This window comes from Mizuhopecten yessoensis, unplaced genomic scaffold (genome assembly GCF_002113885.1).
Source record: "Mizuhopecten yessoensis strain PY_sf001 unplaced genomic scaffold, ASM211388v2 scaffold2401, whole genome shotgun sequence".
NCBI lineage: Eukaryota > Metazoa > Mollusca > Bivalvia > Pectinida > Pectinidae > Mizuhopecten > Mizuhopecten yessoensis.
The window spans coordinates 28,092-89,755 of record NW_018404528.1 but is presented as its reverse complement, the minus strand read 5'-3'; the positions used below and the strand labels follow the sequence as shown (position 1 = coordinate 89,755).

At 38.1% G+C, this 61,664-nt stretch overlaps 3 protein-coding genes and 1 long non-coding RNA gene across 4 annotated transcripts in view; 1 reads left to right on the top strand and 3 right to left on the bottom strand.

The window, feature by feature from the left end:
• Nucleotides 1-1,922: 1,922 nt before the first annotated feature.
• Nucleotides 1,923-14,337, bottom strand: LOC110445883 (isocitrate dehydrogenase [NADP], mitochondrial-like). Its single transcript, XM_021490713.1, has 9 exons — nucleotides 14,162-14,337; nucleotides 12,656-12,753; nucleotides 7,547-7,712; nucleotides 6,620-7,061; nucleotides 5,409-5,560; nucleotides 4,035-4,147; nucleotides 3,352-3,449; nucleotides 2,857-2,949; nucleotides 1,923-2,456 (listed from the first exon to the last, which is right to left on the bottom strand). Exons 1-9 carry the CDS (start codon nucleotides 14,265-14,267, stop codon nucleotides 2,378-2,380), a joined length of 1,347 nt encoding a protein of 448 aa, XP_021346388.1. The 5' UTR covers nucleotides 14,268-14,337; the 3' UTR covers nucleotides 1,923-2,377.
• Nucleotides 14,338-14,574: 237 nt separating this feature from the next.
• LOC110445882 (NAD(P) transhydrogenase, mitochondrial-like) lies at nucleotides 14,575-39,267 on the top strand. The gene is made up of 16 exons (XM_021490712.1): nucleotides 14,575-14,679; nucleotides 16,458-17,098; nucleotides 18,803-18,990; nucleotides 19,453-19,617; nucleotides 22,741-22,945; nucleotides 23,719-23,786; nucleotides 24,570-24,798; nucleotides 25,030-25,260; nucleotides 25,501-25,680; nucleotides 27,828-27,935; nucleotides 28,636-28,881; nucleotides 29,946-30,134; nucleotides 32,837-32,988; nucleotides 36,309-36,573; nucleotides 36,924-37,135; nucleotides 37,857-39,267. Exons 2-16 carry the CDS (start codon nucleotides 16,477-16,479, stop codon nucleotides 38,004-38,006), a joined length of 3,210 nt encoding a protein of 1,069 aa, XP_021346387.1. The 5' UTR covers nucleotides 14,575-14,679; nucleotides 16,458-16,476; the 3' UTR covers nucleotides 38,007-39,267.
• A 4,784-nt stretch (nucleotides 39,268-44,051) lies between these two features.
• Nucleotides 44,052-61,664, bottom strand: part of LOC110445880 (cytochrome P450 2U1-like) — a 27,483-nt gene continuing 9,870 nt past the window's right edge. The window contains exons 3-8 of the mRNA XM_021490711.1: nucleotides 53,608-53,731; nucleotides 50,781-50,937; nucleotides 49,001-49,137; nucleotides 47,754-47,850; nucleotides 46,377-46,571; nucleotides 44,052-44,787 (exon numbers count right to left, since the gene is read on the bottom strand). Coding sequence (XP_021346386.1) covers nucleotides 44,597-44,787; nucleotides 46,377-46,571; nucleotides 47,754-47,850; nucleotides 49,001-49,137; nucleotides 50,781-50,937; nucleotides 53,608-53,731 — 901 coding nt within the window. The 3' untranslated portion in view covers nucleotides 44,052-44,596. The remainder of the gene's footprint in view (nucleotides 44,788-46,376; nucleotides 46,572-47,753; nucleotides 47,851-49,000; nucleotides 49,138-50,780; nucleotides 50,938-53,607; nucleotides 53,732-61,664) is intronic.
• On the bottom strand, nucleotides 59,726-61,393 carry LOC110445881. Its single transcript, XR_002462404.1, has 2 exons — nucleotides 60,975-61,393; nucleotides 59,726-60,878 (listed from the first exon to the last, which is right to left on the bottom strand). It is a non-coding gene; the product is annotated as an uncharacterized LOC110445881 (long non-coding RNA).

The following is a 61,664-nucleotide window of genomic DNA, read 5'->3' as shown; positions in this document are numbered from 1 at the left end:
TCAGCAATGACCCTGTATGGTCTATTATAAGAAACAACATTGACAGGTCAGCAATGACCCTGTATGGTCTATTATAAGTAACAACATTGACAGGTCAGCAATGACCCTGTATGGTCTATTATAAGTAACAACATTGACAGGTCAGCAATGACCCTGCATGGTCTATTATAAGTAACAACATTCTCCTGGACCTTAAAAAACCTCAAAGCCCTATTGCATTGGGATTTCAAGGGCAGTCCATCAGAGATCAAGGTCAAGGTTAACAAAAATATAATTTTGCTTTTCTGAATGATAACTTCAAAACAAATTATCATACAAATTCAGACTGTGTATTGTTAGCCCTAGCAGATATACTCCACTGGTATTTACTGTAACTTCTTAATGGATGATAGTAAACAAATCTGCATTTCATATGCAGAGAATGGGAAGTAAGTTCATATAGAATAATTGTAAAACAGATCGTACATGTTTTATATAAGTTTCTTGCCCTTCTCAAACATAAATCCATGATGAGTAGATAATAAACCCTGCATAACTATATCGACAGGATTTGCTTCCCCTGGCAACTCTCGCAATAGTTAATAGGCCACCAACACACCCAGTTTATAAATTCCTAAGTTCCGAAGGACAATTGCAAGGAAGAAAAATTCTCTTATTTTTTACTGTGACCTTGAGTTCTGGCAACCCATGTGTAAAATCAATAGGTTTCTTTGCATCCACTAGGGCAACCCACACAGCAAGTTTTAACTTGGCGTGATCATTTATTTTGAGAATATTGTCCAGACACGCTCAACAAAGTCTATTCTGTTTTTAGCAACGGTGACCTTAACTTCTGGCAGCCATGCCCAATAGTAGTAGAATTGATATAATTCTATTTTTAGCAACGACTTTGACCTCCGTTGGACCATGCTCAAAATAGGATTAATAGGATTCTTCTAAGACAACACACACATTCATTCTGAAGTTATCAAGACCAAGCAGACTTGTTTTTTAGCAAGTTACCTTGACCTCTAGCATTCTATGCCCAAAACCAATAGGGGTCTTCACGTCCGCTAAGGTAACCCACACACCATGTTTAAGCTTTGTATGATAATTTTTTTTTTAAGTTATCATCTGGACGAGCAGGTGATAAAGATGCAACGGGACCAGACGAAGATTTGAACCCAGGACCTCGATCATTAGGAGGCACGGTAGTCTAGTCGTAGGACGCTGGGCTTGTGACCGAAGGGTTGCGGGTTCGAGTCACGGCATGGCACTGTGTTATATCTCTGAGCAAGATACTTTACTCCGCTTGTTCCAGTCTACTCGGCTGTAAATTAGTACGCGGTAGGGCACTGCTAGAATTGTAGAATACTAGCTGTGAGCGCCGAAATGGCAGCACCGGCTGTATGCTCCCAAGGGAGTTGAGAAAGATATTGGCTGGTTGAAAGGCCCTATAACCACGGATAATATGTGAACCGCTTTGAGACGACCTACAAACTAGGTTGTGATAAAGCGGTATATAAGAACCTCAAATTATTATTATCATTATAAATAATACGGTCACTCTAACTGAGCTAATTGGTCAACTGTAGTTACCTGACCCAGTTGCTCAACAATTGTGTTTTATCTTTATTTAGAGAAGATTGTAGACAACAGCGACGTGGGAAGGGACGTTTATTATACGTCCTCGCTGCGACATTGGAACTTAAAGTCTGTGATTGAGACTTCCGGAGGTATGGTAAATAAGTTTGACTTCATTACATCATTAGAGGCAGGCTCATTGTGCCTTTTGTTTAGGTCCCCTTGGTTGGGTGTAAACATGTCGACATTTGGACGACTGGTGTCGGTACATACTATAAATCATTGACTGTTGAACTACCAGGATTGATATCCAGAGCTTGTTAGAGATATACCATCAAATGTAAAGAAGAACAATGTCGGGATGTGACTACAGATTTTATTGTCCTACACACACAGAGCATCTCCGTCCTACAGTGTCCACGCACTAAAACTCAGTATAAATTGTACAACCATTCTAAATGCAACGAAATGTCTTCACCATAAATCTTAAATAAATGTTCTTTTAAATTCCTTTTCCTCTGAGATATTATGATGACAGAGAAAGAATTTAATGTCAACCTTTGGCACGTCGTGGTTTTCTCCTCACTGTAGACTGGGGCACTTAAAGCACCGCCAAGTCAGAGTTATCACACAGGGAAATAAACGGCAACAAAAAAAACCTAGATTAAATAAACAGAATGAGGGGAATGACTGACTGAAGTGTGCTAGACGAATGATCCACACTCGCCACACACAATTGTTTTTTGTATCGAGAAGCTGCCTACTCTGCATCCAATGTTTTATGATAAATTTCCTATGACTATGTTGAGTGGCGTCAATTCATCTTCTTTTCCAGGTCTGATCGGATAGCCTCGAGGAAGTCCATGGTGTTCAGGTAGTGCTCTGGCTTCACACTAAAACAAATATAGTGCAAACCGTTAGTACTCTACAAGGGGACACAACTCTGTTTACCTTAACTTTATCCGTAAATCTTGGGGAGAATTCTTAAAACATTTCATTTTTTCTATTTTGTGGAAAAAAATCAATATTATCTTTTGATATTAGGAAACACAGGATAAATCAGTGTTGTAGGATTTTTCCTAACTTTTCTCTCTCGATAAATTAGGTTTTGTTAACCGTGATCATATAATGACTAATGAATAAGGATAGACAATATTTTAGGACTAATTCATGGAAATGTAAAATATGAGAAAATGTTCTAGTGGAGTAAATATGTAGGGTAGTACTGCTGTCTAACATGAAGACTTCTCTCCACACTTATAGCACATGTTGTGACCCGAAGTCAAGACTCACTTTTTAATTCCGTGTATACAGCCAGCGAGATCCTTTGTCATGCTGCCCGAGTCCACAGTGTCTACACAGGCCTTCTCCAGGGTGGTCGCAAACCTGGAATACAAATGCAACAGTTATAGAAAAGACAAGTGAATGCAAACCTGGAAAAAATGTCTTTGTTTTAATACATATATTTCTTATTGCCAGGTTGCAGATCATTTTTTTGGGTAGAGTCATTTGAGATTATTTTGGGACACTCTCCACGTATTTCCCCAGACATTAAAACTTGTTTCCTTATCATTTTACTTTTGTGCTTGGAGAAATGGCTGAAATTAGCGGTAAAATACTCTAAAAACAACACCTACTTTAACTCATTCTCCCCTGAAATTTCATAATGAACTATTCCAACTTTTGAATTGGAAGAGTTCAAATGTGTCTTCAGGGTGAATGAGGTAAATAACCCTTTACTGATGAAGACCTCCGTGGTTCACACTACTAGAGGTGACCAGACCTTACCTAACAAGATCCTGGTTTCCGTCCAGTTTTCCACGGTGCTCCAGGCCACGAGTCCAGGCGTAGATGCTGGCTACAGGGTTAGTACTGGTGGGGTTACCCTAAAATACAAGATACAGCCAATCAAATCATAGCAATCGTAAACCACACAAGATTCAGCCAATCATATCATAGAAATCGTAAACCACACAAGATTCAGCCAATCATATCATAGCAATCGTAAACCACACAAGATTCAGCCAATCATATCTTAGCTAACCAATCAAAAAGATATTATCAGTCAATTGTATAAAACAATTTTTTGTCAATAATTCACATTACAGAAATTTGAATTTCTTATACCATTTTTCTCTTTTTGTTTTGTAATTGTTCACATCATTTCATATTTGAAACTCGGGACCTGTTTATTTATGCGTAACATCCTTTTTGTCTATTTTTAAATTTAACATTGTTTGGGTAAAATCTTGGTGGACCTGCAAATGTTTATGCAGGCCTTGCAAGGCTTTGCCAAGGCTAAACTGAAAGCAGCATCAGATTATTAGGTCTGACCTTATTTCATAAACAATCAACTCTGGTCCAACCAGTTCAACCCTTTTGGATCGCGGTAGCCGAAAGCGGCTCTAGTAACTCAGTGTCAGATCTTTCGATACAGTTCTCATTCTTTTAAGGGGAATAACTCCTCCTACCTTCTGATGTTCCCTGTAATGCCGGGTGACTGTTCCATGGGCAGCCTCGGACTCGATGGTTTTACCATCGGGACATAGCAACACACTGGTCATCAGCCCCAGGGAACCGTAGCCTGTAGACAAGACAACACTAACTCAATACTTAATCCTAGACCAACAGAAATGGTGACACGTTATGTAATCTAAGCCAGTAGTTAAATTCTGCTTTAAACTCTGTGACATGTTATGTAATCTAAGCCAGTAGTTAAATTCTGCTTTAAACTCTGTGACATGTTATGTAATCTAAGCCAGTAGTTAAATTCTGCTTTAAACTCTGTGACATGTTATGTAATCTAAGCCAGTAGTTAAATTCTGCTTTAAACATTAACTCAACCCTACCTATTTAAACTTGACTTGCCAAGTCATTGATTTAGTACGGTTCAAATGTAACTTTAGGGGTGAATGAGTTAACAACGACTGTTTTGCTTGATGATATAGTACAACATGTCAATAGGTATTTTCTGCATTTGGGATGAAACTAAAAAATATCTTTAAAATACAAATAAACAGTAGTGCATGATGGCCTTGGCCTACACCTTAGAACCCAGAAATATTAACTCTGCATCCAATGCTTTTATGAAAAAAATGATGAACTCTTTTCGGTACTTGACCTTTGTATAAAGTTTGATCAAAATCCATCAGGGCAAGAAGGTGTTTGAGCGATAACAATGAATTGTGTATAGGATGGGATTCATAATATGGCGGAGTATAAAAACATGACACCTCCTTCACATAAGGATGGCCCTGAACTATCATAATATCACATTTATATGCCCGCTCAAGGCTCAACTTGTGTGTGCTTCATGACTTTCGTATGTTTAATTGTGTTTTATCTCCTATTAACAGCTATGGTAATTTAAGGACATGCCAGGTTTTTGATTCTGGTGGTGGAGGAAAGCCAGAATTCTCGGAGTAACACCAACGACCAATACCTGGTGACTGCCCCACGTAGGTCTCGAACCCACAACCCAGTGGAAGAGGGCTAGTGGTAGCAGAATGTCAGACACCTAAACCACTTGGCCACCTCGGGCCGCGATCATGCTTCATGACAATGCTAGAGTGTATTCATCTTCATTGTGTAACTCAAAGGGGCCACGGTGGCCAAGTGGTTAAGGCGTGTGACATTCTGTTACCACTAGCCCTCAGGTTCGAGACTTTTGTGGGGCAGTGGCCAGGTACTGGCCGTAGGTCTTTGGTTTTTCTCCGAGAACTCCGGCTTTCCTCCACCGCCAGAACCTGGCACGTCCTTAAATGACCACATCTGTTAATACGACGTAAAACACAAACAAACCAAACCAAAAGTGTAACACGAGATAAACTGTGTGCACTATTTACCCTGAGCTACAATGTCGGACTGTACATCTCCATCGTAGTTCTTGCACGCCCAAACAAACCCTCCGCTCGACTTCAGTGCCTGGGCCACCATATCATCTATGAGTCGGTGTTCGTACCAGATTCCCAACTTCTCAAACTGTGCCCTGTAGTCACTGTAACACAAAACAATTTTCAGTTCAACTTGGCCAAATTTATCAGATTAGTTTCGCACCCTAATATTAACTTCATCTTTTTTTCTGCTATTTGTTTTTATCAANCCAACTTCTCAAACTGTGCCCTGTAGTCACTGTAACACAAAACAATCTTCAGTTCAACTGGGCCAAATTTATCAGATTAGTTTAGCACCCTAATATTAACTTCATTGTTTTTTTCTGCTATTTGTTTTTATCTTTCATTTATGTCTTAGAGACATTTTCTAGTTCTCTTATGCTATGTGACTGATCATTTTGGAAACCCATTCGAACATCTTGCATCAAAGCAAATCGTTTTGAATGCACTATGATTCATTGAGGAGCTCTCTGGTCAGGATTTCATTCAAGTCAACTAATATTTCACACAGCACGAAGACAATAATATTTCAGCAATTCCTGTGGTAAAAAAATTAGTTCATAATTCTTACAAAATTTCATATGCAAGATCACATATTTGGAAAAATAGGTGGAAAATGAACATCTTTTTTTACATAATGCCAGGAAAAATAACAACATTCAATATGTGTGAAAGAATATTTCTAAACAATTTCTTCAGGTTGGTAAGTATGGATTATGAAAAGATTCTTGTTACACAACGAATAGGTGTTTCTATGTGACGTCACATAGAAACACCTATTGGTTGTGTAACAAGAATCTTTTCATAATGTGTGAAAGAATGTTTAGATTTTCAGGAAGAAATCCTAGTTGTATATATAAGTTATAACTTTGGTATCAAATATATTTTTAGTCAGTTCTGAACAGGGAGCTTCTTTAATATGTCTCTCTTCCACTTTCAAAAGTCATGTAATCTGACCTACCGTAGATCTGATATATTACCATTAAGTATCAAGGGGCCTTCTCTATTTCGAAAGACAAGATTTATATTTGGATGCATCAAGGGAGACAATTCAATTGAGACATACCGATATCAACTTCTTTACCATTTCTTAATATAATACTAGTACCGCTTTTAGCTGCCAAGAAGAACAAGAATGTACAAATTAAGGTATAAATTCTCACCTCTGGTAAATAGCCTCGAAGATGTCTTTGAAGCGTCCATCGTAACGCTTGAGAATGGTGTTCTTGGTAGACATGTACAGGGGCCATTTCTTAGTGATGGCATACTGGAAACTGGCATGGGCGAAGCCAGTGATGGACTCGTCTGTGTTGTACATTCCCATCACGCAACCACCACCTTTGGTGAAGGTGAACACCTCCGTCCTTTCTTCCTTACCGCCTTCGGGGGTGAAAACGATTTCACATTTTCCCTTTCCTTTGATCACCATGTCTGTGGCTTTGTACTGGTCTCCAAAAGCGTGACGCCCAATGACGATGGGCTGTGTCCATCCGGGCACCAGACGAGGGATCTTGTCGCACAGAATGGGTTCACGGAACACTGTGCCGTTGAGGATGTTTCTGATCGTGCCGTTGGGCGACAACCACATCTTCTTTAGCTTAAACTCTGTAACACAAGATGGTACATAATGTAGATGGTTACCTTGTTTTGACAGAGCAGGCCATTTACGATGTACTGTTTGATATATTTTCCTCTTTACTGCATCATTCCTAACTTTGTATCATTTCAAGTATTTGTATTAGTTTTCGAGTTATTGTATTGTTCTTTTATAGCTTTGTAAAGATAACTTCTAAAATAAATATGGACTAAAAACCTGGGATTGCCCAAGGAAATGGCCCATCTTGGCAGTATTACAGCAGCCTTGAAATAACTAAGCAGGTATGAGGATATTTTTTAATTTTTTATTAAGAGTTTGAACAGAAAGACTTTAATTAAGATTGTTCCGGAGGGGGGACATTGGCCAGGTGTTAACTCATTCATCCCTACATATATAAACTGGACTTGTCCAGTCTTTGATTTGGTAAGGTTCAGATGCGTCTTCAGGGGTGAATGTGTTAAATGAAGATCAGATGCTGAACGAGAGGTCTCACCTTCTACTCGCTCTTCATCGGGTGTGATGGTGGCACATTTCACACCCACATTATACTTCTGTATAGCCAGTGCTGAGTCAATGGTGACCTGGTCGTCCGTCTGATCTCTGTAGGGCAGTCCAAGGTCGTAGTACTTTAGGTCCACATCCAGGTAGGGCAGGATCAACTGTAACAAATCAACACACCTTAACTCATTTACCCCTTAAGACACATTTAAACTCTTCCAATTCAACATGCCTCAACTCATATACCCCTGAGTCACATCTAAACTCTTCCAATTCAAAGGTTGGAATAGTTCATCATGAAATTTCAGGGGTGAATGAGTTATTACTTGCCCAAAGGTTTAACTTCTAACACTTCAGGTTATTTTTGTCGGATTCACAGGTTACATAATGAACTTTCCATATCAACATATCGCCAATACTTATATTCAACAAACTGGAATCATTTTACCTCAGAGATGCTTCTGATCAAACTAGGCAAATCGATACAGGTCAGAAAAATATTTTCTTTATCTTTACAACATTATCAATCTGTCATTCATACATATATATGTTGTATTTTGAGATCTCGGTAAAACGCAAGGAATTTATTTGAGTTTGTTTTTTTATTATTTTTCCTTTCCAAACTCGGATTTTAATGGTCAAATTACGAAAAATCACACTCATATTTTTATTGGAAACAGGTCAATTTAATTTGACCTAAGAGGAACCCTAATAAACCTCTGGTAGCCAAAGTGATAAAAAGTCATTTCCTACATTTGAAAATTAAATTATTACTTTAAAAACCTGCATGGTTGTGATTTTGATCAAGCTTTAATCTGAGGCCAGTACCGCCCAATGTCCAATACTGTCTTGTGGAACAACTGTACATGTAGGTAATCTGGTGATTCTTCTGTCATTTCCTTTTACAGATAGTGATTTTTGGAAATTTGAAAAATGTAAAAGACAGACAGACAATTGGAAAGATCAGTCGCTAATGGAGGGTGAACATAATACAAGGTGAATGTAAAAAAAAATATGATTGGAAGAAATTTTTGAAGTCCATAACTCCCTCAATATACAGCACTGAAGATTGATTAACACTAAAGGCTCAGAGCTACATTGCTGCAGGAACATAAAAAGGTGGAACTTTGGTAGGGGACTGCCTTACCCCATTAAATCATTAGGTTCACAATCCAAGATAATGTGTACTGTGACTGGGCCTTTATTTCTGACAAAGGAGCTTATCTCTTCTGATCCCCACAAATCCAATACACATTTACACACACACGACTGGCACAAGTTTCGACATGTTTAAAACTTTAAACACACCATATTTAATTCAATTGATTGATTGGGACTGAAGAAATGACCTGTTCAGGAAATAATATTCAATATTCACTGCATCTCATTTAAAACTTTGAACTTTTTAGGGCATTGGTACGTATAAACCTTTCCAAACTATTTAGAAAAATAAAATATTATGCTATATGTATATAACCACTATTGATTGTAGAACATATGGATTTTCAGATTAGCAGGTACACCTTATATCGTAGGTGACCTTCAAACACTGCACTATAAGCTGGCATATTCTCAACAGCCACGTAAGCCATAAATCTGCACAGCCAGCAGAATTCAAACACATGTAATATAGGCACAATTGATACATAGATATTCATTTCATATGAAATGGGTAATAGAAAGAATCTTATCGACATTTATTGAAAAATTCTACAAGCCAAATCTATATTTTCAAATTATTGAAAATTGTAATTCAGCCCTACCTCTGGTTTTTGTGGAATTGTACACCTCTGCTTTTTAAGATTAAATAGCCATAGCTCACTTTTATCAAAAGCTAAACCAATTGGTAGGGTCAAAAAAATTGTATTTATATTGTTTAAGGCTGTAAATATTTGATCCTTTCTTTGTGACCTAATGCCCTGGCACCAAAACTTTTTGTGAAGTGTCCATGTTGCCTCTGAAAAACATTTTGGTAGGCAGGTATAAAAGGCTAACTTCTTTTAAGGAATTTAAGAACAAATATATTCTACCAAATTACCAATTGTATGTTACACTGAAAAAATATTTCAAACTTTAACAGCAACTGTTCAAAAATTAATCATTAAAATTTAGGGAATAGGAACTTTAAACCAAGGCAGTATGGCAAAACATAAGTTATATGTTTTATAAACAGCCTTTAACAAGTCCCCATAAATTGTTACCAGCATAAAAGAAAAGATCTAGTCTTTTAAATAAATGCAGCACAATTAAACTGTTACCAGTGACTGGTAAAGCCTGTATGGGTCGGTGACTTATGTAAATATGAAGCTTATAGGGCATTTCACGGCAGTCGTCTTAGACAATTAATGTACAAACACTGCATTGTGAGCCATACACATTATAGCTCCTCGTAACTGGATCAGGAGGCCAATATCTTGTCCCGTTGACTACACTTGGATTGTGTCAATAGTGACAATATGGTGTATGAACCATAGAATTATAACTCGTATGACGTGAACTGAACATAGCAATTCATAGACCATAACTACATGTACAGTTGAATAATACTACAAGTCTAGTCCTGTGTCAACTGAACCTACAAGGATATCTTTTTTCTAATTTTGGAAGGTTCCAGAATTCTAATATCAGACTCTAGTCATGATAGACCTTTTTTCTGTGCATATTTTGTTTATGTTTCTGATATATTTCTATCCTTATTTGTCCCTCCAGTGGCATGGGTGTCCATATATATACTTATCTCCCATAACAATTCCTGACACTCCCCCTCTTGCCCCCTAAACATTCTGACTCCCCCCTCCGAAACATTTTGATCCCCCCAACAATTCTTGTCCCCCATCCTCCAAACTTTCTGATCTCCCTGTCTCCCCCTCCCACAACCAAACATTCAGATTTCTCTTTCATAGTTCCTGTCCCACATCTCTAAATCATTCTGCTGTCCCTGACACCCCACCCCCAAAAAACATTCTGGTATCTGTCACCCAATTTCTGTCTCCCATCCCTTCACCTTCTGATCTCCATTTCCTATGTATTCCATCCTGTTTATTACATCTGAACGTCAGTCCTCGTATGACCTTGGCTGTTGTGAGGATGACTCCGATCAAACAAACAAACAAACATATCTACATCCTGATCCTAAATCTACCAGATACATAGTCCCTCCTTTTCCAAAGATCTGCCTCAATCACCCCACCCCAAAGCTGGAAACTTGAAATTATTTCTGCACATTGCCCCTGTCCTACACCAACAATATCCCAAACCAACATGCAGTTACAACTGATGTCATAAAGATGAGATGTAAATTTTACTTGTAGCTGAATATTTCTGGCCAAGATTGCCCAAGGCTGAGAACAGGTAATTATGCAGCTTTGATTAATAGCCTGCTGTCTGGTACAGTATATACCACTGACTATGATACAGACATATACACATCCACTCTACTGTCTGGTACAGTATATACCACTGACTATGATACAGACATATACACATCCACTCTACTGTTGCTATATATACAGCATTCAACAGTCCGCCAGTACACCATGTGTTACTGTTTGTCCACTGTAGACTTGTACATTAACACATGCTTAAGCATGCTGGTATCCTACAAGTGTTAGAACAAGACCTCGGACAATTCAACACTAAGATGTATACAACAGGTCAGATATCAGCGAGTTTTAAGGGTTTCAGAGGGTTCAGTAATCAGACCCATCACCAATGGGAAACAATAGGCTATATTTTTCCTTTTATCATTGCTTTTTTTCTTCAAAAGAGTAAATAATGTCCCTTAAACATTGTTCCCACTTAATTTTAGATTTGGGGGTATATTTTATACATTTTGAGGATTCTGTACCCCTAGGTAATTAGTTACATAAGGTAATTCTTGAAAACTTGGGGTACTGTATAAGCAAATATTTTGGGGGTGATTAACCCTCATTTGGGGGTTTCTGGGAACATCATAAACATCTATAGATCTATATAAATTCCAGTAAATCTTGGCACAAACATAATGTACATAAACTGATTTGTTCTCCGTGCAGAACTCTTCAGTTTATAGGATCATTCAAACACTTGTATGATGGGCAAAGTGGAGGTGGAAGATGGAGCACTTCATTGACAAGGAATCTTATAATTCTTAATGCTACTGTCAAGTCAATAGATAGAAGGATTCAGTACCTTTTTTCCGCATTTGATACAGGAGTTTGTTCCCCAATGACTTTTTTTGACATTTAGCTCTTGATGTCTATTTGGCACAAGATTTTTTTCTTTCTTATAGATGACCATGAAAAATATTATCGGACAAAAAATTAAAGCATCTCCTACAGAAAAACCTGCTTATGTAGGTCAATATGGGAGATGCTTTTATACCAGGTTTGTTCTCCTTTGATTTGGGATGTGGCCTTTTTGTCTCATTTAGGAAGAAAATGCACCAATCGGGAAGCAAACTGCGTTTTTTGGAATTTGGTATAAATATGAAATAATTTCAATTGAGAATGGGGCCAATTATCTACCCTAAATAGTCCACAGGAAAAAGAAGTATCCAGTATATCCTGATAGTTTGAAAAGGCTCTGGAATAGGCAGTCAACTGTGACAATGAGCTGGGAAGGCTGTACGTATCTCTTGATAAAGGGAAGGATATTTTACAAGTAACATGTAATCTGCATGTGTTACTATGTAATCACAGATCTGTATTTCATGAATTATTGATATTTTGAAAACAGATGCATATATAGGAACAAAACTATTCACATAAAAATTTGTATATACATACCTTAAAAAAATAAAAATAATTTTGTATATATATCTTAAAATATAGCGTCACTGCAAATGCAATTTTCTTCTTTCAAATTGACACAGGGATTTGCCAATGGCGTCAATGCAATTACTGAATTATCTGTGAAATTCTATTACTTCTTTTTTTGAACAACTGAAGTTTTAGAGCTGAGAATCAGATTAAGACTGTACAATCCTAACTTGTCAGAAAGGCCATGTTTAAATGAAGCCACACATCAAACGTCTACACCAACATTTACAGGTCATTGAGTTCAATGATGAATGAGTCAAAGAGCTCTTCTTCATCCCTGTAAAGGTAAAATGCCTGAAACTGACCGTGTCCTTGATCTTCTCCCAAATGATCCTGGTCATCTCATCTCCGTCAAGCTCCACGACAGGGTTGTCTACCTTGATCCTCTTGCCTTGAGCACCATCTACAAATAACATACTGATTAGATTTAAATGTTCACAATCAGATTTTTTTTATATTTTACGATGTATTCCACAACTTCAATGGGCCATTTTTTTATTTATTTTTTGGATGTATAGTGTGTAACTTTCCTTTTGTTGGCCAAGTTACGTAATTGTTATGGAATTACATCACATGAAATATCGCCATCTAAACACATGAACAGTATTGGTCAAACAGAACGTTGATTGAAACAAGAGGACCAACAGGCCTGCATCACTGACCAAATTCTAAAGTTTAAAAGACAAAAAAAGTTAATTATTTTCACAAAAATTAAAACTGGTCCTTTTTTAAACATCAGCTTACTATACATTCAGAAATTGATATGTTTTGTTCCATTTGCACTATTCATATTGATCCTTGCTCCTTATTTTGAAGATGAGCCATAACCTTTATATATACAACATTGGATTCCCTTTGCTCCAAATGCTTCATGTCAAATTAAAAAAAAAAACTTTTATTTTATTTAAGTAGTTTTTTAAAGATAAAATTAGTTATCCTTTTGGGCCTGGCCCTGTGCCCTATTGAGGCCACACCCTACACTTGTATAATAATTGATTCTCTTGTCCAAAAGATTATTTAGACCAAAGTTTCATTATCTGCGCTACAAGTAGATTATTTCCCTCTTTTCACCTTCTTCTGCAGGAGGTGGACGGCATCCCTTATTTCTTCTTTTTACATTACCTCAGGATTGATCCATGTCAATTTTAGATGCAAAATCTCTTCAACCATTCTGGGCAAGTAGTCTTTTAATTAATAGAAAGATTGGGAACAGATGCTGTACATGTATGTGCCACACGAGTTAAAAACATTTCACCAATGCTAACGAAGGAACGTTGTCAGGCAGCTTCTGCTATAGTACTGTAAAAACTAGACAATGCCAACATTCAGAATTAGAGAATAACAGTATATTTTCATATTCCTTTATTCTAACACTTGCAAAGTTAAAGGTCAAATATATCATTATGACCTGTGACTGCCCAAAATGCTTTGGTCTACCGTTGTCATGTCTTAAAAAAGTATCATTCCAGTCTTTTATTTTATTATCCTCACCTAGGCTTTCTAAGAAAAATAATCAGACTCCGACTTTTTATTTGTTCTGCATTGTCTAATTCTTATGTCTATAATACCCTTACAAAATACAGTGTCGTTTCAAATGCATAGCCAACATGACGGCAATGATTAAAACATGTGTGTGTTGATTATTTTGAATAATACCACATGTGAGTGCCAAGTTAACATTGTTTGAAATTCATAATTTTATCAAATGAACTTGAAAACTCCTTGCCCTTAATTAGAGCACCTGTCAAGGTGTACCGCCCGATATCGGTTAATTCAACATGTGTTGGTACTATCGAGACGGCTATACTTACATTGTCTCTTCTGAGAAACACTGACGGACGCTGGTGTCACGAGGTTGTTCCATGCCCTGCCTGCACGGCCGAGAGCACGTGTAACGGAGATAACTGGACTGGCCATTTTGCTCGCACTTGTTCCAGAGAGAGAGAGAGAGAGAGACCGGCAAAATTCACAGGAAGCGGGTAGGGAAACATCAACTAATATCAAGGGGAGAGGTTAATATTGTGTTATTTTAGGTATAGAGCTAGATATAAATGTTTATTATGCGGCATTAGTTTCTAATTAATAAGTATTGTCTTTATGCCGAATCTTGTACAAAAAATATTTTTAAGTGGAAAATATATTTCTGAAAACTATAAATATATATCTTGCTATACCTATCCGAAAATGGGCTAATCCATGGTTTCAAGTCATGTGATTTGAAGTGTGTATTCGATTGGTTAACCGCCCATTGCCTTCACAGCAGCCATAAGACCGGCGATTTCTCGTACAAGACTACCAAGATTCTGAGTCAAATGTGGCTCTAACTTCTGTAAGTAAGCGTTTCTGATCAGCGCATTATGTAACCCAATCATTGTTTTGCTATGTTGTGAAAGAGCAATATTTATTATGGCGTACTTTGTCCGCAAACACATGTTTTACCCACCTGTGTTTTGTGGTTCGTTACGATCTGTTTCTAAATTGCAATTAGGGGTCATTTGGCAGTCAGTAATTTCAGTGACCTCTAAAGGTGACACGTGTGTCCCGGTAAGACACACACAATGCTCCCCTGACCCCGATAACTGCACACATGAACTCATGACCCTTTCGCTATCTAATAATTGTTGTAAATGCACATCTGCTCATTGACCTACAGACGTGTCAAGCACATGTGTAACGTTACCAACACAATAATATGTGTTTTTATTGTAAGCAGTCATTTTATAAAAACAAATGCATTTATTTCTAAAAATAAATTGATTTCAGTCGTCATTTAAAAAAAATAAACTTACTGTCAAAATGTGTTATCAGTTTAGTAACAAGTTAATTCAGAACGTCAGTTCAACCCTACACAGGTAACTAGGTTATATTGGTGCCATATGTGGTTTTTGAAAATTAAAATGTTGACAAAATGCTCAGCAGTCACAGCCTTCCTCTCACAAGCATTACAGTAACCTCTGAAAACACTTGGGACAAATTCTTTCCTGGACTAAAGTGCTGCTTCAAACCAATACGACTAGAGAGTTTCTCTTAAGCCCAACAGATAGTTACAGCTTCGGACTCCAGGGATTCTGGGTTTGATCCCTTGTGGAGGCATTAGAAAGAATATAATTATCTCTCATACATTCAGCATGTGTTATAATGGGTCTTCGTGCTTGATTAGTATTTTTTAAGGTGACAGTGCCCAAATCGGATCACCAAACCATCATTTTATTCATTCTGTTATATGTTATATGTATTTTGTGACCACCAGAGAAGTATCCGGCAATATTGTCCGTATTCTGTTTATGATGTATGAATTAGATGTAACATTGAGTTTCCACCGAAACTTTGAGATAAACTACACGAAAGCAAAGCAAGAACAAGGGTTTGTCGTTTATTTATCCTACTGCGAGTCAATAACACAACATGGTGGAGAATCCAAACCCGTAAGATGTAGTTTCGTGACATTTCCAGCCGACTGTTGTTGGTTGGACCACAGCAAGCGAGTGTCCCCGTTTATAGGAAGTTGAGATACAGTTACACCTTGTATGGTATAGGTATATAATTCCTTTTCCATTTGATTTTTTTTTCATTCACTACTCTATGCTCTGTTGTTTTGTATGTCTGGATACTTCCTTGGTGGTTGTTTAAATTTCACTGGGGTTCATTTTTTTGAGCGGGGGGATGTTATATATATTTTGTGACCACCAGAGAAGTATCTGGAATTATTGTCCGTATTCTATTTTATGATGTATGAATTAGATGTAACCCTGAGTTTCCACCGAAAGTTTGAGATAAACTTAACATGAAAGCGAAGTAAGAACAAGGGTTTGTCGTTTATTTATCCTACTGCGAGTCAATAACTCAACAATTCATTGAAAATTCTGAAGATGAATTGTATTCATTATGGTTGTATCTACACAAATTTTGCGTATCGGGGACCAGTGACTCAAATGTATTGTGCAAGGTTAAGTTGTTTTTTCTTTGAAAGCAGGGCAGAAATAATTGCAATATTATTAGTTTTAATGAGATAAATTTTTCCATAATTCTTTAAATAGTCAAATCTGGGCCTCTTGTACGAGTGTTTAAATTGGTATGATTTTTAACCTTTACATTGGTCTTTTTCAGTGTAGTGCTTTATATCAAGATGCTGTTCCGGGCCAGACAGGGCACTGCCCTCTTCCTGAACCTCGGAGGAAATGCTCGTACACTCTCTTTCAATTTTACGCGAGGCTTCCGCCAGAATGCGAAACAATACTGTCAGAAGGTAGAGGAGAAGACTGTCTCTGGGACACCGTACCCGAACCTGACGATAGGAGTTCCCAAGGAACGGTACCTCAACGAGAAGCGCGTGGCTCTCAGTCCAGTGGCTGTGGCCAATCTTACGAAAAAGGGCTTCAATGTCAATATAGAAAAGGGGGCAGGAGTGGAAGCCAAGTTTTTAGACAGTGATTATGAAGCTTCAGGTGCAAAAATTACATCACTCAAAGATGCATTTCAGTCGGACATCGTTCTGAAGGTGCGAGCACCCGAGGAGAGCGAGATCCAGAACTTCAAGGACAATGCCACACTTCTCAGCTTTTTATACCCAAAACAGAATGCTGAGCTTGTGCAAAAGCTGGCCACCAAGAAGCTCAATGTGTTTGCTATGGACATGGTACCTAGGATCTCCCGGGCACAGGTGTTTGATGCACTTAGCTCCATGGCCAACATTGCTGGGTACAAAGCTGTTATTGAATCTGCTAACAACTTTGGCCGATTCTTCACAGGTAAGCCTTAAATTTGTTCTTAGTCACAGAAAACAGTAATTAAGTGATGCAGGTAAAGTGGTTTATTCACTGGTAAATCTCAAATTTGTTTTTAGTCACAGATAACTTAGTAATGGTACCTGCTGCAGGTAAGGTTGGAATTTTCGAGATTAACATGATTGTCATGATCAGTTCAATTGTAAACTTGTCGAATAGAAAACCTGAGATACATAATATTTATAACCTTAAATTTTAGCATGTTTTTTTGAAACTCTTGTCTGAAGGTAGACAAAATCAGTTCCTTCTTTCCTTGATTTCAATTGTACATGAAGCCAAACAAAAACTTAAGTGTTTCCTGTAACATACTTTGAAAAAAATTCAAGGTGGGTATGTAGCAAATTTGAGTTGGTAGAATTACAGGAAACACCAAAATCTTTTGCTTGGCCTGAAAAAATGGTTAAAATTGGACTCTGCACCTTGGGATTTAATCTCATAGTCCACAAACTAGACTTCGTACTATATTTTGAGAGGTTTAAATCAACTGTTAACTGTCCTTTTCCATTATAAATAACCCATGACTTCGATGTCCAAGGGGTCCGTGATCTGATATAGAGCGGGAATACATGATAGATGGACACAATCATATTATAACCTATTTATCATAAACTGCACACTATAAACAGTTATTTTTAAGTTTTAACATCAGAATTATTTAAAGCAAAACATAAAAACACCAAATTTATCATTTTATTTTCAATTTTTCATCGTTTGCCATTTTAAAACCAACACCTGGAGTAGAACAGATATGGTACTGCGGGAGCTGATAGGGCACATGCATGATGCAGGGGAGATATATGGATCAAGCTGAGATATGGCCTATGTAGAGCTTGCAGTATCACACATGCATGATGCAGGGGAAATATATGGATCAAGCTGAGATATGGCCTATGTAGAGCTTGCAGCATTACACATGCAAAACAACCATCTCACAGACAAGTATATATACACTCTATGATAATTCATCTTACTTGACAATTCCACAATAAACTTAGTCAATACACATGCAATACACTACACTATACTTGATATTTCATTAAAAGAAAAAGCAATATATTTTCCTAACTTATTTTAATATAATAGAGGTGCTCTGAAGACAGCCTCCCTTTGGCCGAAACATGTCAGCACGTAGGATGTAAATCAAACATTTCATTTTGTACAAGATTCAGTGGGGTTGTTGCTCATCATTTCTATTTTCATTTGCTCCGCTTTCCCTGACGAGCACTGTTGAATACCATTAAGGTATCCACCCTGGGATCCCTACCGCCACTATGGAACTGACTTCCTTTCAGGGACGTTGGGTCTCCACCCCCTGTTGTTATTATATATTTAATTAGCTATAGGCTAAATGTTGTTTTTGTTCTGCTTCCAGAAAAAAAACTACTGGTAATGAACTCCATTCATTCTCAACACTGACACTGCGATCCCAGACACTTAGTTTAATAGACAAGCTACCGTATTTACGACTGACAGTGTTGTGTTAAATGTAGCTAGATTCCCCATGATTGCCTCTATCACATGAGCATTTTTTGATTAAAAAGCTTTCGTTCTCTATGTAGTACTATAAAATTCTTTTTTTTTTTCAATGAGAATATGGAATCTATGACATGATGACCCAATATTTCGTCAGTTTGTGATAAAACCTGTATAACTAATTAACTATTGTAGGTCAGATCACTGCCGCCGGTAAAGTGCCCCCAGCAAAGGTTTTCATCATTGGAGGAGGCGTGGCCGGTCTCAGTGCCGTTGGAACTGCCAAAAATATGGGTGCAATCGTACGTGCCTATGATGTGCGCCCAGCTGTGAAGGAACAAGTGGAATCGCTGGGAGGTGAATTTTTGGAGGTGTCTGTACAGGTATATGTTATATAGTTAAAATGCTCTGTTTTTCTAAAACTTCAATAGGTGACATAAGAGGCAGTTTCTTTCTTTTTTTTTCTTTCTGCATATAATCATCCAAATTCCCATTTCACAAAAATTATCAGAATCTAATGGGGAAAAAAGTCCCCTTATTTTTACCACTGCTCAAAGTAACTGCATTAAAACAAACATTTCCAGATACCTAAAGCTTTAAAACACCATTTCTGAAAAAAACACCATATCTTGGGAATTTTTTATGGAAAATATAATGAAGATGAAATAAAAAGTAATCCTAAGCAGTGTTCTGAAGTAGAAATTTAAAGCTTAAAGTTATTAAAGTTGATACAATGTAAGTCATGCATCTTGTTCAATCAAAAAGTAATGAAAACCTTTGTAACATTGTTATGGACCATTGAACAAGAATGGTTGCCCTTGCTGATCCCGTTACCTTGGTTACAGGAGTCTGGAGCAGGAGAAGGAGGTTACGCTAAAGACCTCAGCGAGATGTCACAGGAGTTCCAGGATGCACAGAAGGCGTTGTACGCCAAACAGTGCAAGGACGTCGACATCGTCATCACAACAGCTTTAGTGCCTGGCAAACGTGCTCCGATCCTTATCACCAAGGTCAGTGTTGGGCTGGATCCAGACACAAACGGCAAATTCTGTTTTTAGTACGAGTATGATAATTTGTATACATAAGGCTCAACAATAAGGGTAGCCCAATAGTGTGAGACGAGTGAAATCTCAAGCTGGACCAGTAGTTATACAAACTTCTAGCCCAACTGACTTGTCAAAAATTGATATTACTTACATGTTGAATAATACTAGGTTTTGCACATGGACTAGTAAAATTGGAAACTACTAGCCGACTGACAAATGGTTTTCAAAATTAATATCTAGCCCCCGATACATCTTCAGAAATATCCACCAAGGTATCAGATATGGATCACTAACCTACGTTAAATATGGATCACTGACCTACGTTAAATATAGATCACTGACCTATGTTAAATATGGATCACTGACCTACGTTATCTATGGATCACTGACCTACGTTATATATGGATCACTGACCTACGTTATATATGGATCACTGACCTACGTTAAATTTGGATCCCTGACCTACGTTAAATATGGATCACAGACCTACGTTAAATATGGATCACAGACCTACGTTAAATATGGATCACAGACCTACGTTAAATATGGATCACAGACCTACGTTAAATATGGATCACAGACCTACGTTAAATATGGATCAGAGACCTACGTTATATATAGATCACTGACCTACGTTATATATGGATCACTTACCTACGTTAAATATGGATCCCTGACCTACGTTAAATATGGATCACAGACCTACGTTAAATATGGATCCCAGACCTACGTTATATATAGATCACTGACCTACGTTAAATATGGATCCCTGACCTACGTTAAATATGGATCACTGACCTACGTTAGATATGGATCACTGACCTACGTTATATATGGATCACTGACCTACGTTAAATATGGATCCCTGACCTACGTTAAATATGGATCACAGACCTACGTTATATATAGATCACTGACCTACGTTAAATATGGATCACCGACCTACGTTAAATATGGATCACCGACCTACGTTAAATATGGATCACCGACCTACGTTATATATGGATCACTGACCTACGTTATATATGGATCACTTACCTACGTTAAATATGGATCCCTGACCTACGTTAAATATGGATCACCGACCTACGTTAAATATGGATCACCGACCTACGTTAAATATGGATCACCGACCTACGTTAAATATGGATCACCGACCTACGTTATATATGGATCACTGAGCTACGTTAAATATGGATCCCTGACCTACGTTAAATATGGATCACTGTCCTACGTTAAATATAGATCACCGACCTACGTTAAATATGGATCCCTGACCTACGTTAAATATGGATCACAGACCTACGTTAAATATGGATCACAGACCTACGTTATATATAGATCACTGACCTACGTTAAATATGTCACTGACCTACGTTATATATGGATCACAGACCTACGTTATATATAGATCACTGACCTACGTTAAATATGTCACTGACCTACGTTATATATGGATCACAGACCTACGTTAAATATAGATCACTGACCTACGTTAAATATAGATCACGGACCTACGTTAAATATAGATCACTGACCTACGTTTAATATGGATCACCGACCTACGTTAAATATGGATCACCGACCTACGTTAAATATGGATCACTGACCTACGTTAATATGGATCACTATCCTACGTTAAATATAGATCACCGACCTACGTTAAATATGGATCACCGACCTACGTTAAATATAGATCACCGACCTACGTTAAATATGGATCACCGACCTACGTTATATATGGATCACCGACCTACGTTATATTTAGATCACTGACCTACGTTATATATGGATCACCGACCTACGTTATATTTAGATCACTGACCTACGTTATATATGGATCACCGACCTACGTTATATATGGATCACAGACCTACGTTAAATATAGATCACTGACCTACGTTATATATGGATCACTGACCTACGTTATATATGGATCACCGACCTACGTTATATTTAGATCACTGACCTACGTTATATATGGATCACCGACCTACGTTATATATGGATCACTGACCTACGTTAAATATGTCACTGACCTACGTTAAATATAGATCACTGACCTATGTTAAATATAGATCACTGACCTACGTTAAATATGGATCACTGACTTACGTTAAATATAGATCACTGACCTACGTTATATATAGATCACTGACCTACGTTATATATGGATCAATGTCAGACCTACGTTAAATATGGATCACTGACCTACGTTTAATATGGATCACTGACCTACGTTATATATAGATCACTGACCTACATTTAATATGGATCACTGACCTACGTTAAATATGGATCACTGACCTACGTTAAATATGGATCACTGTCCTACGTTAAATATAGATCACTGACCTACGTTATATATGGATCACAGACCTACGTTAAATATGGATCAATGTCAGACCTACGTTAAATATGGATCACTGACCTACGTTAAATATAGATCACTGACCTACGCTATATATAGATCACTGACCTACGTTAAATATAGATCACTGACCTACGTTAAATATGGATCACTGACCTACGTTAAATATGGATCACTGACCTACGTTAAATATGGATCACCGACCTACGTTAAATATGGATTACTGACCTACGTTATATATGGATCACGGACCTACATTTAATATGGATCACTGACCTACGTTATATATGGATCACTGACCTACGTTAAATATGGATCACCGACCTAAACTTCAGAAGTTTTCATGTATTTTTGGTGGAGTTATGCCCCTTTTATTGCCAATAAGGACATTGTGTAGTAAATGCAAGAACTTTTATTATTTTTTAATCAGTTCCTTTCAAATTTTGTATGGTTATGCTAGAAGCAATAATATTCAACAAATATTACAGGTTTTTCTTTCATGTTTCAACTTTCCGCGATTTGGCTTATCACACTTGATATAGCAATGCTGTTCATCCTTTTTGCCGTTTATTTTGCTTGTTTACGCAATAACTCAAGCCAAAACAGTTTTCTCACTAAAAGCACTGAGCAGGCGACACATCCACTCCTGTGGAATTCTTGTTTGTTCTATGAAGTCATATCCTGTTGTTGTGCTGACATAGTTTGTGTAATAACAGGCCATGGTTGACGCAATGAAGCCTGGTTCTGTGGTGGTGGATCTTGCTGCTGAGGCTGGAGGTAACATCGAGACCATCAAGCCCGGGGAGCTGTACCGCTACAACGACGTAACACACGTTGGGTACACTGACCTTCCCAGTCGTCTCCCCACACAGTCCAGTACGCTGTACGCCAACAACATATCCAAGCTCCTCTTGTCATTTGGTAACTTTATTATTATTATTTAGGTAATTTGAAGGTACAAACTAACATTATATTGTTGTATCATTATATCATCAAATACTTTAAATTTATGAATATCAAAGTTTTACTTTCTACACAAACAATGTACATATTAAACGTGTCACAACGTTTCAAGACCGACTGGTCCCTTTGTCATGCTATGACTGAGTGAGTGATTTGTGTTGTTTACCTGTACAAGGAAGAGACAAATTTGTCCATTTCTTGGGTCACTCGACCCAGGACGTTTCTCCTATTGATACAGATGGTACACTGTATGGAATAGGTTACTGGTAGGGCTATGTCAGTAGTGGGTCACCTTGGCACACATTTAATACATACATTGATTGGGTATAAAGTAAAACTTTTATATTACATATTTCCAAACTGATGAATCTTAATGCAAATACTTTATGGTCGATTCAATATATCCTATACTTAGTTGGAAATATCAGTATTTTGTGGTGCTAATTAAATCTTTGGCTTGTACATCTATTCTGCCATGATTAAATATAAGTAGCTTGATCATTTTAATATGTATTGCATTCTTTTCTACTTTATTTGATGCGTCTTTTTAACTGTGTGTATATCAAATGTGGTAAAGTGATGAAAACCATAATAAGTAAACATCAGTCTAGAAATGGGAAAGTTGAACAATTTGGATGTAAGGATTGTTGATCACTTTTCACCTAGTACCATTAATTCAATACATAGCCACATCCAGTACATTCTGATTGACCGTATCCAATTTCTTGTAGGGGAGAAGGAGCACTTCAACATTAATCTGGAGGATGAAGTAGTGCGTGGGTCTATCGTCATGCACAACGTAAGTCTACTCCCAAACTTAGAGAATGTCAAACAGGTTTCAATGCCAGTAAAAGAAGGTTTTATTGTAACCCAACAGAACATTTTGCAGGGGACACAAGTTGTGACTTCACTTTGAACAAGATCTTTAGAATGTCAACATGTTTGACTGTACATGTAAAGGATATGAAGCAATTCATAGTGATTTTCATTACATCATAGAATAGAAATAAAATTGAGATTGTTTGTCGCTAGGTCAGAAAATTATAGAAATGGACTTGTTTCATACATATTTGACCACAAAATAGCCGCCCTCATCCCCCACTTTTTTGTCCTTTTCATTTAAATTGATATGATATTTTTACAGTCAATCAGTTTCACAAGATAGAGAACAGGCAATCCCTTTATACTGAGGGACCCATCTCGTTTAAACACAAAGTAGCCCCTATATAACTGAAAAACTGGTGTTGGTAGCAGTTACTTTATGTGGTCTCAGACAGCATTTACTAAACCTCTGGTCATAGACGAGCCAAGATTAGTGATACAATATTCTGGTTTATTTTTAACTTGAGAGACAACTTATAATATCAAAAGGATATGAATCTTGAGTATTCTATACAAAAATAAACCCTGGGGTTTAAGAATGGTAATGTAAGATCCTGATTCATTCAATATCAGTTTGTCATAAAAAGAAAAAGAAGCAAATTCACCAAAAATGTTTGGTTGTTCATAGGGTAATATTTTACACCCTCAACCCCCCAAAAAATAAACAAATTCACATTATTTTTTTTCATATTTTTCACAGGGTAATATTTTGCCCCCTGCCCCACCTCCGAAGTTGGATGCTGTAGCTCCAAAAGCAGCTGCAGCGGCTGTTAAGATTGAAGCACCACCTCCAGACAAGAGGGCCGAGACAATGCGTGAGGCAATGCTTTACTCAGCTGGACTGGTAGGGGCTGTGGGCCTCGGCACGATTTCACCAAACCCTGCCTTCGCCACCATGTTTACAACATTCAGTCTGTCAGGAATTGTGGGTAAGGCCATGGTAAAATCAAACCTTGTTTGTATGTCGTTAAAACTGTTGAGGATTATGGGTAAGGTCAAATTTTGCTCAAGCTGTTGTAAAAATTATATTCATTTATTAAAATAGAATTTTTTGGAGGAAAAAAAAAATTCAAATTACAAAAGATATATATATATAAAAATTATAAATGATAATATTGACTTTGAACATATAGGTTAATGCTGGCCAATTGTGTTTCTAGGTTACCACACAGTGTGGGGTGTAACTCCGGCCCTTCACTCTCCCCTTATGTCGGTCACCAACGCCATCTCCGGAACAACAGCGGTAGGTGGTCTTCTCCTTATGGGTGGGGGCTACATGCCAACCAACTCCCTGCAGGCCTTCGCTGCTGCAGCTACGTTCCTCTCGGCTATCAACATTGGCGGCGGCTTCAGCGTCACTCAGAGAATGCTCGACATGTTCAAGCGCCCAAGTAAGTACTTCATACTCAAACAATCTTGGCATGATCCCATGTTTGTTGTCTCCACTACGCCCCGTCCTTTAACAGTAAAATCTGTGGTCTCTTTTACCTTCCAGGCTTAATACAACAATCATATGGCCAGTGCATTGGTCCAGCTCTTTAGAGGAATATATCATTAAAAATGGAGAAATCTCCAATTTCTGTTGTTTTTAGTTTTACAGCTAGTCTCTCAGTATGTTGTTTGTTTTACAGCTGACCCCCCAGAGTACAACTCCCTGTACGCCATACCTGCAGGAGCATTCCTCGGATCTTATGGTTTAGCTGCGAATATGGGAAGCTATCCCGATGTTCACCAGATGGTGTACTTGGCTTCAGGACTGTGTTGTGTAGGAGCATTAACAGGACTGTCTTCACAGAAAACAGCACGTGTCGGTATGTCATCTTTCATACTTTTAACATATCATTCCTTAAGGTGGCTCCACACATCGTCATCAGCGTCCATTTTCGTGACGTACTTCCGGAAAAAGTACAGCTAGGACTCAATTATCTTGATCGAAATGTGCATGTACACCGTGTCGTCATTTCCGTATTGCGTATCGGGCATTCAATATCGTAGTGCAAATTATAGTAACACCTGCTGGGCCGTTTTCATTTAAACGGTCAAACCGATCGGACCACTGTTGTTCGTTTATTAAATAAGGTCGGACCTAGTAATCTGATGCTGCTTTCAGGCAAATCTTGAGAAAGCCTTGCAAGGCCTGCATACACATTTGCAGGTCCGCCAGGATTTATACCCGAAATTGTTACATTTATAAACGGTCAAACCGGTTGTTCCGCATAAACGAACAGGCACAATAGTACACGTGCATGCCGATGATATGTCAACACCCGATATCGAGATTTTACCGGGAAATGTATAATCACACGTACTTCAGGAATAAATAGACTCACGGGAAGACAGTGACATGAGACCAGACGACCTCAAGAAGGTCATATAGGAAACACATGGAATGCGGACGTACCGACCTCACATGTGCATATCGCGTGTTTACACGAGTTCATAAGCTCGAGGTCGTTACGATTTTCGCTGTTGAGGGAGTTCGCTCTGTCGTTTAATCGTGTTTACAAATGTAGTCTACTAGCTTACTCTGTGAAAATAATGTTTTGTAAAATATCAAGATACCTATGAAATGCATGTGTGAGTGCACGTGAGAACGGCATACCATGCGATAGCCTCTTACCTGACATGTAATTATAAATATACCGTGAGTTAGCGGACTGTGGAATGATGTCCAAAGTGTACATGACTGAGGGTAATTTGGTTCCATTAAAGAACAATAAATTGATAATTTTTGATATCATATTTCTGATTTATTTCCATCATTTTTGTTATATGTAAACAGAGACAACTGCCATTGTGTAAATGTCACCCCTCTGCAAAAGGTTCTGATTTTTTTTAAGGAAGATAACTCTCACCCGGATCAAAGTGATTGTAAAATGTAGAATAAATTAATTATAAAGCCATTGTGTATATTTTGTTCAATTTCCCATTCTATATGTATAGATCTTTGTGTCCTGGGTGCTTTTAGCTTGTAGATAATCACTTTTATCCGTACAAATTCAATAAAAAACACTTTGTGTAACATGTGTTACATATTTTGCAATAAATAAAATATTTGTAGGGTTAATTAGAAATGCTTTTTTTCATTTTATTATTGTTGTTATTGTTCCGAACAATGACACACACAAAAAAACGGAAAATATTAAAATTGACGAAAATTCAATTTTTTGGTATTTTTTCCAAAAAAGTCCCCAAACTATCGAAATGTTTAGATTTTCACAAAATCAACCCGGCATAGTTGCATAACCATTATATGAAATTTTCAACAAATTTTGCTGGTTAATTGCGAAAGTGTGAAGCCACCTTAACTCATTCACCCCTGAAGACACATTTGAATCCTTCCAATTCAACAGTTCAAATAGTTATGAAATTTCAGGGGTGAATGAGATAAATGGAGGCATGGTAGTCTAGTGGTAGGATGCTTGACTCGTGACCGAAGGGTTGCGGGTTTGAGTCGCAGCACAGCACTGTGTTGTATCTTTGAGCAAGATACTTTACTCCACTTGTTCCAGTCCACTCAGCTGTTATTGAGTATGTGGTTTGGCAGTGCTAGAATTGTAGAATGCTTGCCGTGAGCGACGAAATGGCAGCACCGGCTGTATGCTCCCCAGGGAGTTGAGAAAGATATTGGCTGGTTGCAAAGGCCCTATAACCATGAATAATAATTTGTGAACCGCTTTGAGACGACCTAGGAACTAGGTTGTGATAAAGCGGTATCTATATAAGAACCTCAAATTAGAATAGAAGGCTTAGTAAATTGTTAGAACTTGTGCCCAATCACTTCAATTGTATTTAATCAAGAAATTATATTTGAATGAGAATCAAATGTTCTGTTGTAGTCACATGACCTGTTACGGTCACATGATCTGGTATAATCACATGACCTGTCACGGTCACATGATATGTTGTAATCACAAGATGTAGTGCTCAAATTGACCCCTGTGTTTGTCTTCACCAGGTAATGTCCTAGGAATGATTGGAGTGGCTGGAGCCCTCGGAGGGACCCTGGGAATCCTGAAGCCTAGCTATGAAAACTTCGCTCAGATGGCAGCATGTTTGGGATCAGGTAAGATTGTCAGCCGGTACGATTCACCGATACATTGTACTTAAGTCGTACACACTCCAATGTACCGGTTGCTGTATATGGTTATCTGTGGAATATATTACTTCAGAATCCTTAGGGTATACTTTGTCATTGTTTTGCAATGAAAAACTCACACTAACATCCCGGCCAACCAGAGTGATTAGTAGATGTTGTAAAACCTGGTTTCAAAATGGTTATAAAATAAAAAACATATTTATAATTGTGTTGCACAAGTTCTGGTTTGTCTTGTGGGTCTGTTTTATAGTAGCTGTCCCTTTTAGACAGGTGTCCTTCATGAAAATGTCTGTCTTATAGACAAGTGTAATTTATAGACAGGTGTAATTTATAGATTATAGACAGGTGTAATTTATAGATATTTCCTTTATATAAAGGTATGTCTTATAAACAGGTGCCGTTTATAAACAGGTGTAATTTATAGATTTGTCCTTAATAGAAAGGTCTATCTTAAAAGACAGGTGCCCTGTCTAGACAGGTGTTATCAATAGATATGTCCTTTATAGACAGATGTTAACAATAGAGGTGTCCTTTATAGACAGATGCCCTCTATAGACCGGTGTTATTAATAGAGGTGTCCTTTATAGACAGGTGTTATCAATAGAGGTGTCCTTCACCGACATACATGTTTTATGGTTGTAATGAGATTTGTTGCTTTGTTTGCCAGGTGGCTTACTTGGAACCGTGTTTGCTAAGCGTATGGAGGTGACTGACCTGCCTCAGGTCGTGGCCCTGTTCCACAGCCTGGTCGGTGTGGCTGCTGTGCTCACCTGCTACAGTAACTTCCTCCTGGAACAGCCTCACTTTGTTACAGACCCAGCTGCCAACGTCATCAAGACCTTCATTTTCCTGGGAACATTTATCGGAGGGGTCACCTTCACTGGAAGTCTGATAGCCTTCGGCAAACTTCACGGTAGGTTTTTCGGTGAAGTAGATCTTAGCAAGGCTTAAATTATCCACCAGAATTCAGCATTGCCAACCACAATCTGTCATATAAAGTCATCTGGTTGGCAAGAAAAAATGAGAAAAAAAGACATCAAATACCTGATAAAATATGTAAAGTAGTTTGGGTGTAATAAGCTGATAGTAAACACAGCTGTTTTTGTAGCTTTGTTGCATTACTCGAGTCAGATGCTGTCGATTTGAAAGATAATGATATTTATGTGATTCATATTAGGATGTGATGAGGATTGCTTTTTGTTTTATTTGAATCCAAGGATCAACAGTCACTCTACATCCCTCCTTTCAGGCTTAGTCCATCATCAGAATGACTTGATAATTATTTTATTAAATTAGTTGATCATGATAGTCAGACACATAATGGTATTCCTCTGTAAAGGTAGACACCATAGTACACTACATTCACAAAGCAATAAAGCAATGTTGCAGCAACTAATTGAGGTTGTACTGAAAGTGAAAAATAGCCACTTTTAGCCTTGTTTGGTAAATTCAAAGTCAGAATTTTCAAATACATATGTACTCCCCTGGGGATTGGGCCATGAACAATTATGATAAAAAAATCTATCAGTTTTGTCCTTTCTGATTCTGGTGTAAATTGATAAAATTCCACTATTGATATTACATGATAAATTTCAGTATTGAAAAAAACAAAACTTTTAGAACTGTGTAGATGTCGGTTGTTAAAGAAGGAAACCAAACATTTAGTAAGCTATTCTGTCTGTTAACATTACGATTACAAACCAATTAGCGATTAGGATTTTAAACCGATTAACTGTCACTACTTTCTCATAGCCCTGACTTGTATAGATTGGCATTATGCCTTTTACCTGAAAAAATTCTCCAGCAACCAGAGGACTCGTGTTTAGGTTCAGCAGGTTTTAATGTACTGTGACATAGAAATAAATTGGATGGACATAATTTTGACAAGAGCGTTCTTGGATAAGGAGCTTTGGGAATACTTGTATTTGTAATTCAAACAATAGTCTGGATGCATGTGGTGTGTTTTTTCATTTTCAGGTGTCCTGAAGTCCGAACCATTACATTTACCAGGGAGACATTTACTGAATGGCTCTATGATGGCGAGCAATGTTGCCGCCATGGGTATGTTCTTGGCAAGTGACTGCCCAACAACCACTATGGGTATGCTTGGAGTCACCACAGCTTTGTCCTCCGTGATGGGTGTGACCCTTACTGCAGCCATCGGAGGTATGTAGGCTCCAGGGAAAGATCTGTGAAATGATAGGGGATACAAAGATGGATAGAGGCTACTAAGTACACGTATGGGGAGGGAGTACAAAGTTTGGGAGAGGGTACCTGTCATAGCGATTGGGAAAGAGGCACTTGTGGGTATAGTTGTTACAGAAGTCCTTGTGTGGCCTTAGGAGAGAAAGAGATGTTCCTGTGTTAGACAGGGGTAGAAGGAGATGTTCCTGTGTTAGACAGGGGTAGAAGGTGATGTTCCTGTGTTAGACAGGGGTAGAATGAGATGTTCCTGTGTTAGACAGGGGTAGAAGGGCAGGGGTAGAAGGAGATGTTTCTGTGTTAGACAGGGGTAGAAGGAGATGTTCCTGTGTTAGACAGGGGTAGAAGGAGATGTGCCTGTGTTAGACAGGGGTAGAAGGTGGTGTTCCTGTGTTAGACAGGGGCAGAAGGAGATGTTCCTGTGGTAGACAGGGGTAGAAGGAGATGTTCTTGTGTTAGACAGGGGTAGAAGGATATGTTCTTGTGTTAGACAGGGGTAGAAGGTGATGTTTCTGTGTTAGACAGGGGGAGAAGGGCAGGGGTAGAAGGAGAGGTTTCTGTGTTAGACAGGGGTAGGAGGAGATGTTACTGTGTTAGACAGGGGTAGAAGGAGATGTTCCTGTGTTAGACAGGAGATAGAAGGAGGTGTTCCTGTGTTAGACAGGGGTAGAAGGAGATGTTCCTGTGTTAGACAGGAGATAGAAGGAGGTGTTTCTGTGTTAGACAGGGGTAGGGGGAGATGTTCCTGTGTTAGACAGGGGTAGGAGATGGTCCTGTGTTAGACAGGGGTAGAAGGAGATGTGTCTGTGTTAGACAGGGGTAGAAGGAGATGTTCCTGTGTTAGACAGGGGTAGAAGGGCAGGGGTAGCAGGAGATGTTTCTGTGTTAGACAGGGGTAGGAGGAGATGTTCCTGTGTTAGACAGGGGTAGAAGGAGATGTTCCTGTGTTAGACAGGGGTAGAAGGTGATGTTCCTGTGTTAGACAGGGGTAGAAGGGCAGGGGTAGAAGGAGGTGTTTCTGTGTTAGACAGGGGTAGAAGGAGATGTTCCTGTGTTAGACAGGGTTAGAAGGAGATGTTCCTGTGTTAGACAGGGGTAGAAGGAGATGTTTCTGTGTTAGACAGGGGTAGAAGAAGTTGTTTATAATTTTTATCATGGTTATTGGCATAGATTTCATAATGATAACTCCTTCATTCTGACTGGGTGATATTAGTGGCAGATCCTGAAACTAGAATGTATGTTGTATAATGTATGTATGTTATATAATGTATGTATGTTGTATAATGTATGTATGTTGTATAATGTATGTATGTTGTATAATGTATGTATGTTGTATAATGTATGTATGTTGTATAATGTATGTATGTTGTATAATGTATGTATGTTGTATAATGTATGTATGTTGTATAATGTATGTATGTTGTATAATGTATGTATGTTGTATAATGTATGTATGTTGTATAATGTATGTATGTTGTATAATGTATGTATGTTGTATAATGTATGTATGTTGTATAATGTATGTATGTTGTATAATGTATGTATGTTGTATAATGTATGTATGTTGTATAATGTATGTATGTTGTATAATGTATGTATGTTGTATAATGTATGTATGTTGTATAATGTATGTATGTTGTATAATGTATGTATGTTGTATAATGTATGTATGTTGTATAATGTATGTATGTTGTATAATGTATGTATGTTGTATAATGTATGTATGTTGTATAATGTATGTATGTTGTATAATGTATGTATGTTGTATAATGTATGTATGTTGTATAATGTATGTATGTTGTATAATGTATGTATGTTGTATAATGTATGTATGTTGTATAATGTATGTATGTTGTATAATGTATGTATGTTGTATAATGTATGTATGTTGTATAATGTATGTATGTTGTATAATGTATGTATGTTGTATAATGTATGTATGTTGTATAATGTATGTATGTTGTATAATGTATGTATGTTGTATAATGTATGTATGTTGTATAATGTATGTATGTTGTATAATGTATGTATGTTGTATAATGTATGTATGTTGTATAATGTATGTATGATGTATAATGTATGTATGTTGTATAATGTATGTATACTGTATAATGTATGTATGTTGTATAATGTATGTTGTATAATGTATAATGTATGTATGTTGTATAATGAATGTATGTTGTATAATGTATGTATGTTGTATAATGTATGTATGTTGTATAATGTATGTATATTGTATAATGTATGTATGTTGTATAATGTATGTTGTATAATGTATAATGTATGTATGTTGTATAATGTATGTATGTTGTATAATGTATAATGTATGTTGTATAATGTATGTATGTTGTATAATGTATTTTGATTTCCTCAGTTAGAATTGGTTACAGTGATTTTACGAAAATGACTCGCATTCGAGTTAGGCATCAATTTGATGATGAAATAGTATAAATAAATGTAACATTTGTAATATGCCACAAGGATTTGATATATAAATATCTGTTAATATGTTGTTCAGAATTAATTGTTGTAAATATGTTTTTCCGAAATCTAATAATTTGAAAATAAGATCATATCACAGCATCCTTTTTAATTTAGAAAAAGGGTTGTAATCCAATAGTGAACCATTGTCAGTGGAGATTATAAACTAATTTTTATTTCTCCAGGTGCTGACATGCCTGTGGTCATCACTGTGCTCAACAGCTACTCTGGCTGGGCACTGTGTGCTGAAGGCTTCATGTTGAACAATAACATCATGACCATTGTCGGTGCCATGATTGGATCCTCAGGAGCCATTCTCTCCTACATCATGTGTAAGGTGAGTAGTGATTGGTTTTCTCCTGCATCATGTGTAAGGTGAGTAGTAATTGGTTCATTCCTGCATTAAGTGTACAGGTAGTAGTCATTGGTTATTCCCGAACAAAAGTCAGTATCACTTGTCAGCACTATACTTCAGGTGTTTTACCATAGTCCCGTGTCATGTCCAGGTGTTTTACCAGAGGCCCGTGTCATGTCCAGGTGTTTTACCATAGTCCTGTGTCATGTCCAGGTGTTTTACCCTAGTCCCGTGTCATGTCCATGTGTGTCTAGAAGTTTGGATAAGGCCAAATATAATTGTCCAGGTGTTTTACCATAGTCCCGTGTCATGTCCGGGTGTTTTACCATAGTCCCGTGTCATGTCCAGGAGTTTTACCATAGTCCCGTGTCGTGTCCATGTGTTTTACCATAGTCCCGTGTCATGTCCATGTGTTTTATCATAGTCCCGTGTCATGTCCAGGTGTTTAACCATAGTCCCATGTCATGTCAAGGTGTTTTACCATAGTCCCGTGTCATGTCCAGGAGTTTTACCATAGTCCCGTGTCGTGTCCATGTGTTTTACCCTAGTTCCGTGTCATGTCCAGGTGTTTTACCATAGTCCCATGTCATGTCCATGTGTTTTACCATAGGCCTGTGTCATGTCCAGGTGTTTTACCATAGGCCCGTGTCATGTCCAGGTGTTTTACCATAGTCCCGTGTCGTGTCCAGGTGTTTTACCATAGTCCTGTGTCATGTCCATGTGTTTTATCATAGTCCCGTGTCATGTCCATGTGTTTTACTACATCATGTGTAAGGTGAGTAGTGATTGGTTTTCTCCTGCATCATGTGTAAGGTGAGTAGTAATTGGTTCATTCCTGCATTAAGTGTACAGGTAGTAGTCATTGGTTATTCCCGAACAAAAGTCAGTATCACTTGTCAGCACTATACTTCAGGTGTTTTACCATAGTCCCGTGTCATGTCCAGATGTTTTACCATAGTCCCGTGTCGTGTCCAGGTGTTTTACCATAATCCTGTGTCATGTCCAGGTGTTTTACCATAGTCCTGTGTCATGTCCGGGTGTTTTACCATAGTCCCGTGTCATGTCCAGGAGTTTTACCATAGTCCCGTGTCATGTCCATGTGTTTTATCATAGTCCTGTGTCATGTCCAGGTGTTTTACCATAGTCCCATGTAATGTCCAGGTGTTTTACCATAGTCCCGTGTCATGTCCGGGTGTTTTACCATAGTCCCGTGTCATGTCCAGGAGTTTTACCATAGTCCCGTGTCGTGTCCATGTGTTTTACCCTAGTTCCGTGTCATGTCCAGGTGTTTTACCATAGTCCCGTGTCGTGTCCAGGTGTTTTACTATAGTCCCGTGTCATGGCCATGTGTTTTACCATAGTCCCGTGTCATGTCCATGTGTTTTATCATAGTCCCGTGTCATGTCCAGGTGTTTAACCATAGTCCCATGTCATGTCCAGGTGTTTTACTATAGTCCCGTGTCATGTCCATGGGTTTTACCATAGTCCCGTGTCATGTCCATGTGTTTTATCATAGTCCCGTGTCATGTCCATGTGTTTTACTACATCATGTGTAAGGTGAGTAGTGATTGGTTTTCTCCTGCATCATGTGTAAGGTGAGTCGTAATTGGTTCATTCCTGCATTAAGTGTACAGGTAGTAGTCATTGGTTATTCCCGAACAAAAGTCAGTATCACTTGTCAGCACTATCCTTCAGGTGTTTTACCATAGTCCCGTGTCATGTCCATGTGCTTTACCATAGTCCCGTGTCATGTCCAGGTGTTTAACCATAGTCCCATGTCATGTCAAGGTGTTTTACCATAGTCCCGTGTCATGTCCAGATGTTTTACCATAGTCCCGTGTCGTGTCCAGGTGTTTTACTATAGTCCCGTGTCATGTCCATGGGTTTTACCCTAGTCCCGTGTCATGTCCAGGTGTTTTACCATAATCCTGTGTCATGTCCAGGTGTTTTACCATAGTCCTGTGTCATGTCCATGTGTTTTATCATAGTCCCGTGTCATGTCCAGGTGTTTAACCATAGTCCCATGTCATGTCAAGGTGTTTTACCATAGTCCCGTGTCATGTCCAGGAGTTTTACCATAGTCCCGTGTCGTGTCCATGTGTTTTACCCTAGTTCCGTGTCATGTCCAGGTGTTTTACCATAGTCCCATGTCATGTCCATGTGTTTTACCATAGTCCCGTGTCGTGTCCAGGTGTTTTACCATAGTCCTGTGTCATGTCCATGTGTTTTATCATAGTCCCGTGTCATGTCCAGGTGTTTAACCATAGTCCCGTGTCATGTCCAGGTGTTTTACTATAGTCCCATGTCATGTCCAGGTGTTTTACCATAGTCCCGTGTCGTGTCCAGGTGTTTTACCATAATCCCGTGTCATGTCCAGGTGTTTTACCATAGTCCTGTGTCATGTCCAGGTGTTTTACCCTAGTCCCGTGTCATGTCCATGTGTGTCTAGAAGTTTGGATAAGGCCAAATATAATTAATTACTTGGTTCTCAGGCCAATCTTTCTCAAAATAGATGTGGCAGGGTGGTAATTTTTTTTTTCATTTTACATGGCAAAAACGAGACGAGGGCAACTTTATTTTATTGTGTAGTTTGTAAAACGTTCATTGTGGACATTACCTTGTCTTTTTATAGTTGTGTAGAGACCCGTCATAGGGCAAGCCTCCGAAAATCCCCCCACGATGTTCCAGACGAGAATCACGAACCCCCCATTCCTTATTTGTACCGAAATGAGTGCCATTTGTACACAAGACTAATAAGTCATACTCATTTTAACGCTTGTTTGTATCTCAATCCTTACCTTTATTCAAACGTTTTCGGGACTTGGGTGACTAACGAGTAAAAACGACATGCGGACCAATTTTCCGGATTTTTTTAAAGATGGGGGCTGGCGCATTCACAATTTTATTTTTATTATTTTCTTGCTAAAATCGGCAATGCGCATGGTGCCATGAAATGCGCGCGGGCCTGAGAACCAAGTAAACAAAATTTTTTGGCCTTAGTTGGTCAATAAAACTGAAATGAAAAAATGCTCATTGTTATAATTGCATGATGAGTTCTTCCCCAACATCCACCAAAACAAAAGCAAATGGATATAAAGTTGATTCCGAAAACCAATGTGCCTATTTGACAGTTATCATTAGGTTGAAGGTATCTGATTTAACCAATTAATGAATCTCAATGAATTTGACATAACTGATATCAGCCATAAGTCATTTCCAAAGTCAGTTGACTGTTAGTAATTAGGACAGTTTTATATTGTTGTTTTTTAGCACTCGTTAAATGAGTGATGTTTTCCTTGCAGGCCATGAACCGATCCTTGACCAGTGTAATCCTTGGAGGGTACGGTACCAAAGGTACTGGCACCGGTAAACCAATGGAGATCACTGGGGAACACACCGAGATCAATGTAGATTATGCTAGTGAACTGATCACACAAGCCCGCAGCATCATCATCACCCCCGGTTACGGACTCTGTGTTGCCAAGGCACAGTACCCTATTGCTGAAATGGTGGAACTTCTCAAGAAAAAGGGCATCAACTGTCGCTTTGGTGTCCACCCCGTGGCAGGTATGTACATCATTAGACATCAGTCAAAGTGTCTTATTGTTGCGACCAATGTTAAGTCAATTCGTCATGGAAGAATTTATGCTTGCTGGCATTTGGTTGTATATAATGGGTAACCTTTAATATTAACCCTCTCACCACTGTAAACCATAATAGACTCATCTAAATGAATGTATGCTAGAGTCTACTCGAGTTATCTAGGGGTGAAAGAGTTAAGGATGGGGAGACAAAATTGATTCTTAATTTGGTGGTTGGTTGATAACCCTTCAAAGATGATACCACAGCTTTATCTCAATAAAGTGGTGTCAATATGACCTAAAGTCTTGAAATCATTGTTATCTCTTAATTTTCAGGTCGTATGCCGGGTCAGCTGAACGTTTTGCTGGCTGAGGCTGGAGTACCATACGATGTTGTCCTGGAGATGGATGAGATTAACGAAGACTTTCCGGAAACCGACCTTGTGTTGGTAATTGGTGCCAACGACACCGTGAACTCAGCAGCTGAGGAGGATCCTAACTCCATCATTGCAGGCATGCCTGTGCTCCGCGTGTGGAACTCCAAAAATGTACGTCACTGCTCGTTATGTATCAACATTCCTGTTTGTGGATGGTGTGTCGTTTATGTTATTTAAACTGGGTAGTCCATATAAAAAAATACACTCGTAAATTAAAAATTATAAATATCAAAGATTTATGGCTCGAAACAGTAAATATAGAAATTTTATTCCCATGTCTTATTCACAAACTCATTTTACTGAAAGTCTGAAACAGGTTTATGATATTTCAATTGTGTTGAAAGGGTGAGAAACCATTAAACCCATCAAAATAACAGGAAAAGAAAGATCAGGAAAAAAACAATTTAAAAAAAAAGAAGTTCATGTGTAAAGTAAATGCAATGGTATAACTATGTACAGGTATTGTCAGAGACTCCATTCCCAACAAAGTAATCCCCCCCCCCCCCCAAAATTTAAAAAAATAGAAATAAAATAATAATGTGTAAGTAAATGGTAATAACTACGTATTTGAACATCAATCTTTTGAAATCCTGGTTTAATACTCAGCATAGCCTAACATTAGTTTTAGACAGATGTTAGGGGGGGGGTCCTGGTTTAATACTCAGCATAGCCTAACATTAGTTTTAGACAGATGTTAGTGGGGAGGGGGTTAAGGGTTATCAGGAAGTGTTGGATGATAGCAGATTAATAAAACTAAATAATAAAATATTAATATATTGATGTGCTGTAAAGCATAATTAAATTGAAATTTTGGAATCTGATGTGATTACAGGTGATCGTGATGAAGAGGACCCTTGGTGTAGGTTATGCTGCCGTAGACAACCCAATCTTCTTCAAGGAGAATACCTCCATGTTGCTAGGAGACGCCAAGAAGACCTGTGATGCTCTATTGTCCAAAGTTCGCGCACACTACGAAGATTAACGCTAATCCACCATTAGCAACCTTGAACTCAATAGTGCTGCAGATTTGTTTCACTCATACATTTTTTCTCGTGTGAAAATCATGTTAAAAATTCACTGAGAATTTTTTAGTGTGTGTGAACCATTTCTACGTTTACAGGAAAAGTGCTTTCACCAAACCTTGAATACGACAGTTGAAGAAAAAGTTTTTTAAGTTCACCAGAGAAATGAATCATGATCAAAATGATGATTAAGTGGTTGACTTGCATTTAGCATTCATTACTAAACTGGACATGACCCTAGAAAGTATTATTGCTGAGGAGCAACCAACGGCAGCACCTTTCTAGTCATTATACAAAAATGACTTTCACTGTCTGTTTATTGACAATTTGTCGCTCTTTGTCAGTGTCGAATTTTCGACAATTACGAAAGACTATATTATCCAACCCCATTTTACAATCCTTATTTCTTTATATGCAGCTCTTTTTATCCCGATAACTAAATTGAAAAATGTATTTTGGTTAAAAATAGAAAAATTGTCATCTTCGAAAAACCCAACATGCTCTCGTTGACCGAGTTCTTATGTTTCACTGAAGGTATAGGCTGCTACCAAGATTTCACTCTCTTTTTTTCCCAAAAATATTTTTCAGTTTAATTGGCGAGAATAACTGCATGCTATAAGATTAATATTGGTAAATTGGGTATATTAGATGCATAAAAAAAATCTCCACACCTATTAAAATTAGCCAAAAAGTTCCTTTGTGAAAACAAACTTGTTATGGACCATAGCTATTTATCAGACATGAAAATCTGTATTCCATTCCTGGCTGATGTCTCTCAGATTGAACTTTGTACAGGAGACATATTCTTAAGATGAAAAAACAATGTAGCAGACCACCAACTCTGTGTAAAGAATCTCTATTTGTACTGGGTTTAATCCTTTCACCACTGTAGTGGACTCATCCAGATCAATACATGGTAGAGTCTACGAAAGTTACATAGTGGTGAAACGTTTAAATAGATTTGTCCTGCTTTAGTGACAGATGCCCACTTACTGGCTGGGTCAAGTTATTTAAGGACTACGTATTAATTGTTAATCACAACTAAATTAGTCAGAGTACAGTTTTGAGCCCTGTTTTGAATTTTGTGTATTTATTTTGCTGCAATTAATGGTTGTTTGGTGCTGTAGGTTGAACCTTCAGCACAGGGTGTCTTTACATTTACACAATGTACCAGGTGGAAACTAGTCTGGTGAAGTAAATTTCATTTTATATACAAACTCACATCTTTGTTGTGTATTCATTGCAAGAAACTTTGCCATCTTACAAATGCAAAACAATGCAACCTCTGGTTCTGATGACGGCCCACTAGGTTGGCCGAGACATGTAAACTGGATTAAATTTGCTGTTGTCTGGTCATCTCTCCTTTGAATTTCTATTACTCTTATGGCCAGACAAGTGAATTCCATTACTCTTATGGCCAGACAAGTGAATTCCATTACTGACAAGTGAATTCCATTACTCCTATGGCCAGACAAGTGAAATCTATTACTCCTATGGCCAGACAAGTGAATTCCATTCAGGAATCCATTAACTGGGCTGCGCAGACCTTCACTGAACATCCACTAGCGGATCTCATTCTCCCTTGTAAATGGGAAACAAGGGAAGCCTTGATTATGGGAACAATCTCTGTAATACTGTAAGTACACAGGTTATAGGAGAGGAGAAATGCAAGCTTGACCAAGATTTGAACCCAGGAACCCCAAACTCGTAAGACAGTTGGTGTAACCAGTTTAGCTATCAGGTTGTTGGCAATGGACTCGGTCCAGTTGCGCTACATATATTTAAGAGGTAATGATACTATTTTAGTGTTTTCAGCCCAAAACCTCGAATGCTAATCCATGTACATCACTGATGCTAATATGTCTTAAATTCACTGAACCAATGTGGACCTATTTTTACAGAAAACATTTGCAACAGGCACTGTGATCATTTTTAGCTCACCAGGCCCAAAGGGCCAAGTGAGCTTATGGCATGGTGCAGCATCGGTTCGGCATCAACTTTTTACTTTTAACAACTTCTTCTCAGTAACCAAATGTCATTTGAAGATTAAAGACATTTACCCCTGTGACCTTGAAAGTTGGTCAAGGTCATTCATTTGAACAAACTTGGTAGCCCTTCATCGCAGCATGCTACAGGCCCAATATCAGTACCCTGGGCCTTTTGGTTATTGAGAAGAAGTTGTTTGAAGATTTTAACATTTTTTACCCCTGTGACCTTTAAAGTTGGTCAAGGTCATTCATTTGAACAAACTTTATCCCAGCATGCTACAGGAAAATATCACTACCCTGGGCCTTTGGTTTTTGAGAAGTTGTTTGAAGATTTTACGACATTTGACCCTTGTGACCTTGAAAGTGGGTCAAGGTCATTTATTTGAACAAACTTGGTAGCCCTTCATCCCAGCATGCTACTTGCCAAATATCATCACCCTGGGCATTTCGGTTATTCAAAAGATGTTGTTTAAAGTAAAATATTGACGACGGCACCATGCCACAAGCTCACTTGGCCCTTCTGGCAAGGTGAGTTAATAAGATAAGATTTCAAAACATTGCCAGGCAAATATTTCCACACTCCGATCAGTCGAGCACAATGTGAACATTTCCACATGTGAGAATTTCTATTTTTACAGTAATGTAGCAGTCTCTCATGCCCATACTTGAAGACCGATAAACATAGTAACAAACCGTCTCTCAATCTAATTGACAGATTTTCTCCCTGGAGTTGCTATCAAAAGTAACAGGAAAATGTTCTACTTGACTAGCTTCGGTGTGATATTCACGTAGTTTGATATGCTATCAGTCTGATATTCATGTAGTTTGATATGCTATCAGCCTGATATTTACGTAGTTTGATATGCTATCAGCCTGATATTTACATAGCTTGATATGCCATCAGCCTGATATTTACATAGCGTCATGCTATCAGTCTGATATTCATGTAGTTTGATATGCTATCAGCCTGATATTTACGTAGTTTGATATGCTATCAGCCTGATATTTACATAGCTTGATATGCCATCAGCCTGATATTTACATAGCGTCATGCTATCAGTCTGATATTCATGTAGTTTGATATGCTATCAGCCTGATATTTACGTAGTTTGATATGCTATCAGCCTGATATTTACATAGCTTGATATGCCATCAGCCTGATATTTACATAGCGTCATGCTATCAGTCTGATATTCATGTAGTTTGATATGCTATCAGCCTGATATTTACGTAGTTTGATATGCTATCAGCCTGATATTTACATAGCTTGATATGCCATCAGCCTGATATTTACATAACTTGATATGCTATCAGCCTGATATTTACATAGCTTGATATGCTACATGTATCAGCCAGATATTTACATAACTTGATATGCTATCAGCCTGAAATTTACATAGCGTCATGCTATCAAAATTTTCTTACTGAATTACCTCAACCCACTCTCAAGAGACAATTCTGTTAAAAACAAAACAAGGCTGGTGATGAAGGCAAATTGGCTTCTTGTTTATTTATAATTGTACAATCCAACATATTTTTTCTCGAATACGTCTCTTGTTCACATGCAAGTTTCTGACATTTATGCTTACAATACTACATATAATACTGTCCTTATATAATGAATCTATTACAGACTAATGTACAAAATATAACCATAAAAGTAAAATCAAACCATACACTAATATTTATACACACACAGAGCTTCTTACTGTAACTCCCTAGCGCTTTCACCTCGTGATGTTCACCAGGAGATGTTGGTTCCACTGATAAATATATCAGCTAACTCATAGGATGGCACATCTTTGCTAGCCAAGGGGAATGATCCTGTACAACCTACCTACTCGCAGAGTTGTACCGGACCGTCACCCTCGGCTAACGAAGATGTGGATGGCAGTGTAGTGACATCCCTGATGAACCTCTAAAGAGGTGAAAGTGCTGGACAGCTACTGAAGAAACTCCTCATTTTAATTTGTATTTATATAAACCCTCACAAGGACTAACAATGGTTGTGGATTAGACACTATATCTAGTGTTCACTTTAATTGTTTGACTGCTAATGCTGCTATAACTTCAGCTGTATGTAAGGATATCCCTGCCCCACTGCACTGTGGGTTTTCCTTTATACAGTTACCTCCCCTGAACGTCTGTTTAGATGTGCCTGTATCACAATGGTTGTGCTAATGTTATGGATATAAGCCGAAAACTGTCTAATAAGTGAGAGAAAGGACAGGTGTCGAGGCCCTGTTCTGTATAACCACAGTATACTCCAACTTAGAGTCTAAAGCTCATTGTTACCGTATTCAGGTCAATAGCGAACACAATTTTTAAACTGAAAATATCAATATCACATTTTTTGAGGAATGCTTAGATGTGTATTTCTGTCCTGAACATGGCAATATGATGAACGATGCACAATCAGTCCATCCTGTGAATATTGCAACAAGAGGCCCAGAGGGCCTGTATCGCTCACCTGAATATGTTTAAAATAATTGGTATGAAGTAAAGATATAGCACTCCATGGTAGGTGCTGTAAGTACATATGAAATTTCAGAAAGATCCATCCAGTACTTGAGATATAGCGAGAACAAACTTTAAACAGAGCCCCACCCCTATGCCCCTAGGGGGGTCATACCCACCAATTATACAAAATTGAGTCCCCGTGGTCCAAGGATGCTCCAGACTAAATTAGGATAAAATCCCTTAATCTCTATGGTCGAAGTAGGATTTTAAAGGTTTTACCTCTATTTCTCCTATTGGAACCCGCCTCTCTGCCTTCAGGGGGGTTAGACACACCGTTTATACAAAATTGGTTCCCCTTCACCCAATGATGCTTCATACCAAATTTGGACAAAATCCTGTCATTTGTACAGAAGAAGAAGGTATTTGAAGAATTTGCTATGTTTCCCCTATTTGGCCCCTCCCTTCTATCCCCAGGTGGGCCACACTCACTGTTTATACGAAATTGAGTCCCTTTTGTCCAAGGATGCTCCAGACTAAATTAGGATAAAATCCCTCAATCCATATGGTAGAAGAAGGATTATAAAGGTTTTACTTCTATTTCCCCTTTTGGGCCCCGCCCCTCAGGTCCCAGGGGGGCCACACCCACCGTTTATACAAAATTGGTTCCCCTTTACCCAAGGATGCTCCACACCAAATATGGACAAATTCCTTTCATTCCTACAGAAGAAGAAGGATTTTAAAGAATAATTTGCTATGTTTCCCCTTATTGGGCCCGCCCCTCAGGCCCCTGATGGGCCAGACCCACAGTTTATTCAAAATTGGTTCCCCTTCACCCAAGGATGCTTCAGACCAAATATGGAACAAATCCTTTCATTCCTATAGAAGATGAAGGATATTAAAGAATTTGCTATATTTCCCCTATTGGGCCCCGCCCCTCAGCCCCCAGGGGGGCCAGACCCACCGTTTATACAAAATTGGTTCCCATTTACCGAAGGAGGCTCCACACCAAATATGGAACAAATCCTTTCATTCTGACAGAAGAGAAGGATTTTAAAGAATAATTTGCTATGTTTCCCCTATTGGTCCCCACTTCTCAGGCCCCTGGCGGGCCAGACCCATGGTTTATACAAAATTGGTTCCCCTTCACCCAAGGATGCTTCAGACCAAATATGGAACAAATCCTTGAATTCCAACAGAAGAAGAAGGATTTTAAAGAATTTGCTATATTTCCCCTATTGGGCCCCGCCCCTCTACCCCCAGGGGGGCCACACCCACCGTTTATACAAAATTGAGTCCCTTTGGCCCAATGATGCTCCAGATTAAATTAGGATAAAATCCTTTAATCCCTACGGTAGAAGAAGGATTTTCAAGGTTTTACTTCTATTTCCCCTATTGGGCCTCACCCCTCTGCCCCCAGGGGGGCCACACCCACCGTTTATACAAAATTGAGTCCCCTTGGTCTGAGGATACCCTAGACCAAATTTAGTCAAAATCTCCTTGGCCGTTCAGGACTAGTAGCGTTTTGAAGGAAAAGTTGAAGGAAGGACGGACGACGGACGGACGGACGGACGACGGACGCTGCATTATGGCATAAGCTCACCATGGTCCTATGGACCAGGTGAGCTAAAAATTAAAACCAGTCAAACACTGATTAAAGTTTCAACATACAAGTTTTCATAGTCTTGGGTCTCATTTCAAGCTGTCCTGCTCCAATATCCTATTTTGTCTTTTGTTTACAGAGCATTGTCCTTTGACCTTAGTTCCATCGACTTTTATCCGCTGTCCTTTGTCTGATTGACCTCTGATCATCTGTTTCTTTGACCTTTGTCCCATTGACTTTTTGTCCTGTCCCTCGTCCCATTAACCTTTGCAAGTTTCTCTGACCTTTGTCCCCTTGACCTTCATATTGTCTTTGGTCCATCTGACCTTTACACATCTGTCCCTTTGACCTTTGTCCTGACCTTAGTTCCGTTGACCTTTTTCCTGACCTTTGTTCCATTGACCTTTGTCCTGACCTTTGTTCTACTGAACTTTGTCCTGACCTTTGTTCCACTGACCTTTGTACATTTGTCTTTCTGACCTTTGTCTCTCTGACTTTTATTCTATATCCTTGGTGAGAAAGTGAAGTTTGCTAGTTTAGGTCGTAGTGACACACCTGTATAAAAACTGTCGAAAGAAACGTCGCTCTGCTCGGGGGTCCCTGTAGCATTGATGTGGAAGGTTTGTAGCATATTTGAGAGGGAGAGGAATAACATGGATTCGGCTGCAATCTTAGCTACACACTGACGTGGACCTGTAAAGGGAAAGTCACAAATGTATGGTTGTACAGTGATCAAATATAGTACACTCCAACCCTGCTAATGTGAACACCTCTATTAAGAGACCACCTGCAGTAAGGGACCACCTGCAGTAAGAGACCACCTCTATTAAGAGACCACCTGTGTTAAGAGACCACCTCTATTAAGAGACCACCTGTGTTAAGGGACCACTTTAAACGTTTTTCATTGGAGTGATCATTTCCTTGTGAACTTAACCTGAAGGTAATAGGTTTGTGTCGCCATTTCTCAGTAGAATTTTGTAGTTATATTGCTTTGAAGTAAAGAAAATGTTCTGCCACAAAAAAATATAGGTTGTCAGAATTTTAAGGATTTTAAATGGAAATTTATGTAAAAATGAGTGAATTTTGAAGAAAAAAAAGGAAAGACACAATATTTTGCAAAATAATGTCAATAAAAATGATACTGCCATAGATAAGTATTGCATTAATGTATATCAATTTAATAAATGCTGAAATTGTGTATATTAAATTATCTACAACCAATTAAAAATTGACATTTTATGATAAAACCATATACACATAGTAATTGCATGTAAGAGTTATCTTGAAAAACTTCACAGTAGTGAAATAGGTAGCCGGTTTCCTGAAGTACAGAAAAATGGACACATGTGACTCATTGATAAAAAACCAACTGAATTAATGCCTGGATTGCTTTAAAATACTTTAATATTGAGAGAACACACTGTTCTGCCAATAATACACATATAATATTCATCAGTTCAAGATTAAACATTAGAATATGCGGAAATTGTGATACTGTCTCCCTACATTGGATTTTCAACAATGGATGTACTTCCTATTTCCGTTTCAATACACTCATTCAACCTTAATCAAAAGACCATACATTGTATGTGTTAAGCGACCACTTGTTAGAGTTCATGTGGGTCGTCTCTTAGTACAGGTCTGACCAATCAAAACAGAGAAAACAATGGGTTTCAATATAATGAAAAGAAAGTGATATCCATAATAGAAACAAGACAAAAATTATTCTATACAAAGACAGGAATTCCACAGGAGTGGATGTGTCGCCTGCTCAGCGCTTTTAGTGAGAAAAGTGTTTTGACTTGAGTTATCGTGTAAACAAGCAAAAAGTCAACAGCAAAAACGATGAACAACGTTGCTATGTCAAGTGTGATATGCCAAAATGCGAAAAATTGAAACTCAACAGAAAAACCCATAATATATGTTGAACATGTTTGCTTCTAGCATTACCATACAAAATTTGAAAGAAATTGATTAAAAAATAAAAAAGTTCTTGCATTTACTACACAATTCCCTTATTTGACAATAGAAGGGGCATAACTCCACCAAAAATGCATTTAGTAAGAGAAAGCAAGAACATGCATGTATAGTTTTTGATAATAATGTATATTTAGAGAAGACAAAATCAAATTTAACTATCTAATGATAATTAAGGTTATTCTAATGTCTTCACTTATTCACCCTGAAATTTCATAATGAACTATTTCAACCTTTGAATTGAAAGAGTTCAAATGTGTTTTCGTGAGTGAATGAGTTAACACAATGCTAAGTTTATATCTTACCCATTCCAAAAGGATGATATGGTTTGTCTTTGATTGGTTCTAAAAATCGGTCTGGATGAAATTTTTCTGGCTCATCCCAGAACTCCTTGTCAATATGAGACTGGCGAAGATCACAGATAACTATGGAATCCTTTGGAATTTGAAATTCTCCAATCATGGTCTCCTCTGTGTTTGTGCGCAATGCTGTGTTAACAACTGTAGAAAAAAACAAGATACAAGATTGATCAATGGTCAAAGACCTTTCATATATCAATTTCATTCAGCAAAGAACGATCATACCTTTAAAAGTCTTTATTTGTGATGACATTGTTTCTCTAGGCTCGCCCATAGTTCAAACTATATAAAAGAAATTTAGACCCTCCCCTTGCCCTAAACCGACTCATCTTAAACCATTATAACCAAATAGATTTCTTAGCGCTTATTTAATTTCTTGCAGTGTAAATATTGACCAAATTTATCAAAATCTGACGTAGTCATATTTCATTGATACATTTTGGGGGAACCTCTGACCAATCGCAGTGTAGTATGATAATTAATTATGTGCAGAGCTTTGCTCAACATTGAATTTAGCCTTTTCTTTTTGAAATATAAATAAACACAAAGTTTCATCATGACCCTGTCACTTTTTATTAAGTTATTGTGCTGACAACGTCAACCGATCAAATCCTACTCAAATTCAATCTTTACCTCAGTGCTAAACTATTGTATATTGGAATTGGCTTACCATGTTTCATCCGAACTGTAAACTAATTTAAGGAAGCTATCTGTGGAAACCTAAGTGTGGATGATAGACAGACGGATGGAGGCTCCTAACCCTTTCACTACTGTAGACCATAATGGACTCATCCAGATCATTGCATGGTAGAGTCTACTAGGTTACATAGGGGTGAAAGGGTTAATGGGAATGTAAAAAGAGGACAGCAGATCATTGACACAATGACATAACTACACAGCCAAAAAAAATCCTTAAATTGGGAATTTACACCCAGTCAAGTATTCACCCTTCACCGATAAAATCTATTATTATTTTTTCATATTATTCCCAATAAGTGATTGGCCAGTAGTGCATCACATGTCCACTGATAAAAACCAATATTGACTTGGAGTGCGTGATTTTTGTTGAAGGACTGGGTGTTTCTAAAAATTGAATTATGACGTGTCTCCAAACAATGCACCGTACTGTACTGCTAATATTAGCACAACTTGTATTCATTCACCCCCATTACAGAGAGCAAAAAGTGGGAAGGTAAAGTGAGGAGAACCTTTCCCTGTATAGTCAGTAACAGAAGCATGTTATCTTCACTGAATGTTGGTGTATAATCTTCATGAAAAAAATATTTTAGTTTATAAAATTATGTATTTGATTATGAAACATACTTGTCCCTGCCGATCTTCCAAGCTCCTTAAATGTGGCATCAGTATAAGGCAGATTAGCTCTGTCATCTAGAGTGACCTGTCTGTCTCGACCTACAACCTACACAAACCAATACAATCACATGTGATGATATTAGATCCTTTATCAATTATATATTGACCAATCAGAACAGTATTTTCTATTCACTGCATTTAATCTGCTGATGTTTTGTTCAGGCGCAGCAGAATCGACAGCAATGAAAACAAGAGGTTGTTTTTATCTAACTGTGGTACATACAATAAGTTATTGATATAACACAATAAGGTATTGACATAATACGATAAGTTATTGACATAATAAAATAAACAAAACAAAATGTGAACAAAAAGTACCAGATAACAGCTGACAAAGCTACAATTACATTGGATAGCAAATTGAAAATGGTGTATATAGCCTTGTTGTCAAGCCTGGCATCGATCGTTAGAATAGAACATTTTCATCTTTTCACTTTTTAAAACAAGAGGCCTGTATTGCTCATCTGATTCTTTTGTTACATGGATCTGACATATAGGTAACTTTAGACCAAATTTGGTAACTAGAACACAAGACAATTTAACATCTCTTAAACGGTTCTAAGATATTTGAAATTTTAATTTTAAAGCTTTTAACCAATGTTGATCTTTGACTCAGGCTAGCACTTCAAGTTGACCTTTGACCTCATTACTGTAATCAAGAAAACGATTCACACAGCTGGTCTACATAACATACTCAAGTATTATGACTCAAGTTCAAATGGTTCTTAGGATGTTGTTGTTTGAAGTTTTTAACATATTTGACCCCTGTGACCTTGAAAGTAGGTCAAGGTCATTTTAATAAGGAAACTGTATAGCACTCCATCCCATCTACCTACTGGTCAAATGTCGTTAGCCTAGGTCTTCCAGTTCTTCAGAAGTCGTTCAAAATAAAAAGTTGACGGACAGACGACAGACAACGGACGCCGCAGTACGGCATAAGCTCAAAATGTTATAAATAGAAATTTTTAGTTTTTTCCATTGAATACCATATATATTTCTGTCATACGACAAAATATACTGGTATCTTCACTCATACTTCACAGTGAAAAATGTCAGTATTCTGCAATACTTGTAAAATACATTTGATATTTATTTTATTATGTTCCTTGTAGAAACATTGTTGATAGAAATAAGTTCAGTAATTGACAGTGATCGAGAGAAACTGTAAAGGTTTTACCAGAATTCTGTCTATATACCTTGCCTATCTCTTCCTGACATTGTCGCTGAACATCCTGGTACTTAGACATATAAACCAGTTGCCATAACAACATTGATGTGGATGTGTCCGCCCCACCAAGGAACAAGTCTATTATACTGCGGAAAAAATTTGCCTCTGAAATAGAGAACACAATTGAAAGTCAAGCCAAGATCAATTGTGCAGTTGTAAATCTCACAAATCTATTCAAACACATTGAAGGTTTTTAAAGCAAAATAATCAAGAAAAATGGGAGTTAAAGTTGATCTTATGATATAGTAACAGTTGATCACATGATATAGTAACAGTTGATCAGATGATATATTAACCGTTAAATCTATGATATATAAAGTGTTAATCCTATGGTATATTAACAGTTAATCCTATGATATAGTAACAGTTAATCCTATGAAATATTAACAGTTAATCCTATGATATAGTAACAGTTAATGCTATGATATAGTAACAGTTGACCACATGATAAAGTAGCAGTTGATCACATGATATAGTAACAGTTAATCCTATGATATAGTAACAGTTGATCCTATGATATATTAACAGTTGATCACATGATATAGTAACAGTTGATTGCATGATACAGTAACAGTTGATCACATGATATAGTAACAGTTGATCACATGATATATTAACAGTTGATCCTATGATATAGTAACATTTAATCCTATGATATAGTAACAGTTAATCCTATGATATAGTAACAGTTAATCCTATGATATAGTAACATTTAATCCTATGATATAGTAACAGCTAATCCTATGATATAGTAACAGTTGATCACATGATATATTAACAGTTAATCCTATGATATAGTAACAGTTAATCCTATGATATAGTAACAGTTAATCCTATGATATAGTAACAGTTGATCCTATGATATAGTAACAGTTAATCCTATGATATAGTAGCAGTTGATCACATGATATGTTGACAGTTGATCACATGATAAGGTAACAGTTGATCACATGATATAGTAACAGTTGATCACATGATATATTAACAGTTGATCCTATGATATATTAACAGTTGATCACATGATATGTTGACAGTTGATCACATGATAAGGTAACAGTTGATCACATGATCTGGTTAAGCTGATCACATGATCTGGTTAAGCTGATAGCATGATCTGGTAACGGTTGATCACATGATATAGAAACAGTTGATCACATTGTATAGTAACAGTTGATTACATGATATAGTAACAGTCGATCACATGATCTGGTTAAGCTGATCACATGATCTGGTTAAGCTGATCACATGATCTGGTTAAGCTGATCGCATGATCTGGTAACAGTTGATAGCATGATCTGGTAACAGTTGATCACATGATAAGGTAATAGTTGATCACATGATTTTGTTACAGTTGATCACATGATCCGGTCACAGTTGATGACATGATCACGTAACAGTCTATCACATGATCTGGTTACAGTCGATCACATGATCTGGTAATAGTTGATCACATGATCTGGTTACAGTTGATCATATGATCTGGTAACAGTTGATGACAGGATTACGTAACAGTTGATCACATCACATTACCTAGCACTACGGTCAATCATATGATCTAGCATTCCTTATTTCCTTAGTGTATATATAATAGGGCCACATCTTGTTTGATATCAAAACACTGTAAGGGAAATCATATGATGATTAAATTACACACTCGTTCAATATGTACTTCAAATGTACGCATTATGTAGTGCTTTAGATAGGGAAAATATGTCTTAAGACGGGATGCTTATAAACTAATTTCAAACCTGAGTATTCCGCCTGCCCGCGTTCCTCTGCACTCAGACTCAAGAATACATCCATATAGTCCAAACACTTGTTCCTGTCTAACCTCTCGGCGTGTTCTGATAGCTTTGTTTTGAAGAAACCAAAAATTTGTTCTTCTCTCATCTTTACTTGCTCAAACTGAAAAACACAAAGGATCACAGAGCTGTCGTTACCAAGGTCACACCAATTTAGTCTAATGATAGTTTTCCTTCATTACGGATCATTACATTCAAGTGACATTCAATGAGGATAACATTTGGTGGCAGGCTGAATAATAAAACCCTGAACATTGAACATTGACTACGGAGCAATCCTAGTCCTAGCATCTTTGGAATGAATGCATGCTGTTAACCTTTTCTTGATTGTTTTTCCGATGCATGTTTGTCTTTTAATTTATGCTGAACAAGAAGCCCAATGGGCCTGCATCGCTCACCTGGTATTCATCTTACAACTGTAACCTTAAAAGTGAACTAAATGCTACAGGCAAAAATATCAGTGTCTTGACCGCATCATCCTGGTCCTTTTGGTTATGCAGAAGTCATTTAAAGGTTTATAAGACAATTGACCCCTGTAACGTTAAATATGGGCGAAGGTCATTCATTTTAACAAACTTGGTAGCCCTTCATCCCAGTATGTTAGTGTCCAAATATCATCACCCTGGGCCATTAAGTTATTCATAAGAAGTTGTTTGAAAGATTTTAAGATAACTGACCCCCGTGACCTTGAATATAAGTCAAGGTCATTCATTGGAACAAACTTGGTAGGCTTTCATGCCAGTATGTGATTGGCCTAATATCATCATCCTGGGTTATTCAGAAGAAGTTGTTAAAAGATTTTAAAAAGATTTTAACATATTTGACCCCTGTGACCTTTAAAATGGGCAAAGGTAATTCATTTGAACAAAGTTGGTAGTCCTTTATTACCATGCTACTGGCCAAATACCATTCGGGCCAGGTGAGCTAAAAATGCTTCTAAACTGTAGCTGAATAATGCAGTGAAAAAAGGGCCACAACTCTGTATAAAAGGTAAGAAACTCAATTTTAGTATGCAATGCTCTGACATCTCAAGAAGTACTCTCCTACAAAAGTTTGAAACTACAGGTGACACAGTATATGAGATATGTCCTGCACAAAGAATGACTAGGCGGTAGGGTGGTGCAATGGATAACATTTTTCGCCTTTCACAAAGGCAGCCAGGGTTCCATTCCACGATCAACTGTGAAAAGGTCAGGGGTCACCTGCCTGACCACCTGGGTTTTATAAGGGTACTCCAGCTTCTTCCTGCGTTTAAAACCTCCCTTAAAACTTAAAATAAGTTTAAATAACTTGTTTCATAATTGTTGTTCAAGAAATTAAGTTTATAAACAGACAAACAGATGTGCAGCGAGCCTATCGTCTCCTCCAGCAATACTAATGGAGGACTAACAATGTTAATATCTGACCTCTTAACTTTAATGGAGAATATAGATCAATTCAATTTAATATATAACCTTTCAGCTTCCATTGGTCATTCCCTTACTACTTGTATATAACCATTGACTTATACAGGTTTACAAATGACCCTTACCTTTGAGCTGGCCAGTCTGGGGAGGATTGGATACAGGTGTACAGATGGACCTTACGTTTGAGCTGGTCAGTCTGGCGAGGATTGGATACAGGTGTACACATGGACCTTACCTTAGAGCTGGTCAGTCTGGGGAGGATTGGATACAGGTGTACACATGGACCTTACGTTTGAGCTGGTCAGTCTGGCGAAGATTGGATACAGGTGTACACATGGACCTTACCTTTGAGCTGGTCAGTCTGGGGAGGATTGGATACAGGTGTACACATGGACCCTACCTTTGAGCTGGTCAGTCTGGCGAGGATTGGATACAGGTGTACACATGGACCTTACCTTAGAGCTGGTCAGTCTGGGGAGGATTGGATACAGGTGTACACATGGACCTTACCTTTGAGCTGGCCAGTCTGGCGAGGATTGGGAACATGTTGACTGGACCTTACCTTTGAACTGGCCAGTCTGGCGAGGATTGGGAACATGTTGCCTGGACCTTACCTTTGAGCTGGCCAGTCTGGGGAGGATTGTATACAGGTGTACCCAAGGACCTTACCTTTGAGCTGGCCAGTCTGGCGCGGGTTGGGAACATGTTGACTGGACCTTACCTTTGAACTGGCCAGTCTGGCGAGGATTGGGAACATGTTGCCTGGACCTTACCTTTGAGCTGGCCAGTCTGGGGAGGATTGTATACAGGTGTACCCAAGGACCTTACCTTTGAGCTGGCCAGTCTGGGGAGGATTGTATACAGGTGTACCCAAGGACCTTACCTTTGAGCTGGCCAGTCTGGCGCGGATTGGGAACATGTTGACTGGCCCTTACCTTTGAGCTGGCCAGTCTGGCGAGGATTGGGAACATGTTGACTGGACCTTTCCTTTGAGCTGGCCAGTCTGGCGAGGATTGGATACAGGTGTACACATGGACCCTACGTTTGAGCTGGCCAGTCTGGGGAGGATTGGATACAGGGGTACACATGGACCTTACCTTTGAGCTGGCCATACGGGGAAAATTGGATACAGGTGTACACATGGACCCTACCTTTGAGCTGACCAGACGGGGAAGATTGGGTACAGGTGTACACATGGACCTTACCTTTGAGCTAGTCAGTCTGTGGAGGATTGGATACAGGTGTACACATGGACCCTACCTTTGAGCTGGCCAGTCTGGGGAGGATTGTATACAGGTGTACCCAAGGACCTTACCTTTGAGCTGGCCAGTCTGGCGCGGATTGGGAACATGTTGACTGGCCCTTACCTTTGAGCTGGCCAGTCTGGCGAGGATTGGGAACATGTTGACTGGACTTGCCGATTTACAGTTTGTAAGTAGGAAGAGAATGTTCTCCTTCAAGTTCTGGAACTCAGGGTCAGAGTGGTCAAACCTGAGGACAAAAGAAAAGTTGCTAAAACATTTGCATGATTAGTATCTGGTCGCTCTTTATAGGAAAGATGTTTAAAAGCCAAAACAACTATCCATAGTAAAATGCTTAATTGACAGTCATTTCATAGTAAAAACCATCCTTCATAGACAAGTGTTTAATAGTAAACCATCCTTTATAGACAGGTATTTATTAGTAAACATCCTTAATAGACAGGTGTTAAATAGTAAAACATCCATTATAGACAAGTGTTTAATAGTAAAACATATGTTATAGACAGGTATTTGATAGTAAACATCCTTTATATACAGGTGTTTAACAACAAAACATCATTTATTGGCAGGAGTTTTATAGGAAAAACATAATTTATAGAAAGGTGTTTAATATTTAAAAACTTGTTACGGGTGTTTTATTTAGTAAACATACTTTGTAGACAGATGTTTTCCCACCTTTTTAATACAGGTATGAATTACAGTGTTAGCTGTTACGAAGAATCATGTAAAATCTATAAATTCATTCACATCTGTGAATGTGTCATATAATCAACCTGGATATGTTTGTAAGAATGACTGTCATGCAGGAAGGATAATTTAATCCAGCCAACAATATAAACACAATGGTTGCCAGGAAGTCCCTCTCATGCTGAGCCACTAGTGTTGGCTGTGTTTTCATTCATGGCGTTGAATGACCCTAATGGGCCATAAGTGATATTTTATTATCCGGATATATATTACTGGGAGTGTAAAAACTGATCAGGAGGTATTGGGACAAACCGATGTGAACTGGGATAAAATGAAACTCAACATCTCAAACAAGAACGTTCAGATTGATATCAAGTTTGTACTGGTTATAGCCCCACTGAACACATAACTGACCACAAGGAGATATAGTTATACCTTGAACACAAACATCCTCACAACCTGGAGTTATATCTATAGTTCTACCTCCAAATCAAACACTATGACAACCTAGCGATATGTGTAGTTATACCTTCGACACACACACACCTTGGCAACCAGGAGGTGTGTAGTTATACTGTCGACACACACACCTTGGCAACCAGGAGGTGTGCAGTTATACCTTCGACACACACACACCTTGACAACCAGGAGGCGTGTAGTTATACCTTCGACACACACACCTTGACAACCAGGAGGTGTGTAGTTATACCTTCGACACACACACCTTGACAACCAAGAGGTGCATAGTTATACCTTCGACACACACACCTTGACGACCAGGAGGTGTGTAGTTATACGTTCGACACACATACCTTAACAACCAGGAGGTGTGCAGTTATACCTTCGACACACACACCTTGACAACCAGGAGGTGTGTAGTTATACTTTCGACACACACACACCTTGACAACCAGAGGATGCGTAGTTATACGTTCGACACACACACACACCTTGACAACCAGGAGGTGTGTAGTTATATCTTCGACACACAAACCTTGACAACCAGAAGGTGCGTAGTTATACGTTCGACACACTCACCTTGACAACCAGGAGGTGTGTAGTTATACCTTCGACACACACACACCTTGACAACCAGGAGTTGTGTAGTTATACCTTCAACACACACACCTTGACAACCAGGTGTGTAGTTATACCTTCGACACACACACACCTTGACAACCAGGAGGTGTGTAGTTATACCTTCGACACACAAACACTTTGACAACCAGGAGGTGTGTAGTTATACCTTAGACACACACACCTCGACAACCAGGAGGTGTGTAGTTATATCTTCAACGCACACACTTTGACAACCAGGAGGTGTGTAGTTATATCTTCAACACACACACCTTGACAACCAGGTATGTAGTTATACCTTCAACACACACACACACACATCATGAAAACCAGGTGTGCAGTTATACCTTCAACACACACACCTTGACAACAAGGAGGTGTGTACAATTTCTGTATTCCTGGAAACATTTAATGCAGTTTAACTCTCAATTTCTGCCCCTGAAGACACATTTGAAGTCTTCAGTTCAAAGGTTGGAATGGTTCATTGTGAAATACCAGGGGTGAATGAGTAAATAAGAGCAAATTTATCATAAGAGCCAACATAAGTAACCAACATAACAACCATAGCAATCAAATGTAAAGGGCGAAATTAACAATGGACAAATACAGATTTTACCAGGGTAGGGCGAAATTAACAATGGACAAATACAGATTTTACCAGGGTAGGGCGAAATTAACAATGGACAAATACAGATTTTACCAGGGTAGGGCGAAATTAACAATGGACAAATACAGATTTTACCAGGGTAGGGCGAAATTAACAATGGACAAATACAGATTTTACCAGGGTAGGGCGAAATTAACAATGGACAAATACAGATTTTACCAGGGTAGGGCGAAATTAACAATGGACAAATACAGATTTTACCAGGGTAGGGCGAAATTAACAATGGACAAATACAGATTTTACCAGGGTAGGGCGAAATTAACAATGGACAAATACAGATTTTACCAGGGTAGGGCGAAATTAACAATGGACAAATACAGATTTTACCAGGGTAGGGCGAAATTAACAATGGACAAATACTGATTTTACCAGGGTAGGGCAAATTAACAATGGACAAATACTGATTTTACCAGGGTAGGGCCAAATTAACAATGGACAAATACAGATTTTACCAGGGTAGGGCGAAATTAACAATGGAAAAAAACAGATTTTACTAGGGAAGGGACAAATTAACAATAGACAAATACAGACTTTACCAGGGTAGGGCGAAATTAACAATGGAAAAATACAGATTTTACTAGGGTAGGGACAATTTAACAATGGACAACTACAGATTTTACCAGGGTAGGGAGAAATTAACAATGGACAAATACAGATTTTACTAGGGAAGGGACAAATTAACAATAGACAAATACAGACTTTACCAGGGTAGGGCGAAATTAACAATGGACAAATACTGATTTTACCAGGGTAGGGCGAAATTAACAATGGACAAATACTGATTTTACCAGGGTAGGGCCAAATTAACAATGGACAAATACAGATTTTACCAGGGTAGGGAGAAATTAACAATGGACAAACACTGATTTTACCAGGGTAGGGGGGAATTAACAATAGACAAATACAGATTTTACCAGTGAAGGGAGGAATTAACAATGGACAAATACAGATTTTACCAGGGTAGGGAGAAATTAACAATGGACAAATACAGATTTTACCAGGGTAGGGAGAAATTAACAATGAAAAAACACAGTTTTACCAGGGTAGGGACAAATTAACAATGGACAAACACAGATTTTACCAGTGAAGGGAGAAATTAACAATGGAAAAACACAGATTTTACCAGTGAAGGGAGAAATTAACAATGGACAAACACAGATTTTACCAGGGTAGGGGGGAATTAACAATGGACAAATACAGATTTTACCAGGGTAGGGCGAAATTAACAATGGACATATACAGATTTTACCAGGGTTGGGGGGAATTAACAATTGACAAATACAGATTTTACCAGGGTAGGGGGGAATTAACAATGGACAAATACAGATTTTACCAGGGCAGGGGGAAAGTTTGACTGAGCGAATTTTTTTCTGGTTCACAGTATTGACCCAATCGTATAAATACTTGACAACTAGGAGTTTTGTATTGGTAAATAAAACAGGAACACACTCATCTTGTATAGAAGATTTTATGAAACATTACCACACATAGATTATTTAAGTGCACTCTCATGTATTGACAGGAAGGATGACACAACCTCTGGCCTCTGTCTAAAGGAAGGATGATTTGGTGTATTTTGTCTGTATACACGTCAGACCCCTGCGTTCTGTGTAAGTGTTCTATCTCAGGAAAGGTGTATATTATATGTAAATTTCTAATTATACAATAAATATACACAAACATACTGTCTGTGTGAATGTTTGTCAGCAAAACAGAATTTATGATCTGTTACAACGCGGTGCAGCGTGGTCCTCATCTTAATTCATTTATTGCCAATATATCCTATTCATTTAATTTAATAGTTTATATTATAAATTTCCCGTACCACTGCCAAAATCAAATAACTGGGCCATAACTCTTATATTTAGAGATTTAAATAATTTGTAGAATCTGTAGAAGTGTCTTTAGAAGCAATGTCCTCATTCAGCTTTAATCTTAAGGCCTTAAGTCTGCAAAGTTTATTTTTTAAAGAGTTCAGAATGGAGATCAAGATTTTTCGTTAACACAAATTAAACACTTTTTACTGTGAATATTTAATACATTTCTGTCATGACAGGAATGTGACTCTTTTAGGATATGTGGTCAAAATGATACATTAGTCTTGATTTTTATATTTTAGTGTTTTCAGGAAATTAAGTATTACAAATTGTTATGAAAATCACTAATATCAACAAGAAAATTCCAAACTCTAGGGCCCCGGGCTCCCACATTCAACACATTCCACAAAAACACTCCCTACTAAACAATCAATCATGGTAGGCCTTCAGGCAACACATCTACTGTCATTTCTAGATGAAAAAGAAAATATTCCCATTTTGTTAATTGCTTTACATGTCACGAAAATTCGGTTCTTATACATTTCTATTTTGTTTACATAAAGATTTTATACACAGAATGGAAGTACACAAGATTGATTCTTTATTACCCAGTAACAAAAGGCAATTACATGAAGTAATTCATAGGATTACAATTCAAAACTAGTCATTGCCTCAAGTTGTAAAGTTTTACAACCAGTTGTATTTATATCCGTTCTGTCATATAACAGAGGCCAAAAGGGCCTGTATCACTCACATGGGTGTTTGAACAATCATATCAGCCAACATTCTCATTAGAAGTCAAGTGTTGCAAATACACCCCTATTTTGACTCAGTCCCTGGACCAAAGGGTGCTTTAAATTTGGGTGAGATCAGTATGTATTTTTACAATGTATATGGTCGTAGGGTTTGGACCTCAATCTTTACAATGTAATGATTGATCAGAAATTAAATCCCTCGGGGCAAGGCCAGTCCTCAAGGCTAATCCTTGTAGCATGATCTTCTAATCTTTTCACCTCTTCCATTTATCTTATCTCCCCTTCTTACCTCTCCCATTTATCTTATCTCCCCTTCTAACCTCTCCCATTTATCTTATCTCCCCTTCTTACCTCTCCCATTTATCTTATCCCCCCTTCTAACCTCTCCCATTTATCTTATCTCCCCTTCTGTTTTTATCTGTCTTCTCCCCTTCCCCTTCCACCTCCCATCATTTTCTCCCCTCCTCTCCTCACCTTATCACCTTACCCATTCCTTCCCTGTTCACTCATTTCCCCCGTCCTTCCCTCACCATATCACCTTCTCTTTCAACTTTTCTCACTTCCTTCCCTCTCCTTTATCTTATCAACACCTTCCCTCATTCTTCATCTCCCCCTTCCCTCTCCTTTACTTCCCCCTTCCCACTCCTTTATCTTTTTTCCTTCCCTTTTCTTTATTTCTCCTTTCGTTTATCTTTTCCCCTCCCCTTCTCCCCTCCTTCCCTTTCCTTTATCTTTCCCCCTCCCCTTCTCCCCTCCTTCTTTGTCCTTTATCTTCTCCTTTCCGTTATCTTTTCCCCTCCCTTTCTTCCTTCCTTCCCTTTCCTTTATCTTCTCCCAACCTTCCTTATGTCCTTATCTTTTCCTGACCATCCCTATTTCCTGACCATCCCTATTTCCTGACCTTTTTCTTTCTTCCCCTGCAACATTTTCTCTACCTTCCTTCTGTATCCTCTTTTACTCCTCCTTCATCTTTCTTTGGCATTCTCTTTCCCCTTCTGCTTTTTCCTCTCATTCAATCTCATTCATATTCCTTCCCCATTTCTTACATTATCCACACTTCCCTCTCTTTTTGTCTTCTTTCCATCATCTGCTATTCTTCATTATTTTCTCCATTTCTTTTCCTCACATCCCTTAACATAATCCTTTTTCCCATGATTTAAATATTCTTTCCCTTTCAGCTTTTATATCTTCTACCTTAATCTTCCATTCTTTATTCCTTCCGCCATCTTCATCCCTTTGTTCCTCTTCCCATCATAATGTTTCCTCCACTCCTTTCCCCTTCTTGTCATCGAAACTACCCATTTCCTTATCTATGTTCCCTCCTCCTTCTGAATTAGTTATTTCCCTCCTTATTCTATTATTTATTCCCCTGTTCTTACTCCCCTATCTTCCATCCTCTCTAACATATTAAGGTTACAAGTCAAATCCATATGTATGAACAGTGATATCAAATTCTCATTTTTATTGCAAAACTGATTGTAAATTCAACAGCTTTTCTGAAAATCTCATTATCAATATATGCTTTAGTGCTTTAAGCTTACAAGACCAATGGAGAACGGGAGTTTGATTATTGGTCTCTACGGTAACGCTATCAATCCCTCCATTACAATGGAGCACCCTCACTGACACGCTCACTGACACGTAAATATTTATGTCCCTGTTGGAGCTGCTTAAATGCATTTATTCTGTAAGCTATACAATATTCATGGAACATATAAACACACAAGGTCTAAACACAGCCCTGGAGCTATTCCACAGGGCCCACGTCTGTGAATGAATTGTAAATCTTCATTCTGACACATACACGATTGTGATTGTTATTTGATCAAAGTGTTAGGACTCCAGGACACCGACAATATGCTGACAGATCAAAAACAAATGAGTTGAAAATTAAGTCAGCATGTTGTTTACCTTTTTGTGTTGGCACATTGACATATTGTCATTTCTTCCTGTAATCCTCCCGGTCATCTTGTCACACTGTCATGTTGTTATACAAGTGTACCACCATATTGTCACTTTGTAATACTGTCACCTGATCATGTTGTCACTTTGTAATACTGTCACCTGATCATGTTGTCACTTTGTAATACTGGCACCTGATCATGTTGTCACTTTGTAATAATGTCACCTGATCATGTTGTCACTTTGTAATAATGTCACCTGATCATGTTGTCACTTTGTAATACTGTCACCTGATCACTTTGTAATACTGTCACCTGATCATGTTGTCACTTTGTAATACTGTCACCTGATCACTTTGTAATACTGTCACCTGATCACTTTGTAATACTGTCCCCTTATGTTGTCACTTTGTAATACTGTCACCTGATCACTTTGTAATACTGTCACCTTATCACTTTGTAATACTGTCACCTGATCACTTTGTAATACTGGCACCTAATCACTTTGTAATACTGGCACCTGACCACTTTGTAATACTGTCACCTGATTACTTTGTAATACTGTCACCTGATCATGTTGTCACTTTGTAATACTGTCACCTGATCACTTTGTAATACATCACCCGATCACTTTGTAATACCGTCACCTGATCATGTTGTCACTTTGTAATACAGGCACCTTATCATGTTGTCACTTTGTAATACTGTCACCTGATCATGTAGTCACTTTTATCATGTTGTCATTCTATCATGTTGTCACTTTTTCATCTTGTCACCAGGTCATGTTGTTATTTGATTATGTTGTTACTTTTCTCATGTTGTCATCTGATCATGGTGACACCTTGTTATGTTGTCACAATGTAATGTTGTCACATTGTAATGTTGTCACATTGTCATGTTGTCACATTGTAATGTTGTCATCTGATCATGGTGTCACCTTGTAATGTTGTCATCTGATCATGGTATCACCTTGTTATGTTGTCACAATGTGATGTTGTCACATTGTAATGTTGTCACATTGTCATACTGTCACATTGTAATGTTGTCACCTTGTCATGTTGTCCCCTTGTAATTTTGTCACATTGTCATGTTGTCACCTTGTCATGTTGTCACATTGTAATGTTGTCATCTGATCATGGTGTCACCTTGTTATGTTGTCACAATGTAATGTTGTCACATTGTAATGTTGTCACATTGTCATGTTGTCACCTTGTCATGTTGTTACATTGTAATGTTGTCACCTTGTCATGTTGTCACC

Excerpts from the sequence above, each read along its gene's own strand:
- LOC110445883 (XM_021490713.1), bottom strand. The coding sequence starts at position 14,267 with ATGGCCAGTCCAGTTATCTCCGTTACACGTGCTCTCGGCCGTGCAGGC. Across the intron at positions 4,148-5,408 it reads GTCCGACATTGTAGCTCAGG|GCTACGGTTCCCTGGGGCTG; the intron begins GTAAATAGTGCA and ends TCTTGTCTACAG. Across the intron at positions 3,450-4,034 it reads ATTACAGGGAACATCAGAAG|GGTAACCCCACCAGTACTAA; the intron begins GTAGGAGGAGTT and ends CTTGTATTTTAG.
- LOC110445882 (XM_021490712.1), top strand. The coding sequence starts at position 16,477 with ATGCTGTTCCGGGCCAGACAGGGCACTGCCCTCTTCCTGAACCTCGGA. Across the intron at positions 18,991-19,452 it reads TTTTGGAGGTGTCTGTACAG|GAGTCTGGAGCAGGAGAAGG; the intron begins GTATATGTTATA and ends CCTTGGTTACAG. Across the intron at positions 25,261-25,500 it reads CGACATGTTCAAGCGCCCAA|CTGACCCCCCAGAGTACAAC; the intron begins GTAAGTACTTCA and ends TTTGTTTTACAG.